The sequence below is a fragment of the Salvelinus alpinus genome, chromosome 10 (genome assembly GCF_045679555.1).
Source record: "Salvelinus alpinus chromosome 10, SLU_Salpinus.1, whole genome shotgun sequence".
Classification (NCBI taxonomy): Eukaryota; Metazoa; Chordata; class Actinopteri; order Salmoniformes; family Salmonidae; genus Salvelinus; species Salvelinus alpinus.
In genome coordinates, this window is record NC_092095.1 from 31,607,886 (window position 1) to 31,679,783 (window position 71,898).

Consider the following 71,898-nt stretch of genomic DNA (forward strand, 5'->3'; position numbering starts at 1 on the left):
ACAGTACATTTGCCTCTGACACATCTTCCATTTGCCAGGTTGTGAACTTTTATGTTTCTGTGTTACCACTCTGCAAGGGACTTCCATGTTGCAATGCAGAACAACTCAAGGATGCTTCCAAAATAACACAATTTATGGCTACAAACTAAACTGCCACGTGCAGGCAAATCTTGCAAGCTACTTTTTGAATGTCTTTAGTTACTCTGCAGTCTTATCTACCAATGTTCATGTGCTGGAAGCAAGCTACACTAAATGACCAAAAGTATGTGGACAACTGCTCGTTGAACATCTCATTCCAAAATCATGGGCATTAATATGGAGTTGGTCCTCCCTTTGCTGCTATAACAGCCTCAACTCTTCTGGGAAGGCTTCCCACTAGATGTTGGAACATTGCTGTGGGGACTTGCTTCCATTCAGCCACAAGAGCATTAGTGAGGTCAGGCACTGATTAGGCCTGGATCGCAGTCGGCGTTCCAATTCATCCCAATAGTGTTTGATGGGGTTGAAGTCAGGGCTCTGTGCAGGCCAGTCAATCCTTCCACACTGATTTCGACAAAGCACTCCATCCGACGCTTGGCATTGTGCATGGTGATCTTAGGCTTGTGTGCGGCTGCTCGGCCATTGAAACCCATTTCATGAAGATCCCGACGAACAGTTCTTGTGCTGACTTTGCTTCCAGAGGTTGCAACCGAGGACAGATGATTTTTACACGCTACACGCTTCAGCAATTGGCGGTCCCGTTCTGTGAGCTTGTGTGGCCTACAACTTCGTGGCCGAGCCGTTGTTGCTCCTAGACATTTCCACTTCACAATAACAATCCTTACAGTTGACCGGGGCAGCTCTAGCAGGGCAGAAATTAGACGAACTGACTTGTTGGAAAGGTGACATCCTATGATGGTGCCACATTGAAAGTCAATGAGCTCTTCAGTAAGGCCATTCTACTGCAAATGTTTGTCTATGGAGATTGCATGGCTGTGTTCTCGATTTTATACAGTTGTCAGCAACGGAGTGGCAGGTAGCCTAGTGGATAGAGCGTTGGACTAGTAACCGAAAGGTTGCAAGATCGAATCCCGAGCTGACCCTGAACAAGGCAGTTAACCCACTGTTCCTAGGCCATCATTGAAAATAAGAATTTGTTCTTAACTGACTTGCCTAGTTAAATAAAGGTAAAAAAATAATAAAAAAACGGGTGTGGCTGAAATAGCCAAATCCACTCATTTGAATGGGTGTCCACATACTTTTGTATATTTAGTGTATCTATCAATCCGGTGCTGCAAAAAGATCTTCATAAAATGTGTTATGCTAAAATGTGGTTTCCTTGGTCTGTACTTTCCCTTCACAGAGCCAATGACTGCCTGTCTTTCTCTAGTACAGCAGCATTACGACTGAAATGTCTGACATGACGGTTCTCATTGAAAATGTGATGGAGTGAAATAGGTTTCATGACGGCACGAAATGCCATTACCCATGTTCAACTGAATGTGCCATCTTCACTTTCTATTTGTGAATGTGAAGTGTGAAGTGTCTGGCCCATACGACCAAGGTGTAATGGGGTGCTCTTCTCATTATGAATTATGAATACAGTGTAAATTAAAACTGTCTTGTACAGTACAAATCACAACAAGATGCCCGACATCTAGTTATTGTTATTGTTATTCTTATTGTGTTATTTTTTATTATTACTTTTTATTTTAGCCTACTTGGTAAATGTTTTCTTCTTCTTGAACTGCACTGATGGTTAAGGGCTTGTAAGTAAGCATTTCACGGTAAAGTCTACACTTGTTGTATTCGGCGCACGTGGAAAATACATTTTGATTTGATTTTACATAACTAGGGATAACATGTCAATTTTTACAGTTGGACTTTTGCCTATGTAGATACATTGAAACAATGCACTCTATTTATTTAGACTATAAATACAAATGTTGCACAAATCCATTGAGAAAGTGGAAGAAGCTTTGGATGGTGGGGGTGGAGGATGAATGATGCCATTCATCATCTTGGGACTTTTTGGGGGGGGGGAACAGCTCTATGATATTTCCTTCATGCTACAAAAACTGACCGGGAGAGGGGATTTTTGCATGCGCTACAGACGGCTATATCGGTCCTCTAATACAGGACCAGTAAAGGCCCAGCGCACTACTTTTGTGGTGGGGGAAAATTCCCAAAGTAAAATGATATCTATTTTTTATTCTTATTCCTACTTCCTGCGACTATGGGTATACAGGTCTATAATCTCTACAGACTGTAACTGTACTGTGAAGAGGTAAAGAAAACGCTTCTCTATGGTTATCTTGTTCTGCTCTTTTAGGGTGATAGATCAGAGAGGCTGTAAAACATACATTTGTATTTTTTCAGAGGCTGTAAGAGAGAAGGAACTTTCCAAAGTGATTGTGAGTGACAGAATCCCCAGTGGAGGGAGTGCCTGAGAATACCCTGGTTGTAGGTTTTGCTTTTAAACTATGAATAACTATAGCTGGGAATAGACCAACACTTGTCGAGAAATTTACCAGCCACTTTCCCCTTGCCACTGTCAGCATTCTCTCAAACATCACTGTCCCCTAGTGGACAAAATTATACTTTTAGCGTTTTCAGTCAACCCAGTACGTCGCGGCTGCTGTAGAGGGCAGAAGTACAGTTTTTTGCAGTTGTGTGTACTGTGTACAATACATTGAAGGAAGAAACACCCCGGCTGAGGAAAATGGCCGATGTAGAGATGGATATCGCGTCTAGCAGAATGAATAACGGAAACGAGCACGTGTAAGACATTTTAGAAGATTAGACGACCATGCAACTTATTTGTAGTACTTTTACCCGATTCAGTGCTTTTGGCAAGTCGACGTTGTCGTCGGTGCATCTGTTTTCTGCAGCGTTGAAACAGTATCAGACTAGCTAAATAGAGCTAGCCTGCTAACTCTTAGCTAGCCCAGTGTTCGAAAGGGTTTGCTGACATGTTAAAATGTTTTCTATAGCGAAACCATACCATAAACCAATCAAACCCGAGTGTCCTAACATGCAACGTAACATTCTAGTTAACTCGCTAACTATCTGGCTAGCAATGCTTATTGCATACGTAGCTAAGAAGCTAACGTAGCAAGCTAGCCATTGTTTGCTACAGTAGCTTGCTAGCGCGTTAGCTAGCGGTCAGCTAGCTAGCTGACTTGGCGGTCAAGTCGGGAAGCAAGGATAGCTAGCAGTTACAGATTTTGTTTGATGTGTTAAGTCATATTTTGGACAATTCATGTTGTATCTAGCCAAGTTACAAAAAATTGGTTCGGTTTAAATTATATATTTGACCAATCTTTGTACCTTAGGAAAGAAGATTTGGAGAGCCATGACAAGAGTGGGAGTGAGGAGGAGAGTGGTGAGAATTCAGAAGAAGAAGAGCGGGAGGAGAAAGAAGTCGGAGAGGGGGAAGCAGAAACTAACGGAGAAAAGACAGCGAACGTGTCCAAACATCACAGCAGTGGCAGCAAACACAAGAAGAAGAAACACAAACACCGCAGCAAGCACAAAAAACACAAGCACGCGTCCGAAGAGGACAAGGACCGAAAGCGCAAACATCGACACAAACACAAGAAACACAAACGTAAAGATGGCTCTTCTTCTTCCGCCCCTGGCATCAACAGCGCCTCCAGCCAGAGAAAGACTCACATCTCCCCTTCATCTGACGACAAGGCCTTATTGGAGGAGTTGGAGAAACAGAGGGCCATGATTAAAGCTGAGCTGGACAGCCAGGTGATGGAAGGGGGTAAGGTGCAGTCAGGCATGGGCCTCATCCTACAGGGTTATAACTCTGGCTCTGAGGAGGGAGACGGAGAGGGCAGGGTCCGGAACGGGGAGCAGCGTCAGAAGGGCAGCATGGGGAAACCCCCCTCCCCCAGGGGTAGGAGTGGTAAAGCCAGACGGGACTCCACAGAAGCCAGCAAGTCCAGCTCTAAGCGCCACAGTCGGAGCAAGTCCAAGGAGAGGACAGGCAAGGAATCCAAGTCGGACAAAACAACCAAAGGCAGCAAAGACGTGGCCGCCAAAGGCCGTGGCCGCAGCAAATCAAAAGAGAGGAAGCGTTCCCAAAGCGGGGGAAGGTCCAAAGAGAGAAACAAGAAGTCTCCTTCCCCCTCCAGCAGGAGAGCAGAGCAGAGGAGCGTCCGCTCAGTCAAACGCTCTTCGCCCCAGCCTGACGACAGACCAAACACGGAGCGTGGCAGCCGGAGGTCCAGATCACGGGAGCGTCCAGGGCGGTCGGAGTCAGAAAGAGAGCGAGACAAGAGGCCGACAAAGTCACCTTCCAAGGATGCTTCGTCAGGGAAAGAGAACCGCTCTCCCCACAGGCGAGGAGGAGTGCCCATTAGCCCCTCGAGGAGACGCAGCGCCTCCCCACGCCCCACCAGAGACTCCCAGCAGGCATCTGCTTCAGCCTCCACCTCCAAACAGGGCTCTCCTTCCAGATCAGCCAGGTCCCCAGCAAGGAGAGGCCGCAGTCGCTCCCCAGATGCCAGGAGGAGGGATGCTGACAGACAGGGCTCCTCACCACTCCGGTCTGTTTACTATGGATTAACCTGCAGTCCACCCCCTTATTGTCCTATACCAAACAACAGTAGTGGTCTGTACATGGCATGGGCAACTATTTGAGGGCGCATACTATTTTAGGATGGGGCATTAAGAATGTGCTGCTATCCACCACTGATCTTCTAAACTTTATATTCTTTCCCACAGAAAGCGAATACGTCCAGAAGCAGGGCCAGGGGGTAGAGCGAGGTCACGGGAGACCAGCCCCAGAGGTGCTCCCCAACGTCGCAGGATGAGCCGCTCACCCTTCAGAAGAAGGTCCCCCTCGCCCTTCCGGAGACGGAGCAGGTCTCCAATGAGACGCAGGTGAGATGGGACAAGCTGAAACTTGTGGATGTGCTGAGCCAAATTAAATCTGCAGGGGCTTCTTCAAGCCTCCAGAAATTAAGATGATGCCTGTAAATAATTGCTTTTGCAAAAGCTAACATGCTGACCACACGGCTCGCGTCGCGTGTACTGCAAAATAAATGTACACATACATGTTATTCAATCTTTGCACCCACACTGCTTGCGTGTGCCAACGAGCGTCTGCGTTGCCAAGCGCTAAAATAGAAGTAGTTCTATTTGTGAAGCTGAATGCGGTGCAAGTCCTGCCTCTCCCATCTTCTCATTGGTTTATAGAAGCAGATACCTACATGCCATCTTGTCATTGGTTATACCCACATGGGTGATTAAAAAATTAACTTCGGTCAGTATGTCGTGGTAATACACCTATGAAAGTTAGATGCCAATCGCCATATAAAGTACAAAGAAGAAAAAGCCTGGAAGGAGGAGAGATGACTAGAAACGATTCGGTTGACTGTTTTACAGTTGAAGTCAGAAGTTTACATAAACTTAACACATTTTTCAACCACTCCACAAATTTCTTGTTAACAAACTATAGTTTTGGCAAGTCGGTTAGGACATCTAACCTTGTGCATGACACAAGTAATTCTTCCAACAATTGTTTACAGACAGTTTATTTCACTTATAATTAACTGTATCACAATTCTAGTGGGTCAGAAGTTTACATACACTAAGTTGACTGTGCCTTTAAACAGCTTGGAAAATTCCAGAAAATTATGTCATGGCTTTAGAAGCTTCTGATAGGCTAATTGACATTTTGAGTCAATTGGAGGTGTACCTGTGGATATATTTCAAGGCCTACCTTCAAACTCAGTGCCTCTGCTTGACATCATGGGAAGATCAAAAGAAATCAACCAAGAACTCAGAAAATGTTTGTAGACTTCCACAAGTCTTGTTCATCCTTGGGCGCAATTTCCAAATGCCTGAAGGTACCACGTTCATCTGTACAATCAAGTATAAACACCATGGGACCACGGAGCCGTCATACCGCTCAGGATGGAGACGCATTCTGTCTCCTAGAGATGAACATACTTTGGTGCAAATCAATCCCAGAACAACAGCAAAGGACCTTGTGAAGATGCTGGAGGAAACCGGTATAAAAGTATCTATAGCCACAGTAAAACAAGTCCTATATCGACAACCTGAAAGACCGTTCAGCAGGGAAGAAGCCACCGCTCCAGAACCGCCATAAAAAGCCAGACTACGCTTTGCAACTGCACATGGGGACAAAGATCATACTTTTTGGAGAAATGTCCTCTGTCTGATGAAACAAAAATAGAAATAGTTATGTTTGGAGGAAAAAGGGGAAGGCTTGCAAGCCGAAGAACACCATCCCAACTGTGAAGCACGGGGGTGGCAGCATCATGTTGTTGAGGTGCTTTGCTGCAGGAGGGACTGGTGCACTTCACAAAATAGATGGCATCATGAGGTGGGAAAATTATGTGGATATATTGAAGCAACATCTCAAGACATCAGTCAGGAAGCTAAAGCTTGGTCGCAAATGGGTCTTCCAAATGACCCCCTGACCTCAATCCTATAGAAAATTTGTGGGCAGAACTGGAAAAAGTGTGTGTGAGCAAGGAGGCCTACAAACCTGACTTAGTTACACCAGTTCTGTCAGGAGGAAGGCTACCCAAAACGCTGAAATAAATCATTCTCTATTCTGACATTTCACATTCTTAAAATAGTAGTGATCCTATCTGACCTAAAACAGGGATTTTTTACTCTGATTAAATATCGGAATTGTGAAAAACTGAGTTTAAATGTATTTGGCTATGGTGTATGTAAACTTCAACTGTATGTGTGGATTAATTGTCGGAGTAGAGGACCTTGTGCATTTCAGGTAAAATAACAACTCAACGTTTATATCCAAGGACAAATTAGCTAGCAACAGCAAGCTAGCTAAATAGGACAAATTAGCTTGCAACTGCAAGCTAGCTAGCCATAAATGTTTAATGCTTTTCGACCTGTCCCCAAATTAATATAATTGGTTCAGAGTTTGTCTTGATATTTCAACCTGCGTGTCGTGATTGTGTTTGGTGTGGGGGGACAAAATCAATTTGCGCGTGTTCGTTTTGGGTACGGTGTAATGGGGATCCTATTAAAATACTAATAGTATAAAATTGTATTACTGTTACAGATACTGGATATGTGTAGCTAGTTGCAATTATTGTCATCAAATAGGCAGGCAATGCTGTCTTAAATTCATGTTTTGAATATCCCTATATTTCTGTTATTATGGGGCGATCACTCTGTTATTAGGGCATCTGCGCAGGAGTCTCGGGGTAGATGAACCTGGCCTGAGTGCAATGGCAACCATGTAGTGTGCTATTACGGTTTAGTAAACGTTGTTAAACTGGAACCTTGTCGTTGTCATTTCGAGTTAACATTGGTAGCAGAGGATGGCTAATAACTACAATGTGCCACCTCGGTTCGACAAGAAGAGGTCGTATGAAAGATGGAAACAGGTTACTAATCTGGATGAGAAAAAGCAAGCTCTTGCGGTGGTATTATCGCTCGAGGGAAGAGCTAGAGATACAGCACTGGAAATATCCGTTGAGGATTTGAACAAGGATGACGGTATTGGAACTTTGATTAGAGCACTGGATTCTGTGTTTCTTAAAGAAGAGAAAGACCGTGCCTACGAGGCATATTCAAAATTTGACAGTGTTACTAGAGATATTTCGGTTGCAATGACGGACTACATCATTGATTTCCAACGGAGGTACTATAGGATGCGCAAGTACGACATGGTTCTCCCGGATGCAGTGTTAGCTTTCAAGTTTCTAGATACTGCCTGTCTGGATGGTGGGGAGAAACAGTTGGCTTTGACTGCTTGTGCTGTGGTGACTTTTGCGTCAATGAAGTCGGCACTAAAAATACCTTTTGGTGAAAAGACGTCTGTCGCGCCAATAACAGATGGAATGTAAGTGAGTGATGCAGCAGAGAAAAGGTGCCAACAAGTCACATACTCAAGACAACCAGAAGAGGGCGCCATTGCCCGGCACAAATCCACTAGACAAATATGGAAGGAGATCAAAATGTGCTATTTGTCAAAGCACTTACCATGTTAAAGACTGTCCTCATAAAAATGAACAAGTTAAACTAACAGAGGAAAATGTATAGAGAGAGAGAAAATTGGTCAGACTAAGTGTCACCTTGAAACAGAGGTGATCCCTACAGATTTCCCCGTACTATTAAGCAAAGCTTCCCTCAAGAAGGCAGGGGCTGTACTAGACATAAATTACAAGGCAGTGATGTTTTAAACAACCAGTGACCCTTGAACTTACTACCTCAGGCCACTATTGTGTAAACATTTTAGACAAAGACATCACACAGAGTCCATGTAAAAATGAGATTCTGGCGGACACAGAGCACATGGAGATTCTGACAGTCAGAGAGAACATGAACACAAAGGAAAAACGCAAAGTATTGTTAAATACATGGACAGAGAAAGTGGTATTCCACATACAGCAACCGTCATTGGACGAGCAGGAAAAGCCAAAGGAAAACACCAGAACTGGTACAACTTGCAGTACTCTGAACCAGCTACACTTTCTGGTACAACAGGGTCAGCTGATCTGTCACTTGTAGATAATCTCAGAATTGAACCAATGGAAAATCGAGAAAAACAGGAATGACATTCTAAATGATGATGTACTTGAAACAAAGGACGTGTCATGTGACTCAGCTAAGCTAGATGAGCTCAGTAATTGGAGGGAAAATGGAGTGTTTGAGGAAGTCAAAGACATTGGCCAAAAATGTGTCACAACAAGGTGGGTGTGTACCCTTAAAGAATCCTTAACTGGAATAGTGCCAAAAGCACATCTAGTGGTTTTGAGGCGCTGGCTGCTAAAGAACTCCCAAAAGACTCGCTGACATGTGCCTCCAGTCACTCAGATTGCTGATGACAGTGATCTGCCAGAAAAAATGGAACCTTCATTCCATAGACATCAAATCTGCATTTTTGCAGGGAACAGAGCTGTCAAGGGACATTTACATCTGACCTCCGCCTGAAGCAAAGAGGAAGGAACACTGTGGAAACTAAAAAAGTGTCTGTATGTCCTGGCAGATGCATCACTCTACTGGTACAACAAAGTCAAGGCAACAATGCTGAGTACAGGTGGAAACATGTCACAAGTGGATCCTGCAGTCTTCTATTGGCTTGATCAAGACTGCAATGTGACTGGAGTACTTGTCTGTTTTGTTGATGACTTCATCTGGGGTGGCTCACAGACCTTTGCTACAACTGTGATTCCACACCTCAAAGCTGTTTTCCAGGTCAGGCGTGAGGGGCATGATAATTTTTATGTTGGCATAGAATTTATTACAGTTGATGGAACAATACTGATGCAACAGGAGAGCTATATCAAGAATCTTCAACCCATCCACATGGATTCTTCAAGAGCCGTACAAAGGAATTCCCCTCTGTGGAATTGAAGCTGATCAATTGAGGTCAAAGATGGGTCAAATTTTATGGGTTGCTAGACAGAGTAGACCTGATGTAATGTTTGATGGCTGCAACTTGGCATCCAACACAAAACACGCCACTGTACAAACCATTCATGAGGCAAACAAAGTTGTTCGTAAACTGAAATCACAACAAGTGACTAAAGTTTCAGCATGTTGGAAAAGATGACTCTGAAACTAGTTGTCTTCAGTGATGCTTCCCTAGGGAACCTTACAGATGGAGGCACACAAGGTGGACATCTAATCGTGTAAAGGGGTGAAGGAGGAAGATTCTCATCTGTTGGCAGTCAAAAAGGATCAGAAGGGTTGTCCGAAGCACAATTGCTGGAGAAACACTTGCTCTTGCGGATGGAATTGACAATGCTATCTTTCTTGCAACTCTGTTCTCAGAGCTTACCACTGGTGAGACAAAACGGCACATTCTACCTGTAGTTTGTGTCACTGACAACTACTTCTTAGTTGATGCTGGGAAGTCAACCAAGTCTGTCACAGAGAAAATACTTCGTCTTGAGATAAGCAGCATCAAGGAACTTATTCAAACTCAGAGAATCCAGCGGATTGTTCCTTTGCGGTCGACCACAAAGGAACAGCTTGCTGACTGTCTGACTAAAAAGAGAGCATCCAGTCTTGTGCTCCTACAGGCTCACAGTAATGGAAAGTGGCAGCTTGAGTAATATAACTAAAAACTGTCACACAACCCATTTGTAATGGGGTACTTGAATAATACTTGAACATTTTAATTATGTAGTTGATGTTTTGTCTTTTTTTTTTTAAGTGTGAGATTGTGAAGTTCATGTTAAGTATCCCTATATTTCTGTTATTACGGGGCTATCACTCTGTTATTAGGGTGCCTGCGCAGGCGTCTCGGGTTAGATGAACCTGGCCTGAGTGCAATGGCAAACATGTAGTGTGCTAATACGGTTGAGTAAACGTTGTTAAACTGGAACCTTGTCGTTGTGTCATTTCGAGTTAACACTATCATTGTGGTGGTAAGATGGTTTCCTTACAGATTCTGTCTGGTTCTAGTGATGAAGCTTTGGTAATGTTGGAGTATGAGGCTCATAGGCCAAGGTTTTCTAAATATTTCCTATGTTGTGCGCTGCAGGTCGCCGGAGAGAGACAGATACGGCCGTCTCAGACAGTACGGCCGGCGCTCCAACTCCCGGGACCGGGACAGGAGGAGGAGACATGGCCGGGACGAGGACAAGTTCAAGGGTAGCCTCTCTGAGGGCATGAAGGCCGACAAGGAGTCCTCCGAGGAGGAAGTGTGAGTAGAGGGTGAACACCCACACACAAACAGACAAATGCTACACTCTGCAATATGGTAATTATCTGGGTGATTGTGTGTTTTTGTAAGTCGGTTAATTTTGTTACCAGGCTTGAGGACTTTGACGGTGAGGAGGTGGATGAAGAGGCCATCATAGAGCAGCGCCGGCAGCAGCGCCTGGCTATCGTCCAGGTCCGTTCCCCGTCCCTCATCCAGGGCTCCAGACTAACATTTCCCCCTGGTGACTTTTTCAGTTTGTGGCACCAGCCCAAGATTGGTCGCCCCCCCCAAAATAAATAAATAAGTTGTGGCATCACGCAATAGAAACATGAAGTAATCACTTATAAAGTAATTCTCAGTGCTTTATTAAGAGGTCTAATAGACTACTTAGATGGTATTACAGAAATAAGTTGTTTCATCTAACACGTCCATGCAGGAATGCATGAATCGAGATATTTTGATGTGCAACCTAGTCCAGTGATTTTCACGAGTTATATTTTACTGTTAAAACAGGACTCCAGAACTTTATTGTGTTCAACAGAGATGTATTTGACTACGTAGACTCATTTATTTGGCGCTAAATGACCAAGTGGAGACTCAAATGCATTAGCTAGGTTGCTATAAAAATTTGTAGTCTTCAATTAATTTCTCATTTACAGGCCTTAAGTTTTAAAACGCCTGAAATTCAGTTTGCAGAGGTCTTAAAAAATGTGACGGAGATGACTTCAGTGTTTCTGTTATATTGTGCCGGTGCTGCTTAATTGTTCCACCGCGACAGAAAAAACATCAAATAATACTTGAGACCCACTTCCTAGGTTTTCGAGAGCTATCCAGCCGTGTGCACATTAGGGCTGACCCCATTTAATTGACTGTTTGGTCGATAGGCTTTTGGTGTACCAATCATACCAACAGGTGTAGTAGACCTTACCGTGAAATGCTTACTTACAAGCCCGTATTCAACAGTGCAGTTCAAGAAGAGTTTAGTTTATTTGGTAAATATTTTCTTAAATAACATAACAATAACGAGGCTATATACAGGGTACCAGTACCGAGTAGGGGTGAAGTGACTATGCATAGATAATAAACGGCGAGTAGCAGCAGTGTACAAAACAAATGGGGGGGTCGTCAATGCAATAGTCCAGTGGCCATTTGAATAATTGTTGAGCAGTCTTATGGCTTGGGGGTAGAAGCTGTTAAGGAGCCTTTTGGACCTAGACTTGGCCTTCTGGTACCGCTTGCCGTACAGTAGCAGAGAAAACAGTCTATGACTTGGGTGACTCAAGTCTAACAATTTTATGGGCTTTTCTCTGACTCCGCCTATTATATATGTCCTGGATTGCTGGAAGCTTGGCCCCAGTGATGTACTGGGCCGTACGCACAACCCTCTAGCGTCTTGCGGTCGGATGCCAAGCAGCCAGTCAAGATGCTCTCAATGGTGAAGCTGTTGAACTATTTGAGGATCTGAGTGCCAATGCCAAATATTTTTAGCCACCTGAGGGGAAGAGGTGTTGTCGTGCCCTCTTCATGACTTCTTCATGACTGTGTTGGTGTGATTGGACCATGATAGCTCCTTAGTGATGTGGACATCGAGGAACTTGAAGCTCTCGACCTGCTCCACTACAGCCCAGTTGATGTGAATGGGGGCATGCTCGGCTCTCCATTTCCTGTAGTCCACGATCAGCTCCTTTATCATGCTGACGTTGAGGTCTCTGACCTCCCTTTAGACTCTCATCCTTGTCTGTGATCAGGCCTACCACCGTAATGTGGTCTGCAAACTTAATGATGGTGTTGGAGTCGTGGGTGAACGGAGTACAGGAGGGGACTTAGCACGCACCCCTGAAGGTCCCCCGTGTTGAGGGTCAGCGTTGCGAATGTGTTGTTGCCTACCCTCACCACCTGGGGTCGGCCCATCAGGAAGGCCAGGATCCAGTTGCAGAGGGAGGTGTTTAGTCCCAGGGTCCTTAGCTTAGTGATGATCTTGGATGGCACGCTGGTGTTTAACACTGAGCTGTAATCAGTGAACAGCATTCTCACGTAGGTGTATCTTTTGTTCAGGTGCGAAAGGGTAGTGTGGAATGCAATAGCTTGTGTCATCTGTGGATCTGTTGGGGCGGTATGTGAATTGGAGTGGGTCCAGGGCGATAGTCATTTAGAAAGGTAGGAGCCGGTGTAGTAGGAGCCTGTGTAGTAGGATTCGATCTTAGTCCACTATTGATGGTTCGTTGGATGGCGTAGCAGAATTTTTTTATAAGCGTCAGGATTTGTATCCCGCTCCTTGAAAGCGGCAGCTCTAACCAGCTCTAGTCCGGAACCTGCTGGTTTTCTGTTCTACCTGACAACTAATTGCACCAACCTGATGTCCCGCGTCTTAGTCAGTCCCTGATTAGGAACATTGAAAAAACGCAATGTAATTGGCTCCGAGGTCCAGAGCTGAGTTTGAAGGGCCGAGGCCAATATGCACACACAAAAAAACATGCAGGCAAATGAATCTCTGAAGAGCCAAAAATCTATCTGATTACTCTGGATCGTATTTTGACACATCAAAATATCCATCATGCATTCTCTGAACATGTTAGATGAAATAGCTAACTTCTTTCTTGTCTGTCTTGGCAGTGAAAAGAGTCATTCTAGAGCCCTCCCGTTTAGCTGACTTGCGTCAAAGTATAGTCATTTGATACCTGATTCACTGAATGAGGGAATAATTTTATTAGACTTTTTGGTTGTAGGCTAATGTTCTAATGTAGTAGCATAGCACCTCGAAGAGAGCTACTGGGTGTATATGCTTCTGTTCCAGCCCTACTCTAACACACCAGATTCTACAAATCAACTGCTCAACGGGATGAGTTTTATACAGTAACAGTGCTGTATATTTGACTTTAAGAAATTTTTTCACGGTGATATCGTTATAGTATTGAGTATCAAAAGCCGGTATTGGTATCGAAGACAAAATTCTGAACACTTCGTGTTTTTTGATCTGGCTAATGATTAGCTCTTTGTGGTAGTCAAACAAATGCCGATGGGAAACCCCCTGCTTCAGCCAGGTATAGCCTAGCCACTATACTACTATATCCGTTAGGCTCCAGGAGAATGCTCATTGCTAAAATAGCACACCTGCCTGCTAATATGAGCCATGTAGGCAATAGACTCAGGTGAAAGAGCTAGCCCTAAAAATGCAAATTTTTGCCAACATGGGCTCATTTCTGTAAAGGAATATTTGCAGGTGTGTGGCTCATGCAGACCTCAAAATTGGTATGAATTGGCATTCCAAGTGGCATTAAAAAGGTTGTAAATTCAACTTCATGTAACCTGCAGATACCCGGATTAATCTTATCTTTACAGGAATCATGAGGATAATGTTTGATTGTTTGACCAAATCATGGTTTTAGCTCTTTAGTGAGGTGATCATGTAGAATGGGCAGCTCGCACAGATGCGGCCAAATACAAGTCGCAAAATGAGACTAAATGGTTATGTCTGGAGCCCTGATCATCACAACTGCTGTTGAACTGTCCATAGCTGTTGCAGGGATCCCCAGCCCAGTGTTTCATATTTGGCTACTACTCCAATATAGGATGTTTTCTGATTTGCCTTTTCATTATTGAAATTGACCCACATCGAAACCAATATCTTATTTTTCCTTAATTCCATTGTTGTGACCACTCTATACTTGGCACTAACTCTCTCTCTCCCTGTGCAGAAATACCGTGGCGGCAACGAGGACAGCATGGCGTCCATGGCGTCGGAGCCCAGCAGCCCGCAGAGCAGCACGCGGAGCCGCTCGCCCTCGCCAGACGACGTCCTGGAGCGTGTGGCGGCCGACGTCAAGGAGTACGAGCTGGAGAACCTGGACACGTTTGAGGAGAACATCAAGGCCAAGCAAGGCCTCATCACGCAGGAGAAGGACGGTGAGTAAAGGGATTCAGGCTGGGAGAAAAGAAAGTAGTGCACTATATAGGGAAAAGGGTACCATTTGGTCTGCTCTGTATTGTCGTCTCAAGATATTCCATAGCTCATATGCAATGTACAATCTGGGTGGGTCATCTTGGTGATAACTTTTTATGTTTTTGGTTTATTTTGAAGTTTACAGGTGTTCTTTAGTAATACAGGTTGTTTGCTGAATGTGCCCGCATTAGCAGTAACTGTGGTCGTGACTAGACTTGATTGTTCATACAGCTTTAGTATTCTGATCATACAGTTCTGATCATGGAATGTATCTTCAACTATATTTTAAATGTGCGTACCGTGTCCACAGTGTGTCTGGATTTCCTTTTCCCACGCTATATTCAAATGCCTGTATGCATTATACGAACGGTGGAATAGTCTAAATAGGATAACAACACAACAAAAACTGATGACAGAAGCTATCTAGCCAGCTAACCTCTCGCTAGCTAGCAATCAATGCTAAAGGGATTACAAATGGGTCTATATAACTTTAGCCAACTTTTTATATTTATTTATTTATTGGCTAGCATTTTTGAGGGAGCAAACACATTCCTCTCACACTAGGAACGTATTTCCTCCAACTTTATAATGAAAAGGTGCCTCTCGGTCCCAAAACACACGTTTTCTGGAGACTTTTGGAAGGAGTGTTGATGACGTTGCCCACTGTATGCGCTTTCGATAGCCTGATTGCATATAGACTGAGGAGAAATCCACACACAATGTATCCCAGACCACCTCCCTGACCATCTGGTCAGCCAGATCTGAACAAAATCGGACCCGCAAAACACCAGTCTCAACATCAACAGTGAAGAGGCGACTCCGGGATGCTGGCCTTCTAGGCAGAGTTGCAAAGAAAAAGCCATATCTCAAGCCTTTTTAAAATTATGAACTTGGATTAGCTAAAACAATGTGCCATTGGAACACAGGAGTGATGGTTGCTGATAATGGGCCTCTGTACGCCTATGTAGATATTCCATTAAAAATGAGCTGTTTCCAGCTACAATAGTAATTTACAACTTTAACAATATCTACACTGTATTTCTGATCATTTTGATGTTATTTTAATGGACAAAAAATTTGCTTTTCAAAAACAAGGACATTTCTAAGTGACCCCAAACATTTTAATGGTAGTGTAACTATTCAGACCCTTTACTCAGTACTTTGTCGAAGCACCTTTGGCAGCAATTACAGCCTCGTCTTTTTAGGTGTATAGGGTACAAGCTTGGCACACCTGTATTTACGGAGTTTCTCCCATTCTCTGCAAATCCTCTCAAGCTCTGTCAGGTTAGATGAGGAGTGTCGCTGCGCAGCTATTTTCAGGTCTCTCCAGAGATGTTCGATCAGGTTCAAGTCCGGGCTCTGGCTGGGCCACTCAAGGACATTAGGAGACTTGTCCTGAAGCCACTCCTGTGTTGTCTTGGCTGTGTACTTAAGGTTGTTGTCCTGTTGGAAGGTGAACCTTTGCCCCAGTCTGAGGTCCTGAGCGCTCTGGAGCAGATTTTCATCAAGGATCTCTGTACTTTGCTCCGTTCATCTTTCCCTCAATCCTAAGTCTCCCTGTCCCTGCCGCTGAAAAACATCCCCACAGCATGATGCTGCCACCACCATGCTTCACCGTAGGGATGATGCCAGGTTTCCTCCAAATGTGACGCTTGGCATTCAGGCTGAATAGTTAAATCTTGGTTTCTTCAGACCAGAGAATCTTGTTTCTCATGGTCTGAGTCCTTTAGGTGCCTTTTGGAAAACTCAAGCGGGCTATCATGTGACTTTTACTGAGGAGTTACTTCTGTCTGGCTACTCAACCATAAAGGCCTGATTGGTGGAGTGTTGCAGAGATTTGTCCCCTTCTGGATGTTCTCCCATCTCCACAGAGGAACTCTTGAGCTCAGAGTGACCATGGGGTTCTTGATCACCTCCCTGACCATTCCCTTCTGCCCCGATTGCTCCGTTTGGCCGGGTGGCCAGCTCTAGGAAGAGTGTTGGTTCCAAACTTCTTCAATTTAAGAATGATGGAGGCCACTGTGTTCTTGGGGACCTTCAATGTTGCAGAAATGTTTTGTGACTCAACACAATCCTGTCTCGGAGCTCTACGGACAATTCCTTCGACCTCATGGCTTGATTTCTGCTCTGACATGCACTGTCAACTGTGGGACCTTATATAGACAGGTGTGTGCCTTTTCAAATCATGTCCAACCAATTGAATTTACCACAGGTGGACTCCACTCAAGTTGTAGAAACATCTCAAGGATAGTCAAACAGGATGCACCTGATCTCAATTTCGAGTCTCATAGCAAAGGGTATTTCTGTTTTTATTTTGTAATCATTTGCAAAAATGTCAAACCTGTTTTTGATTTGCCATTATGGGGTATTGTGTGTAGATTGAGGATTTTTTCAAATCCATTTTAGAATAAGGATGTAACAAAATGTGGAGGAAGGGGTCTGAATACTTTCCGAATGCCCTGTAAGTGTCAAGTGTAGACACCGCCTTTGTGGCATACTGGGCTGTGTAATCTCATGTTTCCTCCCTTCCCCTTCCTCCAGGGCCCCTCTCTTATAAGGTGTGCTGGCATTGAAAGGGGATACAGCGCAATGGCTCTCTCTCTCATGTTTGACACCTTTGTCTCGTGTGGTAGAAAGTTGCAACGTGGTGACGTTACACATATGACTAACATTGACCAAATGCGGAGTGGTAAATTAGTCTGGTTCCCCAGTGGTCATTAATTTCACGTCATATTTTTGGGCCATAACATGTGCCGGTTGAAGCATGTTTCTGTTAAGTGTACTAAATCTCTCGTTTCCTCCCTCTGTCTGTCAGGACCCAAAAAGCCCTCGGCCCCTGATATGTTTACGGAGTCGGACGTCATGTTTGAAGCAGCCATTGATGTAAGTCTTACAGGAGCCACACTCCCCTCCACTGATCTCCAGCCATGTTTATATCTCTGATCTTTAGAGTGCTACTCTGGACGAAACATGCAAGTCCATGAGTGATCTGTCTGTGGCAATAGTTCATTATGCGAGTGTGGTTGAATGTTTGGTCATGTTGATCTACACAGAGTGCCAGGATGAGAGCAGCAGGTGTTGGGGGGAAGGACTTCAAAGAGAACCCCAACCTCCGGGACAACTGGACCGATGCAGAGGGTTACTACCGTAAGTGCCCTTGACTGGACACACTGTTACAGGTGTTAAGAATTCGTCGATGAAAGGCTGCTGAGCTTTTCGCTCTCTCAATCATCCATGTTTGCAAACAGTCCATGTAGTCTTAGTATTCCTCTGTGTATGAGTGCAGTCCTTTTGATTTCACTATTGGTTAATACTGTTATTTGAGGCCTAGTAACTGGACATTTCATTGAGGAAATAACCAAGACTTTCTAAACATGGCCCTCGTGTCTATCCTACTGTGTGTTAGGCGTGAACATCGGGGAGACGCTGGACAAGCGCTACGACGTGTACGGCTACACAGGCCAGGGAATGTTCAGCAACGTGATCAGGGGCAGGGACACGGCCCGCGCCGGACAGGATGTGGCCGTCAAGATCATCCGCAACAACGAGCTCATGTAGGTCCTCGGGCAGGCAGCCTCAAGGACTCAAATGGCACCCCGTTCCCTGTATAGTGCACTACTTTTGACCAGGAGTCTGGTCAAAAGTTGTGCACTATGTAGGTATGTAAGGTGAACGAGCTAATTAGTCGCTCCGGATCAGAGTGTCTGTTAAAGGACTAATGGAGGCATTTGGGACTCATCCTGGTTCGCTGATGGTTAGGGGAACATATTGCCTTCGCCACCCATACATTTGAATGTGTCCTCTCATTAGAAGTATTCTAGCTACGTCTATGTGGAGCGTCCAGGGCTTTTTTGGAAAATAGATATTTACCTCAACCTACCTGGATAAATAAACCAATAGATGCTGACCTTGCTGGTTTTGGGTCTCCAGGCAGAAGACTGGCCTGAAGGAGTTGGAGTTCCTCAAGAGGCTCAACGACGCCGACCCAGACGACAAATTCCACTGCTTGCGCCTCTTCAGACACTTCTACCACAAGCAGCACCTGTGTCTGGTGTTCGAGCCCCTCAGGTACTAACTGGGAGACTACCACTACTGCACTGTGGCAGTAGTGGGAAATAGCAACCTATTCCCTTTACTACTGCTCAACATTTGTGCACTATAGGGAATAGGGTGTCATTTCAGACGCACCCCATGTCCTCAGTGGCAGGATACACCACGATGTGTTTGTCATCTAGCATACTTCTTCTAACTCATGTCTCTAACTCATGTCTCTCTGTGAAATGTGTGTCTCAGTATGAACCTGCGCGAGGTGCTGAAGAAGTACGGTAAGGACGTGGGCCTTCACATCAAGGCTGTCCGCTCCTACACCCAGCAGCTCTTCCTGGCACTCAAACTCCTCAAACGTTGCAGCATCCTCCACGCTGACATCAAGCCTGACAACATCCTGGTACGAGGCCCATACTATCATTATCATCACATGACTGTTACAACTGCACTGAGGCCGGGTCGTGTTCAAAGGCACAAAATGGAAGAAAGAGGACTGAAACTGGGAGAGACTATCTGGATTTGTCCAATAAAAACCACTTGTTTTCGCTTTGCGTTGAAAAATGTATTGAAGCGTTTTGCGATACTGTGCCGTAATGAATAAGACCGTGGCCTGAAGGTCCCATCTAACAGTGTCTGTTTCTCTCTCTCTCCCCTACAAGGTGAACGAGTCGAAGACCATCTTGAAACTCTGCGATTTTGGCTCGGCGTCCCATGTGGCAGACAACGACATCACGCCGTACCTCGTCAGCAGATTCTACAGAGCTCCAGAAATCAGTACATTTTACTTTGAGATTGTTTGCTTATAACGGTTCAGCTGTAATAGAGCTCTCTTTTTGTCCCTGCTTGAATCACAGTCCTCATGATGTCTCTCTCTGTCACAGTCATTGGGAAGCCGTACGACTACAGCATAGACATGTGGTCAGTGGGCTGCACGCTGTACGAACTCTACACCGGCAAGATCCTTTTCCCCGGCTCCTCCAACAACCACATGATAAAACTGGCCATGGACCTCAAGGGCAAGATGCCCAACAAGGTAAACTGTCCACATTACTGGACCTGGCTGGTCTCTCCTAGCCTTAGTCTCTCTCTCTCTGTTAGATTTTGACAGGAAGTCATAACCTGGGGCATTGTACACTGTGCTGTAGCATACAGATGATGTAATGTTTTTTTTGTTCTCAGATGATCCGGAAAGGCCTGTTCAAAGACCAGCACTTTGATCAGAACCTCAACTTCCTCTACATTGAAGTAGACAAAGTGACCGAAAGGGTTCGTATATGTTCTTTTTTATTTTTTTTATTTAACCTTTATTTAACCAGGTAGGCAAATTGAGAACACGTTCTCATTTACAATTGCGACCTGGCCAAGATAAAGCAAAGCAGTTCGACACATACAACAACACATAGTTACACATGGAGTAAGACAAACATATAGTCAATAATACAGTGAAAAAAATAAGTCTATATACAATGAGAGCAAGTGAGGTGAGATAAGGGAGGTGAAGGCAAACAAATATATGTATAAATAAATAAAAATATAAAAAGGCCATGGAGGCGAAGTGAATACAACACAGCAAGTAAAATAAAAACTAAAAAACACTGGAATGGTTGGTTTGCAGTGGAAGAAAGTGCAAAGTAGAGACAGAGATGATGGGGTGCAAAGGAGCAAAATAAATTAATAAATAAATACAGTAGGTAAAGAGGTAGTTGTTTGGGCTAAATTGTAGATGGGTTATGTACAGGTGCAGTAATCTATGAGCTGCTCTGACAGCTGGTGCTTAAAGCTAGTGAGGGAGATAAGTGTTTCCAGTTTCAGAGATTTTTGTAGTTCGTTCCAGTCATTGGCAGCAGAGAACTGGAAGGAGAGGCGTCCAAAGGAAGAATTGGTTTTGGGGGTGACTAGAGAGATATACCTGCTGGAGCGCGTGCTACAGGTAGGTGCTGCTATGGTGACCAGCGAGCTGAGATAAGGGGGGACTTTACCTAGCAGGGTCTTGTAGATGACCTGGAACCAGTGGGTTTGGCGACGAGTATGAAGCGAGGGCCAGCCAACGAGAGTGTACAGGTCGCAGTGGTGGGTAGTATATGGGGCTTTGGTGACAAAACGGATGGCACTGTGATAGACTGCATCCAATTTATTGAGTAGGGTTTTGGAGGCTATTTTGTAAATGACATCACCGAAGTCGAGGATTGGTAGGATGGTCAGTTTTACAAGGGTATGTTTGGCAGCATGAGTAAAGGATGCTTTGTTGCGGAATAGGAAGCCAATTCTAGATTTGACTTTGGATTGGAGATGTTTGATGTGAGTCTGGAAGGAGAGTTTACAGTCTAACCAGACACCTAGGTATTTGTAGTTGTCCACATATTCTAAGTCAGAGCCGTCCAGAGTAGTGATGTTGGACAGGCGGGCAGGAGCAGGCAGCGATCGGTTGAAGAGCATGCATTTAGTTTTACTTGTATTTAAGAGCAATTGGAGGCCACGGAAGGAGTGTTGAATGGCATTGAAGCTCGCCTGGAGGGTTGTTAACACAGTGTCAAAAGAAGGGCCAGAAGTATACAGAATAGTGTCGTCTGCGTAGAGGTGGATCAGAGAATCACCAGCAGCAAGAGCGACATCATTGATGTATACAGAGAAGAGAGTCGGTCCAAGAATTGAACCCTGTGGCACCCCCATAGAGACTGCCAGAGGCCCGGACAACAGACCCTCCGATTTGACACACTGAACTCGATCAGAGAAGTAGTTGGTGAACCAGGCGAGGCAATCATTAGAGAAACCAAGGCTGTCGAGTCTGCCGATGAGGATGTGGTGATTGACAGAGTCAAAAGCCTTGGCCAGGTCAATGAATACGGCTGCACAGTATTGTTTCCTATCGATGGCGGTTACGATATCGTTTATGACCTTGAGCGTGGCTGAGGTGCACCCATGACCAGCTCTGAAACCAGATTGCATAGCGGAGAAGGTGTGGTGGGATTCGAAATGGTCGGTAATCTGTTTGTTGACTTGGCTTTCGAAGACCTTAGAAAGGCAGGGTAGGATAGATATAGGTCTGTAGCAGTTAGGGTCAAGAGTGTCCCCCCCTTTGAAGAGGGGGATAACCGCAGCTGCTTTCCAATCTTTGGGGATCTCAGACGACACGAAAGAGAGGTTGAAGAGGCTAGTAATAGGGGTGGCAACAATTTCAGCAGATAGTTTTAGAAAGAAAGGGTCCAGATTATCTAGCCCGGCTGATTTGTAAGGGTCCAGATTTTGCAGCTCATTTAGAACATCAGCTGACTGTATTTGGGAGAAAGAGAAATGGGGAAGGCTTGGGCGAGTAGCAGAGGGGAGGGCAGTGCTGTTGTCCGGGGTAGGGGTAGCCAGGTGGAAAGCATGGCCAGCCGTAGAAAAATGCTTATTGAAATTCTCAATTATAGTGGATTTGTCGGTGGTGACAGTGTTTCCTATCTTCAGAGCGGTTGGAAGCTGGGAGGAGGTGTTCTTATTCTCCATGGACTTTACGGTGTCCCAGAACTTTTTTGAATTTGTGTTGCAGGAAGCAAATTTCTGCTTGAAAAAGCTAGCCTTGGCTGTTCTAACTGCCTGTGTATAATGGTTTCTGGCTTCCCTGAAAAGTTGCATATCACGGGGGCTGTTCGATGCTAATGCAGAACGCCATAGGATGTTTTTCTGTTGGTTAAGGGCAGTCAGGTCAGGAGAGAACCAAGGGCTATATCTGTTCCTGGTTCTAAATTTCTTGAATGGGGCATGCTTATTCAAGATGGTGAGGAAGGCATTTTTAAAAAATGACCAGGCATCCTCTACATGATCTCGCCATCACGGTTGACAACTCCATTGTGTCCTCCTCCCAGAGTGCTAAGAACCTTGGCGTGATCCTGGACAACACCCTGTCGTTCTCAACTAACATCAAGGCGGTGACCCGTTCCTGTAGGTTCATGCTCTACAACATTCGCAGAGTACGACCCTGCCTCACGCAGGAAGCGGCGCAGGTCCTAATCCAGGCACTTGTCATCTCCCGTCTGGATTACTGCAACTCGCTGTTGGCTGGGCTCCCTGCCTGTGCCATTAAACCCCTACAACTCATCCAGAACGCCGCAGCCCGTCTGGTGTTCAACTTTCCCAAGTTCTCTCACGTCACCCCGCTCCTCCGCTCTCTCCACTGGCTTCCAGTTGAAGCTCGCATCCGCTACAAGACCATGGTGCTTGCCTACGGAGCTGTGAGGGGAACGGCACCTCCGTACCTTCAGGCTCTGATCAGGCCCTACACCCAAACAAGGGCACTGCGTTCATCCACCTCTGGCCTGCTCGCCTCCCTACCTCTGAGGAAGTACAGTTCCCGCTCAGCCCAGTCAAAACTGTTCGCTGCTCTGGCACCCCAATGGTGGAACAAACTCCCTCACGACGCCAGGTCAGCGGAGTCAATCACCACCTTCCGGAGACACCTGAAACCCCACCTCTTTAAGGAATACCTAGGATAGGATAAAGTAATCCTTCTAGCCCCCCCCCCCTTAAAAGAGTTAGATGCACTATTGTAAAGTGGTTGTTCCACTGGATATCATAAGGTGAATGCACCAATTTGTAAGTCGCTCTGGATAAGAGCGTCTGCTAAATGACTTAAATGTAAATGTACTGACGGGATGAGATCAATATCCTTCCAGGATACCCCGGCCAGGTCGATTAGAAAGGCCTGCTCGCTGAAGTGTTTCAGGGAGCGTTTGACAGTGATGAGTGGAGGTCGTTTGACCGCTGACCCATTACGGATGCAGGCAATGAGGCAGTGATCGCTGAGATCTTGGTTGAAAACAGCAGAGGTGTATTTGGAGGGCAAGTTTGTTAGGATGATATCTATGAGGGTACCCGTGTTTACGGAATTGGGGTGGTACCTGGTAGGTTCATTGATAATTTGTGTGAGATTGAGGGCATCAAGCTTAGATTGTAGGGTGGCTGGGGTGTTGAGCATGTTCAAATTTAGGTCGCCTAGCAGCACGAGCTCTGAAGATAGATGGGGGGCAATCAGTTCACATATAGTGTCCAGAGCACAGCTGGGGGCAGAGGGTGGTCTATAGCAGGCGGCAACGGTGAGAGACTTGTTTTTAGAGAGGTGGATTTTTAAAAGTAGAAGTTCAAATTGTTTGGGAACAGACCTGGATAGTAAAACAGAACTCTGCAGGCAGTCTTTGCAGTAGATTGCAACACCGCCCCCTTTGGCCGTTCTATCTTGTCTGAAAATCTTGTAATTGGGGATGAAAATGTCTGAATTTTTGGTGGTCTTTCTAAGCCAGGATTCAGACACGGCTAAAACATCCGGGTTGGCAGAGTGTGCTAAAGCAGTGAACAAAACAAACTTAGGGAGGAGGCTTCTAATGTTAACATGCATGAAGCCAAGGCTATTACGGTTACAGAAGTCATCAAAAGAGAGCGCCTGGGGAATAGGAGTGGAGCTAGGTACTGCAGGGCCTGGATTCACCTCTACATCACCAGAGGAACAGAGGAGGAGTAGGATAAGGGTACGGCTAAAAGCTATGAGAATTGGTCGCCTAGAGCTACTAGAGCAGAGAGTAAAAGGAAGTTTCTGGGGGCGATAAAATAGTTTAAAGGAATAATGTACAGACAAAGGTATGGTAGGATGTGAATACAGTGGAGGTAAACCTAGATATTGAGTGATGATGAGAGAGATATTGTCTCTAGAAACATCATTGAAACCAGGTGATGTCATTGCATATGTGGGTGGTGGAACTGAGAGGTTGGATATGGTATAGTGAGCAGGGCTAGAATCTCTACAGTGAAATAAGCCAATAAACACTAACCAGAACAGCAATGGACAAGGCATATTTACATTAAGGAGAGGCATGCTTAATCGAGTGATCAATAAGGGTCCAGTGAGTAGAGGTTGGTTGGGGTCGTGGCGATCCAGACAGCTGGCCGGGTATATGGCTATCGGTAGCAGCATAGGATGGAGGTCTGTTTGTAGATACCTCGTGCGTTTCCGTCGGTAGGTTAGTGGGGTTCCGTGTGGTAGAGGGGATCAATCCAAATTGGCAAAATAGATATAGTGACCCAAGGAAAAAATAAAATAATAATAATAATAATAATAATAGTTGTCCGATATACTTATTCAGATAGCAGCCGATAAGACAGCTAACGATTAGCGGGCCCCAGATGAGCGTTCAGGTAACGTCGGGACGGAGGTGCCAGTTGGATAAATCCCTCGGGCAGATAACGTCGGCAGTCAGTCGCGGCAGTCAGTCGTGAAAGCCCGGAGGGGCTCCGTATCTGCAGCAACAACAAAAGAAACGGGTCCGGATAGGTGACTGTACCCAGGAATGGCTGATGGAACTCCTCAGCTGGCTAGCTCCAGAATGATTTGAGTTTGCTCCGGGGTCGACGTAAGCCAATAGTCACACGGTTTGCAGCTAGCTAGCTGCGAGATCAAGGTGCAAGTGTCCAGAGCCTGCGGCTGGAATCCGGGGAAACTGAGAGAAAAAAAAGTCCCGGAATGCTCCGGTCCGAGTCGCGTTGCACAAAAGTGCCGGTAGATTATCGAGCTAAAGGAATAGCTGACGACCACAAAACGTGGGCAGCTGAAACACCAACGCTAGCCAGCAAACCGGCTAATTTCGGGGCAGCTACAGATTAGCTTCTGGCTAGCTATCGGAGTAGCTTCTGGTTAGCTTTCAGGCTAGCTTCTGAATTAGCCCCTGGCTAGCTTCCACGATGGATTTTCAGATTGAGGTAAATAATACTTTTTTGTAATTGGTGGAGCGGGTTGCAGGAAAGCTTTTGCAGGAAAGCTTTTGTAGTTGAGTTCTTGGATAATAAAATAAATAAAAGATATGCGAAGAAAGGTGTAAATATATATATATACAGGACACGACAATACGGAACAGAAAAAGACGTCTGAACTGCTAAGCCACCTTGGGAAACTGTTCTACTGTTCACCTGCTCAGTTGTCAGGGAAATTATATAAGAAATCGGTTAAAAACAGCTAGATTTGCTGGGCTAGTCATAGGCTCATTCAGATGCTACATATTTTTTGAATAGTTTCTCACTGTGGTCCTCTGTAGCTCGGTAGTGCATGGCTCCAGGATACTGGGTTTGAACCCCGGGACCACCTGTATGTAAAATGTATGCTTAAAAGCATCTGCTAAATGGCATATATTTATTTGTTTCCCTCCATCTCTCCCTCCACCCACTCCTTCTCCATCCTCACCCCACCTCCCTCCACACACCACAGGAGAAGGTAACAGTGATGAGCACCATCAACCCCACCAAGGACCTGCTGTGTGACATGGTGGGTGGCCAGCGGCTGCCCGAGGAGCAGAGGAAGAAGGTCCTGGTCCTAAAAGACCTGATCGACGGCACGCTGATGCTGGATCCAGCCAAACGCATCAGCATCAACCAGGCCCTGCAGCACCCCTTCATCCAGGAGAAGATCTGAACTCAGACCAGCCCAACCATCAACCAGGCCCTGCAGCACCCCTTCATCCAGGAGAAGATCTGAACTCAGACGAGCCCAACCATCAACCAGGCCCTGCAGCACCCCTTGATCCAGGAGAAGATCTGAACTCAGACCAGCCCAACCATCAGACAGGCCCTGCAGCACCCCTTCATCCAGGAGAAGATCTGACCTCAAACCAGCCCAACCATCAACCAGACCAGCCTTGCCAGGTAGAAATACAAGACCAGACGCCCCATTGAGAATGTTATGGATAAATTGTTTCCCCTATTTTGATTATGTTGGGTACGATAACCTGGTATGTTTTAATTGTAAATAAGTAAAATAGACATTCATGAAGAAGAAAAAATAATTTTGATTTATCATCATACACCCCACACCCCTCCGGCGGTGATGCAGCAGTTATGGACTATTTCTATTTAACTGGCATTGAAGTGAATGACATTAAAATAATAAAATTCTTGTAAACATGTCTAATGCATTGTCGAAGTACCTGAGTGTAGGTCGGTTTAGAAATGTGTGTTGTATACTAGTCGCATCAAGGAGATGCATCATCTTCAACTGTTAAATTTTTAATGATCACCAACATTGCTCATTCTGCGACTGTGCATGCTTTTGAATGTGCACCCCTTCGTTGTGCTCTAGATGTGTCTAGCATAAGCCTGTGTACTGTTAATGCTCTCTGTAACCAGGTTTCCAGCCAACCTTTTTATGCGAGGAAAGTACACGTTGGATACAAAAACACTAGACAGGGTGGGATGTTTTTGTCGGTAAAATTCATTACGTGAGAAATGGCAGAAACTTTTTATTTTTTTTTACAAAAATGTATATAATAACCAGTCACGCAATGATTGTCCTCCCACTACGACTCGAGAAAGCATGCAGTTAAATAGGCTACAGATAAAATAAGTTATGGTGAACTTCATAGGGGGGTGAAAGTGCACGGTGATGAGCTTGATGCTCCTTTCCTAATAAATATAGAGGGTCTTATTCTGGTGACATGATTGATGCTTGACTGCCGTTTGACAAATACAAATAATCTCACTTTTATCCATAATAATCTCATCATGTAGGTAGCCTACCCGCACTGTATCTGCAAGCTGTTGGCTAGAGCACACGTACTAAGACCAGAGCGGGCACATTCGCTATATAACGGTGCCGAAAACCATCAGTGGAGTTGAAAATGTGATGGAAACCAATTTAACTTATTCTGTACATTTAAATTAACTGCGCTACATCACGCTCAGCCTTTTATCTGGAACAAGTCATTTTGATGGAAATATCTCTTTTGGGGAAATGTGCATATTGTTTTTGTGGATTTTAGAATATTCACCAATTGGATGGTAACCTAGTGTGTGTGTAGCAGCATTGATGTCCCACATGATGGCACCACAATCCCCATTTCACAGGTCCCAGGCCTGTGCTTAAGGAATGGACTCAACAGTCGTACTGTACTCCCCTCGAACAATAAGACCGCTCCATTTCAAGGTCGGTCATTGTGTTATTTTACAGAACAGAGCAGCCCCACTGACTCCAACGGTTTCACATATTTCCTCCTCTCTCTCTGACACGGTCCTGGCTATAGGCTCTCAGATTTAAGTGCCTCCTGTATGAGCCTTGTGTGTAGAACACAGAACAATGCCGGCCTGTGAAAGCCGCCACCTCGTTCTCCCATGTTGTATATATTCCATTGTTGCCACTGTCTTTCTCCATGTTAAAGATTTTCATGTTTGATTTGTTTCTTTTCTCATTGAGGAAAAAAATCTTGTGATTTAAGCAAAGAACTGAGATGTGAAAAGAGCACCTTCAGTGCACCACCACTTTTAGTAATAAAATATTTCCTATTCAATATTGTCTTTGCTCTTCTGTTCTCAAGTATAATACAATACAAATGTACACCAGTGTAATTTCTCTATCTATTTCCTGAATTAAGGTAGCCTAGTGGTTAGAGCATTGGGCCAGTAACCGTAAGGTTGCTGGGTCAAATCCCTGAGCTGACAAGGTAAAAGTAAAAATCTGTCTTTCTAGGCTGTCATTGTAAATAAGAATTTGTTCTTAACTGATTTGCCTAGTTAAATAAAGAATAAAACAATTAAGCAATTCTAATTATTGATGGGGTTCTGTGGATAAGGCAAATGGATAACTGGGTAGAGGGCATCCTTATCTTCAGTGTAATTTCTAAGCAATACCTTGTTGACTTCCTCTGTACGTTTGGATGTTGACTCAGGAAGATATTGAAAACGTGACCTCGCACTGATAGGTATCCCCATCTCTCTCCATTTACCAGTGAAGTTTTGCCCCGAGAGCACCAACCTGGCCCCTGACTCCCCCTACCATTTGAGTCTGAGGCAGACTGAGGAGACATAGCTAGAGGCAGAGTCAAGAAGAGAAATGTCTTTCTAAAGGGGACTGGTCTTCAAAGCCAAAGAGCCCATCTCATGTGTCCAGTTGGGAAGATTTTTAGCTCTTCTCTTTGCTGAAATCTTCTGACGCTAGGTAGTAGGTACCCCTTTGAGAGTCCTCCATTTCCTCTCAGTGATTGCAGTGGTAAGAGCATTTAGGAAAGGGTCTAACCATCAAAGTCTCAATGTCCAGTGGAAAGGCAAAATGATGTGAATCCCGGCTTTACTTACGTCAAGGGCACCTAAAGGACTTGAAATGGATGCTGATGGGTTGGGTTGCCAATGTTAAAGGATTGGGTGAATTATGGGCATTGTGAAATGGCAGATGGTGAAGAGGTCAATCCGAGAGATTCGGGGACTGATGAGCCATTACCTTTGATCTCTGGACTGGAGCCACAGAGAATCTACGGAGGGAAAACCATTGGTCAAAATAAAATAATCTCAGTGCATCACAGAAGATTGGGGATTTTCTACCAAGACTACCCCGTGTCACTGTATTTGCACATTTGCTTATGTATACAATAAAAAGCCAATTAAGAAGATATGAATGTTTTTGGACAAACCCAAAGGTAAATGCATTCCTTTATGCAATTCAGGGAATTTGTCATTTAAATGCAATTCTTACTCCTGATCAGAAGGGGGCAACAAAAGCACAGAATGTGCTTCTTACCCTCAATTCTTACACATTGAATTAAGTAGTTTGATACAGTCAGTGAGTTCGACCAGTGGCCTAGCAAGTTGCATTTCCCTTTGGTGTGTGTACTTTATCCTCTTAGATAAGTATTTTGCGCTAGACATTAACCCAATATGTTGGCACCACATTTGATTTGAGAGTACAGAAGCTCTGAACCGGAGGTTTATACATAAATTGTTTAGTGATTTAATCCCATTTCAAGGGCAGTGAATTCTTAGTAATGTAGTAATTGTTAGTAATGTGGTTTGTCTCATGCAGAAATGGCAGTGACGTTCGCAGTCGATGAATGGTTCATTCTATCCCATTTACTTATGTGTTATGGTGGGTTGATGACCTTAGTCCAACAAACCCATGTAACCTATGAAAGATTGGCCCCTTATCCATCTGAGTGTGTTTTATATCGTATCCAAACCAGCACACATGCAAGACAGGAGACTTTAAATATAATTTCCTTTTTTTATTAAAACCATACAAACATTTGTGGTCAGTTATAAAATAGCAAAGTGGCTCTTCTGGCAGACGGGCAGTGCTGGGCACTACGTGCACCATTCAGAGCCAAATCTGCCTGGACTAGAAGCAGGGTCTGGGAATCCCTGCTTTAAGAGTAATTTCTTTATTGGCCCCTCGTGCCTCATCCTCATATCTGAGCTAAACCTACAGAAAGAATAATGTATTTACAGGTATAAAAACACAAAAAGGCAAGAAAATGCGAAAACAAAAAAAACTAAAGATGCATTTTACACATCTTGACCTTTTTGATAATCATTTTTTTTAATATAAATGTTTATGTAAATTTTACAGGTCTCACAAAACACTTAACATGTGTATTTTTTTCATAATTAACAATGGAAGATTGGCAGTGATCTTTTTCTTTTCCGACAGGCAGATTTTAAGGCACATACCTCATGGCCATTCCCTCTGGTCTCCTTTGACAAGGGAATGAATTCTTACCTCTTTCAAAACAAAACACCATTGATGCACAGCTAAAAAAGACAAAAAGTACCAAAAAACACCAAAACGATTCTGTACCTCATTGCTTTGCCACTGAAGAATAAGGAAACAATTTAATATACTGTACACACTGTCATCTGAGACTGCAAGGTGATACTAACACTGTTGAAAGAGTCACTGCACTCCATAGTAGCAGGACATACGGTGCTGTACTACTTTGGAGAATAGAATATGGATTATCCACTATTTGAATGTCTAATAGACATCAGATTTCTAAAATGGTAAAATACAATGGTGGATAAAAAAGCTAACAGAAAACATACAAATGCTACCCTTTCGGTCTGTGAATCATATGCTACACTTAGAATTAATGGATCTGTTGGATCTGACAGCGAGAATCTGATTCTCACAAAGAAAATATACAAAAAAACACATTGTTATATACACCTGTGAGTACCATTACGGACATTGTAAAATCAAGCAATTGGAGTATGAATTAAAGAGCTACTTATGACGCTTGTGTGAATTCTAAGACTTTGAAGGCTGGTCCTTTTAAACGTGGGCTCAATACCATATTATTTGTAATACTCTGTCAAACACACACCATCAATTGGTAAGACTTGGTAGAAGCACTGAGAAACACTGACATTTACATATTCGCAAAAGTAACATACTAACAAAATGACGATAGCAAAGGTGTAAATATCATTTTAAAAAGCAAGTCATTATAGAAGGATAACGCCATGGGCATCCGTTGTACCATAATGGTAAATGGCACATCCAATAGGATTAGATACTTGGCACGTGCTAGTCTACGTACTTATAAAGACAGTGTTTATGTTTGACCTTGAATACAACATGCATTTATACCAACAGTGTACAGCAAAAAAAAAAAAAAAAAATGCGACGATACACGCAATACTGTTTCAAAGGGACGAGACCAGAGAGGCCGTCAGAGGCCTCACTTGCTCACCATCGTAATACAAAGGGAAGGGCTTCCAAAAATAGCCTTCATTCCAGAAAAGGAATATATCTATATATACTTTTTGTCACATGTCCTGTCTCAGAAGAGAGGGGATGACACTTTTACAAAATAAATCTGATTGGCAACAAATTTGTTTTGGGGAGCACTATGTAAGTATAATAAACTCGTAATCTGTCACTTTGTCTTAAGCGTCGCCGCCTTTTCCCCTCTGTTCTTTACATGCGTCAGTATTTTCCTCTACTTCCTTTCACCAACGAGAGGGAGGGATGGAGCAAAGGAAGGAGGGAGAGTTACTGCATGATGGCTAGGAACTTGCTCTCCTCGGCGAGGGTGGTGAGCAGGGAGCTCATGTCCCCGATGGCCATGTTACTGAGGTTGGAGGGCATCATGCCCGCGGTGCTGTGGAAGGTGGCGGAGACCCGGGGCGTGGTGAGGCGGGACGAGTTCCGGGACACGCCCTGGAAGATGGAGGGGCTGATCACCCCCGACACCAGACTACGCTGGTCGTAGCCCATCCCCACGTCCTCTATCATGGCTCCGAAATCCAGCGGCAACACGTTGTCTAGCACGTTGACCGACCCGCCCGCGCGGCTGTCCACCGTGCTTGTCACCTGGTCAGCCACCGGGGAGAGGAGGGAGGCCGCGACCGAGGAGTCCCCGCCTAGCCCCACCTGCTCGTTCATGGTCTCCAGCAGACACTCCTCCTCCATTGGAGAGAAAGACGAGGTCTTGGTCCCCAGCGGGTCAAAGCACACAGCCTGGTCGCTGAAGCTCTGGTCCAGGTAGCCCTGGTCGGCAGCCTCCAGCTTCAGCCCGGACACCTGGTGGGCCAGGGAGCAGTGACTGGCTTGGTTCCTCAGACTCTGCTGCTGCTGGGTGAGGTTCTGCTGGGTAAGGTTGACATGGCTACCATTGGTGGTGCTCTGTTGGCCATTCAGGTACTGCTGTGGTCTGGCGGGGTGCCTATAGCTGCTGTTGGCCTGCTGCAGGCGAGGGGCGGGGGCCTGGGGGTGGTGGTGGAGCGCTGGGGCCTGTGAGAGGCTGGTGAGGCTGTCCACGGAGGCCCGGCTGAGGAGCAGGTTGTCTCCAATCTGCCTGGAGGTTCCATGGTTCTGGGTCTGGTACTGCTGCTGGCTGTAGCCCTGGGGCAGAGGCCCCACAGAGATCTGGGAGAAGTCAGGCCGGCCGAAAGTGTGTGTGGGGTTGTGGCCGTTCCCTCTCATCTCCATGCAGGAGTGGGTGGTCGCCTCTAGCTTCACCCCGCCATTGACTCTGCATAGGGGTTGGGGCTGGCCTGGCTGGGCACAGCGGTTCTGGAAGTCTCTGGTAGTAACTGTCTGTTGTTGCTGCTGCACCACCATGTTCCCAAACCTCCCGAATGATGAACCGGCACCCAGACCTTGGTGCTGCTCTGTGGCGGCCCATCGGCCACACCTCTGCTGGGCCTGGACCTGGGGCTGCCTCTGGGGGGACCTCTCAGCACTCCCTGAGCTCACCTCGTTCCACTGAATGGGCATGCCGTCTTTACTGGGGCCCTCTCTCTCCAGTCCCTGCTGCTGTTGGTGGTGCTGCTGGAGACTGTGGATGCACTGGTTCAGCCCTGGGCCCTGGTCCTGTAACTCCCCTCCAGGGAGATGGCCGTTGTCCCCAGCCACATGGTTCTCCAGGTGGTTGTTGTAGGAGTCTGCCTGGTCCTGTGAGCGGAGGTCCTGAGAACGGAGGTACTGCACCAGGTCGTCAGGCAGCATGTCCTCATCCCCCAGCAGCAGGGCTCCCTCCTCCTCCATAGCCAGGGCCTCCAGGGCCGCATGCTCCATGATGCTGGGGGGGCAGGGAGAGGAAAGCAGGCCCCCTCTCTGGAGATTCCCCTCTGAGCGTGTGTAGTTCTGCAGGCTGAAGCTGCGGCCCTCTGCCGTGGGGTGCTGGAGGCCTGATAGAGGGGGAAGTGGGTGGATGTTGTTGAGGCTGCTGAAGCGCTGGACCTGGGGCAGCCCGAGGAACTCCGGGTGGGTTTGCTGAGGCTGGGTCCGCACGGGGTCGCTAGCCCTCCGGTCCGGGCCGTTCCCCGGGCCCTCGCCGGGGTAATAGCCCCTACGCCGGTAGTCCCGGTACCCGCCGTGGCCCCCGTACCCATTGGTGGTGCTGCCGTCGCTGCAGCGGCGCGGCCTGACCAGTGGGGGCAGCGCGTGGTTGCCTCCACATCCGTCTTGGCCATCGCCCATCATGGCCATGCGGGTCTTCAGGCTCATGCGCTCCATGTTGGGCAGCGGCGTGGGGGGTGGGCCGCCCGTGGCAGCAGCGTACTTGGCCTTCAGGTGGTAGTGCTGCGCCGGCGTGAGGTTGAGCATACCCTTGGAGCCTCCCCCGACGCCCGCCCACCCTCCACCCACAAACACTCCACCTCCTCCCCCGCACTGGCTGGCCTCGCTGGAACGGCGCGAGGCGTCGGTGGAGATGGGGTCATAGGAGTCGGTGGAGCTAAGGTTGTGGTGGCGGCGGTGGTGACCAGGGGTGTTGGCCGCCTCGCTCTGGGACGCCTGGCTGGAGCGCCGTGACGAGAAGCACGGTGAGATGCCCGAGGAGCGCCGGCTGCTGCTCAGGTAGGCCGAGCTGGTGGCGCTGCCACTGCTGTCCCGCCGGTCACCGTGCTCGATGCCGCGGAGCAGGCTGAGCACCGTCAGCTCTGTGCTACCCAGCTCGGGACGAGGAGGAGGCTGGGGCTGGGATAACCTGCCCAGGCATGAACCTGAGGGAGGACAGGGGGAGAGAGGAAAAGAGAGAGAGAAAGAGACAGAAAGAGGGTGGAAGGGAAAAGGAGGGGCGGTGGAAGGGGAAACAGAGAAAGAGGGGGAGAAAGAGAGAGAGGGTGGAGAGGGAGAAAGATGAACACAATATAAGTGAGGAGAGATCCCTCAGACAGATGCAACCTTCTCACAAACACAGTTTGACCATGAAATTCTATTACATGCTCTAATCACTGATGTGATATATGATGTGATATGATATGGGTTTGATTCTGATTTCCAGCGAAACATTTGTTAAGCCTGTGAATTCAAGTCCGATTTGCAGGGAGGGAAATTCCAGGTAATCAAACCGCGATCTGCTGAGACATTTGGAGTTCTTTTCACAACCCAATACTAGTGTCAATGTTATTTTACATATCTATTGGCCTTTACAGTGTTCAGGGACGTTTAACACTGATATTGAATGTCCATGGAGTCCAGTGTGTAAAACACACTTCTCAGCCTAAGTCTCTGTAATGAAACACTATTATTCTTTGTGTAACATAAGCATGGCCTCAGAGGACCAAGACAGGGGTGGTGGATATGAGCATGGTGGATCCTTACCCAGCACGGCAGGTCCCTTGGGTGGCGGTGTGGGGGACAGGGGGCCCACCCTGGGCATAAGGGCTCCCCCTCCTCCATTCACCTGCTTCAGCCTCTCCATCTTCATGTGCTCCATCCATCTCATGGGCCGGCCCACGTTCCTCCTCGCCTGCAGTGCCAACGTAGCCGCCGTGGCTGTCGACACCGTGGAGTCCATGATGGGGGCGTCACGGCCCCCCTCCAACTCCTCCAAACCCTCCTCCTCCTCCAGCTCCTCGTCTTCCTCTCCCGGCCCCTCGCCCAGTCCCACCACCCCTCCCCTCACAGCAAGCTGGACTCCATGGCTGGGATAGGCGCTGATGGGGGACTGGTCACTGCTGCATGTAGACTGACCGCCAGGGCTTGGCTGAGACGTCTGTGTGGGGGCACAGGGAGGATCAAGTAAAAGATGAGAAGAAGTAGAATAGATTATTACCAAGTACACGTGACACATTGAGGACACGTTCATTTTCTCAAAGGTCTGCGAAATATGATTAAAACACACGATGACACCATGTGATGCAGCTGCCCGGGACATGCTTTCCACAGGAGTAAACAACAACACAATGGCATTTCTGATTGTGATTGGTCATATTAATTCATTGAGTCTGGGCATGAACTACCACCTTTATATCTACAGACCTGGTTTGCATTTAACTGTCATTACAGCAGTAGACATGAACACAGACAAACTTTACTCTCTCCGAGCTCGGTTTGTCCATTGGTTTGTCCAATGTCTTCTGTTTTGTAAACAACGTCAAGTGAATCACGGAAGCGTGAGTAACGCCTCCCCTGTGTGTCGTCCAATGGACCGGTCCAAACTCTATAACAAACACTCCCGTGAAGGTAGTGGGATATAGACTATTTTCAGACAAGGGGGTGGGGGTGGACAAAGGCTTCTTTTCAGACTGACTAAGGCCTAATTGGGTTGTTTACTCTGATTTACCCAAAATGGAGATCAGTGAAGAGAAAAATATTCACTTTTTGGCACGGTGCAAAACTGCAAAGCAAGACTTTCCTTTCCTGTAGTTTGAATGGTCCGGATTCCACCAAATGCATTCGGCTGCACAATAGAGCCCTCGGCAGTGTTGGGCATACTTTTAATACACATAAACAATGTTGGAAATGCACTTAGTTCTGCCCCAAGGTATTTCACTTTGGGAAAACATTACTCTCCAAAATAAGAAAACGTTTTGATGAGAATTAAGACAATTTCTCATTGCAATGTGAAGTGTGTAAAAGAGAAAAAAACGTAACGGCAGTGACCGTGGACAGTTTTGTAAAGATGTCTAACGAGCTAAAAGATGATGCCACAAGGGAGGAGGATAAAAGGTAAACAGACTCATTTTGGATGAAATGGCTACTGAAAGGATGTTAACAAGGTGAATGAGACACGAGGGTTTTTACAAATGCAATATGGCAACATGAAGGGACACCTATCTCACCTGATTACCCACTGTCCATAGAGAAAGAGAGAGAGAGAGAGAAAGGGAAGAGCAAAGCACGGCGCATTGGACAAAAGAAAACATTCATTTGTTATAGTGTTATTCGTAAGAGGTTAGATCACACGTAAAACCCATGTGCTGTACACGTCCCTGGCTGACGTCTCAGTAATCATGTTCGGTTTAAGTGAGCATCATGGTATAGTACATGGTTAGAGTTAAAGTGAATATATACTGAGTATACCAAACATTAGGAACACCATTTAGTTGCACCCCCCCCCCCTTTTTGCCCTCAGAACAGCCTCAATTCGTCAGGGCATTTGGTATTTTATTAGGATCCCCATTAGCTGTTGTAAAAGCAGGAGCTACTCTTCCTGGATTCTACAAGGTGTCGAAAGCGTTCCACAGGGATGCTGGCCCATGTTGACTCCAATGCTTCCCACATTTGTGTCAAGTTGGCTGGATGTCATTTGACACAAACCAGTGCGCCTGGCATCTACTACTTCTTGCCCATTCACCCTCTGAATGGCACACAGACACAATCCATGTCTCAATTGTGTAAAGGCTTAAAAATCTTTCTTTAACCTCTCTCCTCCCCTTTATCTACACTGATCGAAGTGGATTTAACAACATTAAAGGATCATAGCTTTCACTTGAGCAGGTGTTCTTAATGTTTTGTCCACTCAGTAGAGCATTGTTAGAAACTATTAAGGTGACATTTCAGATAGATGGGCTGCTATCCCCATAGAAATATAATTACTAGAACGGGCAATCCCCATCCAATTTACCATTCCGTGATGGGTGAACCAGCAGCAGTAATTATATTTCTTGGGTTATCCCATCATTCAGTGTATGTTACTGTGTGCCCTCAGAGAGGGGCTCACCATAGGCTTCTCCGTCTTGATGGACTTGACCTGCAGACATTCGTCCTGTTTCGAGGTAGCGTGGTTGTACTCCCTTTGGTCTGCGTACCCCCCTAGTTGCCCCGGCGACCGGCCCTGTCCGTTGCCCCCCTCTCGGGACTGCGGCGGGGGACGTGGGAAGGCGTCACTGCGCTGCTTCTTGGTCACGTGCGCCTCTGGCCCGTGCACGGTCTTTACGTGCTTGCGTAGGGAGCTGGGGTCCGTGTAGCGTTTGGTGCAGCCAGGGATCTTACACACGTAGGGTTTCTGGAACATAGAGATACATTATATTGCATTATATTATTAGTATAGAATATTATGTTAGTATACTGTTCTATTTAATTCTATGTTCTGGAAGGAGAGAGGAGAACAGATGGGGCCAGTGACAGGATGCTTCTGTTTCTAAAGGCCTCCAGCAATGAACCGTACACACATATACAGTCAGTGGCGTACGGAGATGACTTGTTGCTGAGCTGTGTGTGTGTGTGTGTGTGTGTGTGTGTGTGTGTGTGTGTGTGTGTGTGTGTGTGTGTGTGTGTGTGTGTGTGTGTGTGTGTGTGTGTGTGTGTGTGTGTGTGTGTGTGTGTGTGTGTGTGTGTGTGTGTGTGTGTGTGCACCTCGTTGGAGTGTGTGCGGTTCTGGTGCTTGGCTCTGTCGGAGGCGTTGGAGAAGGCCTTGTTGCAGCCCTCGTGTTCACAGACGTACGGCTTCTCTCCAGTGTGGGAGCGCAAATGGGTCTTCAGGTTCTCCAGGCGAGAGTAGGCCTTGGGACATCCCTCAAACTGCGAAGAAGAAGAAGAATGAGAAAAGAGAGCGAGGGGGAGTCGGAACCCACACACTCATCAAACACAGCTCTAATGCTTCATCCTGGCCGAGACCAGTTAACCTCAACAATATATACAGTGGGGAGAACAAGTATTTGATACACTGCCGATTTTGCAGGTTTTCCTACTTACAAAGCATGTAGTCTGTAATTTTTATCATAGGTACACTTCAACTGTGAGAGACAGAATCTAAAACAAAAATCCAGAAAATCACATTGTATGATTTTTAAGTAATTAATTTGCATTTTATTGCATGACATAAGTATTTGATACATCAGAAAAGCAGAACTTAATATTTGGTACAGAAACCTTTGTTTGCAATTACAGAGAACATACGTTTCCTGTAGTTCTTGACCAGGTTTGCACACACTGCAGCAGGGATTTTGGCCCACTTTTCCATACAGACCTTCTCCAGATCCTTCAGGTTTCGGGGCTGTCGCTGGGCAATACGGACTTTCAGCTCCCTCCAAAGATTTTCTATTGGGTTCAGGTCTGGAGACTGGCTAGGCCACTCCAGGACCTTGAGATGCTTCTTACGGAGCCACTCCTTAGTTGCCCTGGCTGTGTGTTTCGGGTCGTTGTCATGCTGGAAGACCCAGCCACGACCCATCTTCAATGCTCTTACTGAGGGAAGGAGGTTGTTGGCCAAGATCTCGCGATACATGGCCCCATCCATCCTCCCCTCAATACGGTGCAGTTGTCCTGTCCCCTTTGCAGAAAAGCATCCCCAAATAATGATGTTTCCACCTCCATGCTTCACGGTTGGGAGTGTGTTCTTGGGGTTGTACTCATCCTTCTTCTTCCTCCAAACACGGCGAGTGGAGTTTAGACCAAAAAGCTCTATTTTTGTCTCATCAGACCACATGACCTTCTCCCATTCCTCCTCTGGATCATCCAGATGGTCATTGGCAAACTTCAGACGGGCCTGGACATGCGCTGGCTTGAGCAGGGGGACCTTGTGTGCGCTGCAGGATTTGAATCCATGATGGCGTAGTGTGTTACTAATGGTTTTCTTTGAGACTGTGGTCCCAGCTCTCTTCAGGTCATTGACCAGGTCCTGCCGTGTAGTTCTGGGCTGATCCCTCACAATCCTCATGATCATTGATGCCCCACGAGGTGAGATCTTGCATGGAGCCCCAGGCCGAGGGTGATTGACCGTCATTTTTTAATAATTGCGCCAACAGTTGTTGCCTTTTCACCAAGCTGTTTCTATTGTCCTGTAGCCCATCCCAGCCTTGTGCAGGTCTACAATTTTATCCCTGATGTCCTTACACAGCTCTCTGGTCTTGGCCATTGTGGAAAGGTTGGAGTCTGTTTGATTGAGTGTGTGGACAGGTGTCTTTTATACAGGTAACGAGTTCAAACAGGTGCAGTTAATACAGGTAATGAGTGGAGAACAGGAGGGCTTCTCAAAGAAAAACTAACAGGTCTGTGAGAGCCGGAATTCTTACTGGTTGGTAGGTGATCAAATACTTATGTCATGCAATAAAATGCAAATTAATTACTTACAAATAATACAATGTGATTTTCTGGATTTTTGTTTTAGATTCCGTCTCTCACAGTTGAAGTGTACCTATGATAAAAATTACAGACCTCTACATGCTTTGTAAGTAGGAAAACCTGCAAAATCGGCAGTGTATCAAATACTTGTTCTCCCCACTGTATATAACTGACGAAGGTAGAAGTGTGACAGATTGTTTATTAAATGTAAGGATGCACCATCCTCACATACCCACAACCATCTAACAACAGCTAACTCTTTATGTATTCCCATATCTAAGCCCATGATGTAAAATAAACATTGTGAGAGTGTTGTGGGAGCGTCCTCACGGTGCATCTGTGTGGTTTCTCCCCGGTGTGTCTCCTCATGTGGACCACCAGCATGTACTGGGCCTTAAAGGGCTTCTGTTCCCGAGAACATTCATCCCAGTGACACACAAACTCCTTCTTCTCCCCGTGGATGTGGTCGTTGTTGATGTGCTGAGAGAGGAAACAAGCCGAGGTCAATCACAAGTAAATCTGGATTCAATGTGATTTGTTATGATTCAATATATTCATCCTGATGCAATTGATTCGTTATGACTCAATGTGATTTAATAATTCATTATGGATCAAGACCGGTAGGAGTCAACAGTATTTTGTCTGTAGAAAAGCTGCTTTAACCAGGCGTGTAGTGACTGGCGAGCACCACAAGGGGGCCAAGGGACCCAGAATAGGTGCAGTGTTACCAGAGTATGTGAGCGGAGCGGAGCTGGAGCAGAGCATGGAGCAGAGCGTGCCTAATTTGACTGGAGCAGAGCATGGAGCAGAGCGTGCCTAATTTGACTGGAGCATCGGCCTTCTCGCATTGTCCAATTTCGCTCCAGTAGCACTCACGTCTACTTGTGTGTTGTTATAGCCCCTTGCTTTAGCTACTGTCATGGAGTTCGCTAAATCTTTTCAGAAAACAAAACGGATAAAAAACATAGGTGCAAAATCAAGGTGACTTTCAAAGATGAGGACCAAGAGCAAGAGAGGGTCATTGTGGAATCTGAAAAGACAGGAATCCCAAAAGCATGATGGTGTACTTACTATGTGCACATGCTAAAATAAAGGAATGAGGTGGGTAGATAACTAAGTGTGTCATCGTAGCAAAGTATTTATAAACTAAAATTCACATCTCTTAAAAGTGTCCTTCATTTATGTTATATTATCTATACAATAGGCCATAATTGATTTTGGCCCAATAGGCCTGGCATATTCCAATTTTCAAGGAGCTTTCCATTTTGATTGGGTTATTTTGCCTAAAAACCTTTCGGCCTACATATATATATATATATTTTTTAACTCTGAATCCCTGTCCAGCCTGGCAAGAGTGGCCAAAAGGGTGTTTAGCATCCTCAGTGGCTCTGCAAGTGAGGAGAGGATATCCTCCACTGCTGGCCTGCTCTCCAGGCACCATCGCATGATCCTGAAGCCACAGACTGGCCAAACTCGTGTTTCTAAAAATGAATTCAAAGACACGGTAGACTGCCTAATAAGGCATTTTTTGTTTAATTTGTAATTAATTCTAAGTAAGTCACAGCCTATGATGGACAATTTATAGACTGTGATGAATTAATACAACAAAATGTTTTTTTAAATGCTTAGTGCTTAATGTCCCTGAATCCCTACAAGCCTAGTGTATTGCACTTGAAAATGCGTCACAATGTATTTCTTTGTAGGCTATAGCCTTGAAATAATTGAAATAATATAGCCCAAATAATTCATTTCTGTTCTTCTTAGTCTCCCTGTCTGGCTCCTGACCTATTTAGAGTGTTTATATGCTGGTTAATATGACATGTAGCCTATTTGAAATGATGAGCGCTTCTTACATTCACCTTTTCATGTTTATTAAAATACTTTTCATTCAAATCATATGGTTTTGTTTCAATACTTCAAAACCAAACGTTGGTTAGATTGTGATTTTAATGAATGGAGCACATTTGAAGCGGCAGTTTAAGCGCAGCAGTTGGAAAGGACTTCGAGCGCCGGAGCGCTCAGGAGTCCACGAGCGATGAGCGGGATATACGACTGCTCAACTCACATCCTCTGAGTGTTACAGAGAAAGAAGCAGTAGGAAGCAAATAACGGCAGTTGGAGAAAGGGAACTCTTTCTGTTGCACACATTATGTATGTATGCACATGACAGAGCGGGGAAACCACGTATTTAATGGGTAAGGAACATTCAAAATAAGGACCAAATCCCACAGTTGACAGAGACTTAATATTTACTTTGTGCCAAGTCCAGTAAATCCCTACTGAAGTTCCTTCCTCATCATATATTTTCTTAGCTTTCTTTTCCGTGTTATCATCCATCATTGTTTCCCCAATCATTTTCTCTCTCTCTCTCTAACTTTCTATCTCCTCCCATTGTTTCATATTCTCCCTCTCCATTCCTTTTTCTTCCGTTCAAATTTGTACTCTGAGGAATAAAGGGGAGACTCGTGAGTCTCAGTGTCCGATCTGAACAGGCTTTTCAAATAAAACCCTGTCACTTCCCATCACATGGGGGCTCCTGCCCCTCCGTGACAAGTGCTGACAGTTGTGCTGCCGTGGCAACTTCCAATCTGAGGTTTGGGGGGGGGGAGAAAATCTAAAGTTCACTCAAAGTGTCTCAAATGCCAGAGCTTTACATCTCCAGCAAAGCATTATATCTCGTGAGCACGACACAGCCCTGGTTTCTCTCTCTCTCACCTCCTCTCTCTCTCGCCTCCTCTTTCCCTCCCTCCCACCCTCTCTCTCTGTCTCTCTCTCTCTGTCTTACACACTGACCAGTAAAAAGGGGTAAGTGGACGGTTAAAGGGGGATAAGAGAGTAAAGACAAAGAGAAGAAGAAAAAAAAGGCACACAGACATGGAATCCTCCGGGGATGAAGTCAACATCTGGCCCTCTCACAAAGACAACAGTGTAGTGTGGTGGCCTCTGAAGGGCCTTTCCGAGAGCAATTTAAACCAAGGGAGACAGACACAATATCCTGACCAAAAGGAACCTGTCTTATTACATTCCTGAGCAGAGACGGGGAGAGAGGCCTCTGCCTTAGGGGGATGGGAAAGAAACAGGGGGATAAATAGAGACTTGACTTTGAGAGGTCTTAAACGTCTGGGAGAAACAAGTCATTGTTAGAGTATCTTTGTGTTTTCTTGTAACACATTTGAGCAACCAAACAACGGGAGGGGAACAGCAGAAGACAAGAATAAGAGAAAGAAGGGGGAGTCAGTCGAGTGAGTGTTAGAGGTAAAGAGGTGCAGAGGGAGGGGAGTTCATCCTCCCATTCCACTTTATGACACAAAGGCAGCCTGTGTCTGTAGTGTCCTGCCTCTTCAACTACTGTACTGCTGAAGAACCCACATACTTATAAAGACACTTCCAAGAAGTCAGGGCAGTGTGTGTGTGTGTGTGTGTGTGTGTGTGTGTGTGTGTGTGTGTGTGTGTGTGTGTGTGTGTGTGTGTGTGTGTGTGTGTGTGTGTGTGTGTGTGTGTGTGTGTGTGTGTGTGTGTGTGTGTGTGTGTGTGTGTGTGTGTGTGTGTGAGGATGAACTGCTAGAGTGACACTGTGCACCTCCAGGCATAACAGTCCCCAGACAAAGGTAGCATTGTCCCCAGCCAGCAGCCCCTCCCCCTGTCCAGTCTGTGACCCAACACTCAAGCCTGTGGGGTCCTGACCAGGGCACCGTCACAGACCTTTGTTCCCATCAAAGGAAGGGACGTACCCCTAAACAGACAGAACCCTATGAAGTCGGACCTTACTTCAAGAGAAAGGCCCCCATGGACCCTCGAGACTCAGAACAATTGCACTTAACTAACCCCTTTTGTAGTGGGAGCCAGGGGTGTCCTACACAGCCAATATGAGGACAGAACAAGTGCGCTAAAACTGCCATCTCTTCACCAGCCACGTGCACTTTCCTGCCCTGTTCTGCTCTCAGAGTCCAACTACATCAATACGTTACACAATGCAATCGTTAAGTTGCGGCTCCAATTGACTTTATGTATCAACAAGGGTCCTCCATTCATTTCAACCTGACACGTTTACATTTTTGGAGTGACAAAAAAATTATAATCACAGAGAGAAAACGATTGGGGGGGGGGGGGGTGGAGATTGAGAGCCGTGGACATTCGTTTCCCTTAGATTGATCTTTCCTCCTCCTGTCACAAAACCGCTCCTCGCTCCTTCCCTCCCTTTCCCCTCCGTCTCTGTGAGGGAATCCCTGTGGCAAGCGATCAGTCTGCGTCGCGCGCCGTTCCATATCCCCTAGCTGAGAGCAATGGGAGGGATGGGAGCACCTCAGTGTGGTTGCGCTGTTGGCACTCGCTCCCCTGTTCCCCCCCCCCCCCCCCCAACCCCTCCCGCCAGCCTGTACAAATGACCAGGGGCCGTTGACGGTTGTGATGCATGGGGCCCGGCGCTGACAGAGAGGGGCCCGGGCCGCAGACGACCCTAATGGTCATGATCTAATGGCAATTTGTATTGAATCAATAATCTCAATGCTGAGCGGATGGACAGACAGGACGTGTTGGACCCTGCGTAATGGACAAACTGGTGCTGATAGCTGCGGTGGCGGCAGCACACAAGCGGGTTATTCATCTTCACCCTGGCAGGTTATCGGCCACTGAGATGGATTCAGGAGTAAGAGGGGCAGAGGGAGACACAGGCGCGGGCTAGGATGAGCACAGAGTGCACACACACATGCGCACGTACCCAATGCACGCACACACACACACACACACACACACAGTACACATACGCTTACAGGTAGAGAGTGACGTATCAATGTTAGTGTATAACACACTGATATAACACATTGATATACAAACACACACACACACAATTTGATATGCATAATTTGCATAGGACAGGTACAAAATATACTCAAAGGAAATTGTATTATTTATTATTTTCACTCACTCCAGATAATTTCATGGATTTACACCCACAGAGCAAATTGGCTAGCGTTACCTAGTGTTGATTTTTCAGTGTAACAGAACAATTAACACTGTAAGTGTTAAATTAACCCTCATTGGTGTAAAATAACCCCAGTGTTGGTGTTAATAACAGCGTTGAACCAAAAACATGCCCACCATTATCATATTTCCCAGCATGCTCTATTCTATGTTGATTTTTAGAACTGTTTGTTTCAATATCTATGCTTTGTACATTGATTGGTTAATTCATATTTTGCTACTCAAAAATAAATGACATACCTTTTCTAAACTAATATGTTATTTGGATTTATTGCACCCGTTACTGAAATGGTTGTTCCAATTGCTTTAGGTAGTCTTATATCATAGCCGTCCCAACCCTGGGAGTCATTCTGAATGCAGGCTGTAGCTACAAATGACAAATTACAAAGGTTGGCTATCCCCTCTCTGGCTGATTTCCAATATTGATGGGGGAAACGAGGCTTCCTGAAGCATTGAGGCTTTCCAGCCAATGTTGTCGAAAATAAGTTCATTACTCAGAGCTTCCTTATCTGTTCACAATTAGTGACATCTGCTGGTCAGCAATAAATAGCAACGTGTGATTATCAGATTTCTTTTTTCCTTCACTGATTTTATCAAAACACCATGGCGCAGCGGTAAGTCGTTGGCTTTAATAGCCTACAATCAGTTGGATTAGCAGGTTCACATCTTACTTCATGCTTCCCTTTTTTGCCTTCAAGTTGACTATTTTTCAAAAACGGAATCTGGCACTATTTAGGATGCTTAAGACAGAAGCTTATACTATACTAAATAAAACAAATGATTTGGACAACAGTGCAGAAAAGTGTGGTTTCACATAAAATAATTTTTGAAATAGTGTGACTTCAACGGGATTCGACCTCATATCTGTCCCTGAATGTTCCGTAGTTCCCTATGCTACATGCTAAGGTACCGGTCAGGTGGAACAACGCGTACAAAATCCTAACTATATTTATAAGTATGGTATCCAGTAGAGGTTGGTGTTTGAAAGCAGCTTAATCGAAGAAAGCACCGGAACCACATCGAAATCAGTGGGATCTCGCATTTTGGAAAAAGCACTTGATCAAACAAAGCTTCGGACGTCATTGATGACGCACTTCTGATAAAGTGATACGCGCATCGGCACACTGCTTCGAAGTTAGCCGCTTAGCGATTTCGACGCATGCCTCAGAGCTCCAGTATCAAACGTAACATCACTAGATTCCAATAGGATTTACAGGTCACTTTGCAAGCCAGTGTAATGTGACTTGCAGGCCTGCTGTCGCCTGTAAACCATGCATTTTAGGCCACTGTATTAGGGTAAATCTAGGCCCTCAAAATAAGGCCTTATAAAATACATATTGTATTGTGTTAAAGAATTACATTTTAATGTTAACATACGCGCTTAGGATCTTGGTGAATTCCAAAGGACTGAAAATGGATGAATGCAACAAACATGTCTCTGTCACTAAGAAATGCAGTAATAGGTGGTATCTCTACAATTCACTTGAAAGGCAAGGCACCATGGGAAATATGCAAATAAGGCATTATACTAAGGACAGTGCTAATTTAACACTGTTCCAATGTCTATACGGGTCCACACTTTCAGTGTTAAACTTAACACTCTGTGTTGATTTAACCCTGGAGAATTTGCTGTGCATGTATTATAGCTACACATGCATACACATAAACACACCAGATACACAGAATCCCATCAATACTTAGCCACTTTCCTCCATTTTCCCCAACCACTTCAAAATCCGTCTACAGTGCATCCTTATCAAACCCTTTCTGGGACATACATTAGAATGCATGCGTGCATGAAAATAGGGCCTGTTTACAAGGCAATTTCACTAAGCTGTGGGACCCGCAACACCGTTTAGCTTTATCAAACAGAGCCTAATAAATCATATGCTCTTTTGTGATGTCAATTGCTGAAGTGCTTTGTGCAAAGAAAGAAAAAATTGGGAAAAAGAGGCAAGGGAGGGAGAGATATGGAGGGAAGGAGGGAGGGAGAGAGTGAGGGAGTGGAGGAGGGGGGGGGGGGGTTAGAACTGGCATGTGTAATTCAGCACAGCCTTTTCATCTTGGAGTAAGATACTCCAGACAGATAAGGTGCCTAATCCTTCTCCTGATCAAAAAAGAATCTGCATTTTACCAATTAAAGGGCTGCGCCAGCAGGCGGAGAGGGGGCCGCATTCTGACTGAGCCCAACTTTATCTCCCCTCAACACCGGGGAGGCACGCAGGCTGCAACCACCGCCTTATAGCATGGTTGTATACGGGGGGAGCTAATGCTAACATCATGCCATCTCCATCTAAGAACAAGGACATTACAACGCCACCTAGGGAGATGACCCAGAATAGCACAGTATCAAGGTGGGGGGGGGGAGTAGAAGTTTACCGCTACTTTCAACATGCAGGTACACACACACCCTAGCTCAGGGTCACCCCATTTGAGACCCTTTCTGACCCCCCCACCCGCCCACTTAGACTCTTCAACATCTCTCCAAAGCCACCCCAGTTCAAAACCCCCCAAACATCTCAGATAGAGATGTTAAAGAATCCAGCACCAACCGCTTATCTTTAAAAGTGCTCCCTCGGAGGGTACAGAGGAAAAGGAGAGAAAACGAGAGGGAGAGTGATGCTAAAAAAGGTATTGGAGTTTGAGGAGGGTGAAGTGGGGGAAGGGAGGTTGATGTTGAGAGGCAGAGTTGAAATAAGTGATAGAGAGGGAGAAAGAAATTAAATAAATACAGCAACTGAAAATTGACACCCGCCTCGCTTTTGCTGACTGGGTATGCCAGATAAGTGAGCTAAATTGCGTAGATGCGATGTTTATCTTATCGGCGGCACCGAGAGCGCTTAAACGCGGATGATAAAGGAACGGGCACAGCGTGTCCTGGCACGAGTGCATTTGTAGAGTGTTAAAAATGTGCATCAGGAGCGCGACAGGAGCCGCTTTTGAACAAGGTGGAAAGCAATGAGGGTGGTGTACAGGCAGATTTGAATTCCAATTCATCTTCATCTACGTTACCGTCACTTTTTTAACACTTCAAATAGTCGTTTTGAAGTGTACAACTTACCTCACTTGTTTCAAATAGCCGTTTAATTGAGAGTTTTTACCTCACTAATGTCAGACTATTGACAAAGAACAATCGATAGAAAACCATCAAACAATTCCAAATGTATCAGAACTGAAAACTATGTTGTTAACTTTACCTCACACTACCAACCAAAGCCAGGCTGGAAGCATATTCTATTATTTTTTTCCATAACCATTCTATAAGACGAGCTTAAATAAAGGGGGAAGGGATATCCCATTGTTTGGCTGTATGGAACCCCCCCCCCCCAGCGTTAGAGGAGAGACACTGTGGTCCAAATACTATACTTATCCTATTACTGAAGGGGTTGGGGGTGAGGAGGGGGAGGGTTGGAGATAAGAGGGTTTTCTCCCCCGCTCGCTGAATTTGAGGGGAGGGGTTCGCTAGGCAAATAGTTTCATTAGCATGTCCCGGCTAACCCTATCTGCATGGGCATATAAAATGAGAAATAAAATACAATGACGGAGAGAAAAAAACTATTCTGAGTGAACTTGCAAGGGGAAAAGACAATGAGGACGTGTTGATTATTTCCTGACATGGAGCAATATCTCTTCTCAGATGCACAGCAGTGAAACCTACGTGAGGTTAGGGTAGTTAGTGTGTGGAGAGTGGACATTGTTAGGGTAAAACAGATGTTCACCTGGTGGGACTAAAAGGAGAGTGAACAAGCTCTTACCCAGTATGATGCACCCCCCTCACCCCGGCCCAAATCGCCCTGCCCCCCGGAAACAGGGGCAAGAACTTGTCAAGATCCTCAACCTTTGAGCAGAGCCCTTCAAACGCAGGAGGCAGCCCATTCCGCGCTGAGGATATCAATTATAGATAGGGGTTACCGCCGCGGCCGCGGATTGCAATGTCAGACGCCGGGATAGACAGCCGTGGAGAGCTGGGGATCTATCTATCAGATGTGTGCTGATGGGGGTGGTTGGTGTGTGTGTGTGTGTGTGTGTGTGTGTGTGTGTGTGTGTGTGTGTGTGTGTGTGTGTGTGTGTGTGTGTGTGTGTGTGTGTGTGTGTGTGTGTGTGTGTGTGTGTGTGTGTGTGTGTGTGTGTGTGTGTGTGCGCTTGAAGATACATGTAGTTAAAAGGGACACCACGGTGGCTTCCTTCTCACCATCAGCCCCTCAGCTCCAGCTCTCATGTATCAAACACTGAGAGTGAAGTCAAATCTCCCCTCTCAGTGGGCCTAGTGGTAAGTAGCACACAGCCAGTCACAGGGGAGACCAGACCAACACCAACGGCATCAGCAATATCATTAATAGTTGGGTTAAGAATAGGCCCTCAGGCTCTACAGGATGAGAGTCATCCCTCTCCTGGGCAGTGTGAGGAGCTGTATGACAGATGGGGGGAGTATATTACAGTCAATACAGTACAGACTTGTAGACAGTACAGAACAGTGGAGGCTCACGGCCTGGTTGTGCAGGATTTAGTCTAGTCAGTGCCGGCCAAATCAGTTAGTGTCGTAGCACAACAGAGACGTGCTCGGCAGCCTTTGAGCCCATTAACCATCGTCCCCGAAACCAATCTGGAATCCGGCAAGGGCATTACTCAACGCCTGTAGGCTGCAGAACACTCTGCACTGAACACTGAACATGGTGACATACAGGGGGAGGCTGCTGGACCAGAGTGTGGCGAGGGTGTTATGACTGGGGACAGAAGTCCAGGAGAACTATAGGACCAGTTGACTTGGAGGAGGGGGCTCCTAAAATGGACTTCTACACCCGGTGTCCTACTTACTGCTCTATTATTTGCACAGTATCTGCATTCTAAATGTGTCATTACGTTTTGAACTTGAAATTGACAGAGGTAGTATCGCAAAACCAGACGCCGTAGTCTCCTATTGATTCTGCCTCCTGGAATTGAAGGCTTCAATACTGAATGACCAGGTACTCACATGTACTAGCTGCTCCTGGGTGTCAAACTCCCGGTGGCAGCTCTCCCAGTGGCAGTTGGTCTCGTACACCACCTCTGGCTCCTGCTTGCTGTCGTCCTTGTCCCCTTCCTCCTTCACAAGAGTCATCCCATCAGGATGGTCCTACAGTACAGAAACACAACAGAGTTACAAAAGAGGACCCAAAACGGACTGTTTTACAGTAGTGACCCAACACTGACCGTGATACAAAGACCCAACACTGACAGTATTACAGTAGTGACCCAACACTGACCGTGTTACAGCGAGGACAGATTTCCTCACTCGCGTCACTTCTTGTTGAACGTGGAACAAGGGAGAGCTCTGTTTGTTGTTTTGGAAAGTATGTTGTTTTGGAAAGTTTTAAAATTCCAAAGGCACTCGCACATCTGAGCTATCTTTTTTGCAGGTGCACGGTAACAGTTGAATAAAATGAGGAAAAAAATGTTTTTAAAGTTTATTGAAAAAGTTTGGTTCCTAGCTAGCTACCGCGACACGGTTGGCATCAGTTGCTGGGACCGCCACTATCTGTCCAGTGATCCTGCTGACGAGGGCCAGGTCTAGCCTAGCTGCTAGCTAGCTGCCTATCAAGCTAGTGGGGTTTTCTTGAGGTTTAGAACGCAGCCCGTGATGCGTTTAGCCATTGTGGCTGGGAACGGGGATTGTCCCGGCCTTGTGGCTGTCTAGATCCCTGATGTTTGTTGTTTGTTGTTTTCAATCTTCCCTGTGACCCGCCCTGTCTGGAACTGCGAGGAGTAACGGCGTAACCTATGTTGCTACTATGACAAAGACCAAACCCGGCGGGAGTACCGTTGAGGACAGTGGTGTCTCTCTATCACAGGTGATGGATCTTTTAAACTAACAAAAAGAGTTCTACAAACAGTTGTTACAACAACAATAAAATAGCTGTTGTGTGTTGTGTCTAAATTCTGGTGGAGTCAACTAATAAAATAATGGATGACCTGACCAGAGAGGTCCAGGACCTGAACAAAGTCCTCCCAGGGTCAGCTTGATGAGTTTAAACAGGAGAACGGCAAGGTGAAAGTCATCTGTAAGTCATTAAGAGAGGACATCCGTTCTGTATGGGAATCCGTGTTCACAAAGACGGAGAAATCACATTATCTCAAGGGACAATCAAGGCGGAACAACATTGTTGTGGATGGAAATGCAGAATCTCCACATGACACCACGGGATGATATAGGTGGAACGCGGCCACAGGACTGGAAAACCCACCACCGGACCAGATAACAGGTCCATTCCGATAGTGGTCAAGTTCTTGAGGTTCAAGGACAAGGTAGCTGTTCTGGAAAGAGCCAAGAACTTGAGAGGAATATACATCTTCCTCAACGAGGACAATCCTGAAGCTGTGTGCAAGAAGAGGAAATAACTTATCCCAGCCATGAACGCTGCCAGAGACAGGCTCATTGTCCACCCTCCCTCCCAAAAGCCTGGAAGGGATGAGAGTGCCAAGCCTATGGGTTTGTAGCTTCAACCCAACAGCACACACACACACTTACAAACACCAACTGATTAATGGACTACTGAATGTTTATACTTTTCTCTTGCTTGGTTTGCTCTTTTCCATATTATGTCTATCTCTGATAAGATACCCAGTAAAGGGCTGAAAATAGCCCATATTATATGTAGCCTAGAAATAAGGTTCATGAAATCAATAACTTGGTAACATCAGATAACATTCATATATTAGCCATTTCTGATACTCACTTAGATCATTTATTTGAAGATACAGCAGTAGCAATACAAGGATATACCATCTATAGAATAATGCTTATGGTGGAGGAGTTGCTGTATATATTCAGAGCCATATCCCTGTAATGCTTAGAGAAGATCTTATGCCAAGTGTTATTGAAGTGTTGTGATTGCAGGTTCACCTTGCACATCTAAAGCTTTTTATTTTGTGGTGTTGCTATAGGCCATCAAGTGCTAACAGTCAGTGTCTAAATAATATGTGTGAAATGCTTGATAGTGTATGCGATGTAAACAGAGAGATCTAATTTCTTGAGGACCTGAATATTGACTGGTTTCATCAAGCTATCCGCTTAAGAGGAAGCTTCTCACTGTAGCCAGTGCCTGTAATCTGGTTCAGATTATTAATCAACCTACCAGTGTGTCTACAAACACAGGAACAAGATCATCCACATGTATTGATCACATTTTTACTAATACTGTAGAACTTTGTTCTAAACCTGTATCCGTACCCATTGGTTGCAGTGATCACAATATAGTGGCTTTGTCCAGGAAAGCCAAAGTTCCAAAAACAGGGCCTAAAATAGTGTATAAGAGATTATGCAAAATATTTTGCTGTGACTCTTCTGTGGATGATGTCACAAATATTTGTTGATTGGTTGTGATTAACAAAGAGCATCCAGACTCTGTACTTGAGGAATTTATTAAATTACTTCTTCCAATTATTGATAAACATGCAGCTGTTAAGAAACTGACTGTTAGAACTGTTAAGGCTCCATGGATTGATGAGGAAATTAAAAACTGTATGGTTGAAAGAGATTGGGGAAAAGGAGTGGCTAATAAATCTGGCTGCACATCTGACTGACTGACGTACTGCAAATTGAGAAATGATGTGACTAAACTCAACAAAAAGAAGGAGAAACTTTATTATGAAGCCAAGATCAATGATATAAAGAATGATAGAGAAAAACTTTGGAGTACTTTAAATGAAATTATGGGCAGAAAGGCTCATTCAAATCCATCTTTCATCGAATCATTCATCACAAAACCATTTGATGTCAATTATTTTAATGATTACTTCAATGGCAAAGTGGGAAGACTTAGACAGGAAACAACGAACAGTGAGCCATCATACTCATGCATAAAAAACAAATAATGAAGAAATAGCATTGTACGTTTGAATTTTGTAAAGTACGTTTGGGAGAGGTGAGGAAATTATTGAAATCAATCAATAATGACAAACCTGGCATTGACAACTTAGATGGAAAGCAACTAAGGATGTTAGCTGACTCTATAGCCACTCCTATCTGTTATATATTTAATCTGAGTCTAGAGGAAAGTCTTTGTACTCAGACCTGGAGGGAAGCCAAAGTCATTCCAATACCCAAGAGTGGTAAAGCGTCCTTTACTGGTTCTAATTTTCTAGCTCTTAGAAAACAGTTTCGGAAAATGATGTTTGACCAAATACAATGCTATTTCTCTGTAAACAAATTAACAACTTGACTTTCAGACTTTTTTTTAGAGAAGGGCACTCAACATGTACTGCACTGACACAAATGACTGATGATTGGTTGAAAGAAATTGATAATAAGAAGATTGTTGGAGCTGCACTGTTAGATTTCAGTGCAGCCTTTGATATTATTGACCATAACCTGTTATTGAGAGAACGTATGTGTTATGGCTTTTCAACTTCTGCCATATTGAAGATTCAGAGCTATCTATCTAATAGAACTCAGACGGTTTTCTTTAATAGAAGCCTCTCTAATGTCAAATATGTAAAGTGTGGTGTACCGCAGGGCAGCTCTCTAGGCCCTCTGCTCTTTTCTATTTTTACCTATGACTTGCCATCTGCATTAAACACAGCATGTGTGTCCATGTATGATGATGATTCAACCATATATGCATCAGCAACCACAGCTGATGAAGTCACTGAACGAAAAATAGTTGCAGTCAGCTTTGGAATAGATAGTCAGAAATAAACTGGTCCTGAACATCTCTAAAACTAAGAGCATGTATTTGGTACAAATCATTCCCTAAATTCTAGACCTCAGCTGAATCTGGTAATGAATGGTGTGGATTAAATCGTTGTAAAGATGGGCAGAAGTCCATCCGTAATAAAGAGATGCTCTGCTTTTTTGACACCACAGTCCACAAAGCAAGTCCTGCAGGCTCTAGTTTTATCTTATCTTGATTATTGTCCAGTCAAATGGTCAAGTGCTGCAAAGAAAGACCTAGTTAAGATGCAGCTGGCTCAGAACAGAGCGTCACATCTTGCTCTTCATTGTAATCAGAGGGCTGATATTAATGCTATGCATGCCAGTCTATCTTGGCTGAGATTTGAGGAAAGACTGACTGAATCACTTCTTTGTATGTGTTGGAAATTCCAAATTGTTTTGCATAGTAAACTGTTTTGCATAGTAAACTTACACACAGCACTGACACACACATTTACCCCACCAGACATGCCACCAGGGGTCTTTTCTCAGTCCCCAGGTACAGAACAAATTCATGGAAAGGTACAGTATTATACAGAGCCATGGGTGCATGGAACTCCCTTCCATCGTATATAGCGCAAGTGAACAGCAAACCTGGTTTCAAAAAAACAAATAAAGTGTGTGACCCACTTGTTGTGTGTATGTACTGACATGTATGTGTAACTGATAGATGTACACACACTACATGTTCATGTTTTTAAATGTATGTAAATTGTCAAATCTTTTGTCTGTAATGTATTTTTCGTTACATGTCGGACGCCAGTAAGACTAGCTGTCGACTTTGGTGTCGGCTAATGGGGATCCTAATAAATCTAAATCAAAAGACACGTCACTGACAGGCAACGTATTCATTTTTTAACCTGCCACCTCACTTTTGTCAGGTGAGAACAAGTGTTTTTTTACAAAATGTACCTGGTTGTCCAAGAGGTTAACCATTGAGACACTAGAGAAGAGTTAGAGCGCAGAGAACAGCCAAAATTTAAATATTGTATACAGTAAGTAAGACCATGTCAGCTCGGAACTTATTGGGCTGAAAATATATATATGTTTAAGTAAAAGACTGTGGTTACACATGCTATTCACAGACCTCCTTACAACACTCTTGAGTCAAGTCCACAGTCATATCACAACCAAAACATTCTCTCCCGCTACTCTACCCTCCCCTAACCAACCACGCTGATTCTGTTACACGTTTCCACAGGTGTAATCGTGTGAATCTGGACTTGTTCAGCACACAGGGAGTAAAACGTGAGTCTGGGAGCGGAAATGTAGCACTGAAAGCTCTGCTCTGTGTTGGGAGTTGAGCTTCGACAGGTCTGAGCCGAGTATTTCAGGAATCTAACCCTAACTTCCTGCTCAAGGTTGCTCCATTAGTCAAGACATATTTCACTGTCACCGTTAACATTACATGACTGGGCAGCCTGGAGAGTACTGGAGACTGTAACACGGGAGCCTAGGGTGTACAAGGTTTCTCTCTGGCAAAGTTATGGTTCGTAAAAAACACCTCGCTCTACTGCTAGTACCGACCTGCAATGGCAGGGGAAGGCAGAGAGAGATGGAGAGAAACAGAGAGTGTGTGAGAGAGAACAGAGAAAATAGTTTCATTCACCGAATGTGGATCTCTGAGTCTACAGGCTTGCTTCTATTGTACCAGCAGAGAGTCACTTTAGAGGCCTCATTCCAGACACAAGCACACAGAGAGCCCTTTAGAAAACATGCAGTCTAATTTCTCTTTCATTTTTTTCCATTCACTTAAGCATCTGATTAAAAGGAAATCAATTTCCTTCTGGTGTCGCCAAGATCAATGTGGCTTATCGCTTCTGAGGCGGTAGCCCGAACAAGCAGCCGAATGAAACAGGCAAATAAATAAATAGTTTTACAGTACGTCACATAATTGGCCCCAAAGCTCTCCGTCTGAGTGAATGACTGAGTGTGTGTGTATGTGTGCACGCCCGTTTATGCGTTGTGTGAACAGAATTGAACAGTACAAGCACCAGATCCTATTCTACGGCTGCCGGCGCAGTAAACCATCAATTCTGTTCATTATCTTCATCTCGTCTTCTAGCATATAATACCGTAAGCACACCCCTTTTTCTAATACTGGATAAGAGTATCTGTTCATTGGACTACATGATAAATGGTGGAGCAGTTCAATTCACCTGGCAACATACGGCCCCTGGGCTGAGTAGCTCCTCGTCCGGTTTGATCTTGGAGCGTTTGTGGTGCATGGGGTCCCCAGTGCTGCTCACCGCTGACTCACTAGTGGGTTTGGTCTGTAGGAAACAACCACAATACCTTCACTTCAACATCCTTCATGATCGAATGACCATAAATGACGAGCATAAATTAACATTTACATTCAATTGTATGATTACATTCTGTTTGATACTATTCAAGGGATCTAGTTCATCCTAATAAAAGGGAGCATAACGCAGCTTGTTGACTATTAAATTCGAGGCAATTTAATAAGCCAAAGATTTTATACAGGGGTTGTCTACCCGGCTTCACCTTTGGATGACCTGACTCTGGCCGGACTGGCCCTGAGAGCCAAAGGGAAGTTCCCTGTTACAAGGCAGGCGAGCCAGAAATAAAAAAGGAAAAGGAAAGCTGAACTGGCCTGGAAGATTCCTTGGCTCGTGTCTGTGTAATTAGACTTCTTAGTTAGAATGTTTACCCCAGGAATATGGAATGTCATTTCCATTTAACAGTCAGACATCTTGACACTAGAGTCACTGAGATCCTGCTAATAGATACAGTGTAATTGCATTTGAAGAAATAGAACAAATGAAATTGGTATTATATGAAATGCAAGGTAATATATGATGCTGGTTGTTTCCCCAGGGTTGGACAGAACGGTGGAATGGTTTCAGAAGATCATTTATATAGTTCTCTAACACAACTAGGAACCTCAGAGGGTGAAGAACGTACCAGATGCCATGTTGAAAAAATCCCCCCAAAATTGGAAGGTATAAATAAAGAGGAATAATTGAATATTTGCTTGAAATGCAAGCCCCCACATACATTAGGAATGGAGAGAGGTAAAGGGAAACACTGTGGGATCCATCCATCCATGTCAATATTCCAATTTTAATCCTTGTATTCCTCCTGTGTGATTAATGGTGTCAGTGATGGGATCCTATGCTAACAAGGCCCTTATTGTTTCTCACGTGAAACAGAACGTTCCGGAACGACGTTCCCAGTCCAAAACAACACATCCAGCGGACCCCCACTCCCATGAGGCCAGAGCGCGGAGTGGCCTGCTTCTACTTCTTCCTGTCTGCTCCTTGTACCTGTGTAGGCTACCCGGGACGCTGCTTGCGCGCGGCTAGCACATGGCAGCGCTATCTATCTATTACCTGTGATGATGAATCGCAGAGGCTTCTGCCGCGGTGGAGGGAGAAGTCTCTCACCTGAGAGGAGTCATTGGACATGACGGAGCGCTCGCTGGGGGTCAGGCCAGGGGGAGGGATGCCAGGGACTGGACGCTGGGTGGCGAAGGCCGGGGAGGGGTGGATGAGGGGCGGACTGTGGCCGAATGCAGAACCCACGATCCCTGGTTGCCGACCAAGCAGCTGCTGGTGCATCTGAAGTGCCACGGGGGTGGGAGGGTAAGCGAAACTCAAAGCCGGACTGGAGGGAAACAATATCATGATTAGTATTTAGTTGACGAGAAACATACAACAACATACAACAAGACTTTGTGCGGGTGGTGGATTTTTTTTTTTAAACAACCTTTCCCATTATCAATATTTACTGTACCTCTATGAAAATACATTCTGACGTATTTGAAATGGCAATTGCAATGGCACCGAGGCAAAATGAGGGGAAAACAAAGGGAGAGGGTGAATAAATATATTTTTTGGGCTAGCTCTGACAGGAGGACAATCTGACAGGAGCTGTGATGCTGTTGTAACACTGGAGCCACAGGGCCCAAGACAGATCCCTGGCAATGAATGTTCAGCTTGTTAGCACCGTGAATTACTGTTGTGGTCCTTTGCCAGGCCTTCATCGTAAATAAGAATTTGTTCTTAATTGACCTGCCTGGTAAAATCAAGGTAAACAAATAATGTTAAAAAAAAAAAAAATCTCCCAAAATTCTAAGGTTTTCTGGAAATCCCTTTTTGCGGATTCCCGGAATCAGAAGGATAAAAATGTAGGGAACCTTAGAAATGTGCAACCTTAGTTAAACTACATCATCTCTCCACTGTGTACAAACTCAACAGTATAATCAGGCATAGTCTATAACTACAGTCACTTCACATTGCACAGTCTGCATGCTAGCTTTCCCCTACTCTAAAAGACCTAGATCATGGGTACCCTTCCTTCCCCATAGATCTACATTAAAGTTAGGGTGTTTACATACACCATAGATTAAAACAGAATCCAAACCGCCCACCGTACTGTAAAAGCTCTCTCTATAAACAGAGGTAGCGCCAGGTAAACACAAGTCTCTATGGGTTCAATAGCAGTCACGCGTGGTGGGCCTCCATTCATTCTGCCTGCCTGACGCCTGTTCTCAGCCCGGACCCATATGTCTGCTGAGCTTATTACAGACACCGAGTGGAAATCAATGGGCCGAGACGCATTTGGGGGCCCATCCGCTTGTCATATCACTCATCAGTCTGGGGGCCCTATCATTGGCCCTGTCACATGGGCCACAGTGGCTTGTGATTGATCAGGTTCTCCTTTCAGATCGCTGATCAATGGCTCCGGGTATGGATCTCCCTCTCTCTTTTTCTCTCTTTTTCTTTCTCTGTCATTTCGGTGATAGTGTGTATCAGGGGGGTGGTGTTTGTGAGGGTGTGTGGATGACTGACACATGCCTCCAGGGAGACTGGGTAAATAGGTGAACAAGGCCCACCAGGAGATGGGGCGCAGAGAAGACACACGCACACACAGTAGCCTGGTGACAAATCTGTCCGTGCTGTATAGCCAACTTTATTGACTCTAAGCCAGCCCTCCTCCCATGTTGTTTGCCTTTCCTTGGGAAACCTCACTGGTCCACCACATCCTAATACATCCCTCTCGCCTCCACTAGAACAACATCCCACACAAACATAGGCTCTGCCCCAGGCCCTCCATCCCCTTACCCACAGTCCTCCAGAGTGACCGAAAGATATGTTTGTGTACGATGTTGGCCCTTTTTTATCATCCCGTACCCGACTTTCCCAAAATCCCCAGGTTTTTCAGAAATCGCTGAAATAAGCCGGAAACCCGGGAATCCTCCAACCAGAATTTCTGGAAAAACTGGGAATTTGGGGAAAGTTACTGGAATTTTGCAGGCCTTATCCCGTACCTGATGGCCCCGGCAGAGAGGTGTCCGTAAGAGCCATTGGTGGAGGAGCTGGAGCGGGAGTTGTTGAGGATGGTGACCAGGGAGTTTGGCGAGCTGCGGATCATGGTCTGCAGGTCGAAGCTGTGCTCCGACAGGGGAGAGATGGGCAGGGCCCGCTTCCGACTGGGCCTCGCTGTCAGCCTGGGGCTGGGGAACCGAGAGCCTGCAGGAGAGGACGGCAGTAGAGTAGAGACATTAGACCCAAAGAAGCTGCAGTCCACAGAACCTCTTTGGATAGAAACTTACTAGGTGAAAGAGAGAGATTAATTCATCTGTTGTGCTTTATCATATCATTGTCTTATTGGTTTGTCTTGGCTTCAACCAAAGTGGGGCAGCAGGGTAGCCTAGTGTATAGAGCGTTGGACTAGTAACCGAAAGGTTGCAAGTTCAAATCCCCGAGCTGACAAGGTACAAATCTGTCGTTCTGCCCCTGAACACTGTTCCTAGGCCGTCATTGAAAATAAGAATTTGTTCTTAACTGACTTGCCTAGTTAAATAAAGGTAATAAAACACAGACAAACATAGAGGGGCCATAGACTGAGCTTCACTGACTGAGACATACCTAATTCATTTAACAAACAAAAGGTTATTTTGAATGTAAGTGTGCAACTGACAATGGATGAACTTCATATAAGACAACACAGGGATGCCTTTTATGTCAAAGCTCTTTACTGACTGGGTTATGGCAATCAAGTACTCAAATGCAGTCAATGTTGAATGGAAGTGGCTTTGAAAAGGTACCAAGCAGCCAACAACACTGCCTTTCTCTATTGCTTTCTCTCTCTCTCCACACACAATGAGCCGCATGTACAGATTAAGAAATTACTTTTGTTGTATTTTCACTCGGAGATGTCACAAACGAGACAGGGAAAACCAGAGGGAGAAGTAAAGAAGCGGAGGGAGGAGAAACCAGAGGGAGAAGACACTGCGGGGATGTTGCGCTTTGTGCGTGAACTGACACAATGACTTTGTGACTCAGACTCGGTAGGGAAAAACATTTCAGCTGTTTTTCCTTTTCTATTTTGTCGTGGGCAAACAAAACCAGCTTACCCTGTACTCACTCCCTTCCTCCCTCTCTCGCTCCTTCCATCCTTCCCTCCCTCAAATTCAAACGCTCGCTCTCGCCTGACACATCCAGCGATTACAGAGGCATCCATTCACATGGAAATCAGTTGTACATATGCGTGTGTGTATGTCTGCGTGTCTGTTTCTGACTGTGTGTGTGTGGTGAAGTTTCTGGCATACGTAGGCCTGTATTTAGAGCATGGAGCTCCAGGAAGAGAGGAGAGAGGAACCTCTCTACATTGTCTCCGCCCTGGCCTCTATAAAAACCTGCCTCTGTCTCTTTGACGTCTCAGAGACGGGGGTTGGGCGCACACACTCACATATACAACCCCCCCCCCCCCCCCCCCCCCGCACATACATACACACAATCTCTGACAACAATACAACTCAGAAAATGTGTTCGTCATTTGAGGAATTTGTCCCTCGGAAATCCAGCTGTATTCAAGCAAACACTGACTCTCGTGAACCTGCGATAGCCACACTTCTCAGTCAAACTCCTACCCCCTGGTCGACCTGTGGAACGCTCTCACAAACCACATCCCCCACGCATCTCTCTGTAACGAACCTCCTAAAAACTACGCCCCTCGTCCACGGGTGAGGGACTGCCTCCACCTGTGGTGAGTTAGGATGGGGAGGGGGGGGGATGAACCGCGGAGGGGGTAGAGGAGGGGGGCTGTCCCATCACAGCATGAGCCTCCTGGGAGTTGTGTTTATTAATGCTGCAGCCACATGATAAATGGCCCAACCAGGAGGAGAGGAGAGAGAGAGGTAGAAGAGAGGGAGAGGGGAGCGTCGTGGCCCGTAGCGGGGTAGCCGGAGTGTCCCTCTAATTTCCCCGTGATTTATGGATGGGTCGGCTGGTCAGGCACAGCGTCATTAATTCACACGGACGGGACAGGGAGGGGCCAGACAGGCTAGACTGACTGACGGCGGTAAAAATAAACCATGAGCTTGGAGCCCAAAACCCCCAAAATAGGGCCACCTAAGAGGCCTCTGGCCCTCTCACAACACCTCTCCTCTCCCCATCTCCTCTCCTCCTCCTCTAAACAATACGCTGGACATACCCTACATGATAAATCATGGGCATAATTTTGCAACAATATGAAAACTAACACAGCTATACTGTCCAACCACTACCTCAACTGAATTGAATTAAATAAAACACTGTCGTTCTTAGGGTTCAAGGGGCGGTTGGAAGGACAGGATGGGACCTTTTGATCAGTAAGCTTACAATTACCTTAGGTAAAAAACACAACAAACTATTGCAATAGAAAAATTGCCACATTTTTAATTATACAGCTCAAATACAGATGTTAGCATAGCACAAACTATTAGAGCTAGCTAATAGCACTAGCTAATTAGAGCGTAAAAACATGTGACAATGGTCCATTGAAGCCCCAAACAGCCAGGACAGCACCATTGTTTCATTAAGCAGGCACTCTCCTAAGCTAATTACATTGATGTGAAGTAGACTGACTGAAACTATGATAGCTTCGACGCAACTAGGCCCCATTATTAGCCAAAACCTCTTGATATGATAACACCACACTCTATATGCCTTTTTCTCCTCTAAAAACGATATATCACAAAGGAAGAGCTTTAAAGTGTTAATTTTCCTGGCGGGTGTGTGGAACACACATTGTTGAAACACGAGTTATTACTGGCAATGATCACAGGCGATTGTGAAGTAGTGAAGAGCTAGCATAGCCACGGCATCATCTCCCATTTGAAACTGTGGCCCTAATTGTTTTGTTTCACTCTATTAATCTTAAACGTTGACACAGAAGAAAGGATTTCTCCCTGTGATGATGAATGGTGAGACATTCCAATTCCCAGTTAATAGCAATTAATTTTCTGATAGCCGTGCAAGTTTGGCTAGTTTTAATTAGTTTGTTCGGAGGAATAGGGGGGTGATTTCACCCCGGATTTCCATGAAAGCGACGGCTGGCTGACTAAATACCTTCTCATCAAAGGGAGAGGGGTGAGGCTGTCCGACCTTCCCTAAGATTCCGTGTGCCTTTAATTTCCTATTTACACTTTAAAATAACTCATTAGCATAAGTCCTCTGCACAGGCAGGCCTGAGCCCAGCACGTTAAGACAATGGCTCATTTAAATCATGTCAGTTTAGAATCGCTTGCTACTCCTTCCTCGTTTGGTAGGATTGTTGTTTTGCTCCATTTAAAACAGATTGATGTAGATAGGTGTATTACTCTCCCTGCACTATCTACAATATTCAGACACACACAGACAGACAGACACACAGAGACCCCCCCACACACACACAAACAGCCATTGAATTTGGAAGTTTGGGTCAGTATGTTGAGCTCAGTGCAGACTTACTCTCCACGGCCTGCAGATATTCCATGTGCAGGGCACTGCTGGTGGCTCCGGCCGTGGAGGCCACGGAGGGGAGGAGGTCCGTGTAGGGGCTACGGTGGCCCGCCAGGAGAGCCATCTGGTGGTAGTACTCTGCAGTGGTCAGGCCTGTGTGAGGGACTAAGGAAGGGGGGAGGAGGTGAAGGGAAGGCAGATAGGACAGGAAGATAAAGAGGGAGAGAGGGAGAGAGGGGGGGGGAAGAGGGGACGGGGTAGACATGCATGTTAGGTGAGATAATGACACCATAAGAGAGGCCTACAACGCCTACCACAAAACACCTGCAAATACATGATAACTTACAGTAGATCAACACTCAGCACATCTGTAATGTAATGTAATGAGCACATTAGCAACACCATCATGTATAGAGTGGAACAGAACTGATGTATGAGGAGCATGATCTGCATTACAAAGTACACTATATAGGGAGTGGGGTGTCATTTGGGATGCAGACATGCTTTGAGGTAGTGTACTAGGTCCCAGGTGGGATTTCAAGCTGCTTACTCAGAGTTTACAGTACTGTACGTCTTGGTTTTAAACAGAACTGTTCATTCATGCAGGTATATGCATATCATATCTCATCCGATGTTGTTTTGCCAATGGGTAAGTCTAGGGGTGTGTGTGTGTGTGTGTGTGTGTGTGTGTGTGTGTGTGTGTGTGTGTGTGTGTGTGTGTGTGTGTGTGTGTGTGTGTGTGTGTGTGTGTGTGTGTGTGTGTGTGTGTGTGTGTGTGTGTGTGTGTGTGTGTGTGTGTTATGGAGCGTAGCAGGGCTGCAGGATGCAGATACTCAACCTGCTCTTTCACTCTGTTCCTTAAAACTCCATGAGAAACAAAAGGCCTAGATCTGCACGCATAAAGAAACAGCAACACGTTCCGAATCTGCCCAGATCTGCATGCATAAAGAACAGCAACACATTCCGAATCTGCCCAGATCTGCATGCATAAAGAACAGCAACACGTTCCGAATCTGCCCCCTCTCCATCTCCATCACTCTCTCTCTCTCTCTCCTCCACTCCCCCACTCTCTCTCTCTCTCTCTCTCTTTCTCCCCTCTGAATCTGCCTCTCTTTCCAACCTCTTCCCTTAGTTATAGAGAGCTATAAGTCCTTGAACCGTATCCTAAAAATAAACATCTGGAATCGTTCTTCCATATGCAAATATCCCAACCAAGAAAAGGCTAGAAAGAGGGGGAGAGAAGAGAGAGAACAAAAGACTGACACTGTGGTTTTGGATGCAAATATGAAATCAGTTTAGCCCACAAAGTGTTACGGCTAATTCCTCTATTTTTCTTCCCATTTTAAAGAACGAAGAGAATAAATAAATAAAGAAATTAAACGCGGGATGAAAAGATCTCCTCTCAAGGCCGGCCTGTATGCCTGGCAATATGCATCTCTGATTGGTTCACTGGGTGGAAGAAGAAATTGCCAAATTAATTCGGTTTGGGTATTATGTCTTAAGTGGAGGGGGGAGTTTCTTAATTGTCTTCGTTGTTCCGCTTTAGTTTTGCTTCTGCATTCAACTGTAATGTGCCTCATTCTCTATTCGTACGCAGAAAGGGCTTTGCAGAATTTCCTGGCATGGGTAGTGCCATCCTGGGGGCAAGTGGGGTGGGGAGGATGGGGGACTTGTGTGGCATTTGACGTGGAGGAGAAGCAGCTCAGCGTGCCTCGGGAGTTGGTGGTAGGTGGTGTCACAGGGCCCTCCTTAAGAGCAACAATGGGATGAGAGGGGTAAGTACAGTCTCTGTCACCACCAGTGTGAGAAGAAGAGGAGTGAGAGGGTTAGAGAGAGTGATGGTGGGAGGTAGATGAAAAAAAGAGCAAGAGATAGGTGGTACTAAATCCCACCCACTTCAAATCTTCCACCAATTCAGCTAATTAATTCATAATTATTCAGATGTACTTCCAGTAAAAATACATCTGTGCAGACTGAAATAGGAGAAAACCTATAGGCGCGACAATACACTCACAACATAAAAGGCTGATAGGTTAATTAACTGTTTGATTGATTCAAATAGTTGCCTCCTTTCCCATTTTTTACAGTTGATGTAGCACAAAGAGCATTTTGATGTGACGCAACGCTGGCAGAGAATTCCCTCTGTAATAGAGAAACTAGGAATAAAACCCCCTTCCAAAGTGCCCGCCTCGTGTTAAAGCACAGAGCGCCACGCATGTTGAGAGGAGGAGCGATTGAGAGTGGGGGACCAGGATGAGAAGAGGCTCTCAGTTCCTGCATAGAGGAAGTGCCCCCATTCTATCTAACTCTTCACCAAGGCACTTGAGGACAAGGTAGGAGACCAGTAAAGGCCTAATAGGAGCTGTAGTTCAGAGGTCAACTGAGGGACTTAGTTGGAGTCCCTGTCATGTCTCAAATGGCAGCCTATTCCATATGCGGTGCACTGCGTCTGGCCAGAGCCTTATTGGTCCAAAGTAGTGCCCTTCACAGGGAATAGGGTGCCGTTTGGAGCACACGACATAGCTGACTGCACCCGTGACAGTAACCAAGCCACATGAGCTGAACACCACACAATTGTTTCGTGACAATGTCATAACAGCGTGGTCGTATCATTCCGTTCAACTGCCTCAAATACAATCACCTCAACTTTTCCTCGAGCTGAATGGAACACAGCCAGCCAAGGCTGTGATTACCAATGGCCCCTGGGAGAGGTAGGGGAGGCTGGCCTTGTTCAGTAAGTGAGCTCCAGGCTTCAATTAAAGCTCCAGGCCAGGAGGATGGAGCAGAGCAGCACTGCTGAGAATGTTTAAAAGCACACACACTACAGACAGTAATTGATTTCCCAGTCTGTATCTATGACTGGAACCAAAACGGTCCCTGCAGGGCACCATGCCAGCATCCCAAATGGCACCCTATTCCCTATGCAGGGCACTACTTTTGACCGGAGCCCTAGTGCCATTTCCTCCCTGGTCCTTGAACCCGAGCCTCCCTCTACTTCTCTCTGTACATGACCCCTGCTCCCTGACGCATCCTCCAGAGGTCCACTGCTCCCCAGATCAAAGAGAAGAACCTCCGTCAAACCTCCCCCTACGCACACACAGTCACACGCTGCACGTGCTGCACACACACACACACACACCAAAAGAAAGTCACATGTGCACGTGCCAGACAGACACGTGCACACAGTTCAAGTAAATGAATGCAGTCACCTCTGTCATGACCTTTGATTGACATGAAGCACCTCATAACAGGGATCAACACTGTACACTCTCAATAGCTGAACCTATTGATCACCAACAAAGTAGACCATTTTCCTGCAAAGCTAAGGGCCCTTAGGGACTCTGAGGGCCAGGTCTCTGTGGTACTGTACAACATTGCATTGTTTTAAGTACAGCTAGCTAGCTCTGGGATTTATAGTCAAGTGAAAGATAGATTACAGAAAAGTATGTAGTATGTTGATCTGAATCAACGGATATGGTGGGACTCTGTATGCCTTAACATAATGCATGACTGTATGGGGGCTCATGAGAGGTAGAGTTTCAGCCTCCCAAATGGCACCCTATTCCCAATAAAGTGCACTACATTTGACCAGGGCCATATATAGTGTACTACTTTGACCAGTGCCCTATGGGAACTGTAGGGAACAGGGTGGCGTTCGGGAAGCAGCAAGTGTGTTGTGAGTGTGGGGACTTACCGTCTGCAGGGCTGAGGCCCCTGGCTGCAGAGATCATAGAGAGGGAGGGGCTGGAGTGGAGCGAGCGGATGTAGTCCATGTAGGGGTTGATGTACGGGTGCGGAGGGTTAAATGGTGACTCAGCCCCCACGGAGGGGTTCCGGTGGGGGGAGATCCGGATGAGGGAGATGTCGGAGAACGCCGGGCTGCCGGCCAGCGAAGGAGGCCTACACAGACAAATGGGGAGAAAAACATATAGAGGAAATAAGTACATTAACTCTTCTTTGATAGTGTGAGATATTACAGACCTTAGATTGATATTCAAACTTCTGTTTTGTAAAAGCTCATCAGAAGTTGTATATAGATGCCAGATTCCATAGTTAGTTATCAGTTATCAGTGTCTCCAGAAATGATTCTCCATGTTGTTGTGTTACAGCCAGAATTCAAAATGGATTAAATATATCTATACACAATACCCCATAATGAAAACATGTTTTTATACATTTTTGCAAATGTATTGAAAATGAAATACAGAAATACCACATAAGTATTCACACCGCTAAGTCAATACATGTTAGAATCACCTTTGGTAGTAATTACATCTGTGAGTGTTTCTGGGTAAGTCTCTAAGAGCTTTGCACACATGTATGGTCGAATATTTGCCCATTACTCTTTTCAAAATTATTCAAGCTCTGTCAAATTGGTTGTTGATCAAGTTTTACCATAGATTTTCAAGCAGATTTAAGTCAAAACTGTAATTCGGCCACTCAGGAACATTCACGGTCTTCTTGGTAAGAAACTGGTAGATTTGTCCATCTGTTTTAGGTTATTGTCCTGCTGAAAGGTGAATTCATCTCCCAGTGTCTGGTGGAAAGCAGACAACCAGGTTTTTCTCTAGTATTTTGCCTGTGCTTAGCTCCGTTATGTTTCTTTTTATCCTGAAAAACTCCCCAGTCCTTAATGATTACAAGCATACCCATAACATGACGCAAACACCACTACGCTTGAAAATATGGAGAGTGGTACTCAGTAATGTGTTGGATTTGGCCCAAACATAACACTTTTTATTCAGGACAGAAAGTGAATCGCTTTGCCACATTTTTCCCCCCAGTATTATTTTAGTGTCTTAGTTGCAAACAAGATGCATGTTTTGGAATATTATTATTCTGTACAGGGTTCCTTCTTTAGACTCTGTCATTTAGGTTAGTATTGTGGAGTTAACTACATTGTCGTTGATCCATCCTCAGTTTTCTCCTATCACAGCCATTAAACTGTAACGGTTTTAAAGTCCCCACGCCTGTATCTTTGTAGTGACTGGGTGTATTGATACACCATCCAAGGTGTAATTAATAACTTCACCACGCTCAAAGGGATATTTAATGTTTGCTTTTATTATTTTTGGCCATCTACCAATAGGTGCCCTTCTTTGCGAGGCATTGGAAAACCTCCCTGGTCTTTGTCCCTGGTCTTTGTGGTCGAAACTGTGTTTGAAATTCACTGATCGACTGAGGGCCCTTACGTATGTGTGGTACAGAAATTAGGTAGTCATTCAAAAATCATGTTAAACACTGTCAGGACCCGGTGCGAGAAACAGTCACTAATAATCGTCAGAACCCAGAAGATGAGGCAGACACAGCAGTACTAGAGATGGTGGTTTAATTAAAGAACAAAATCTTCAGGCAAAGAAACTAAATCCACAATGTCCAAAAATAAAGCCAAGAGGCAAAAAATGGAAATCCTCCAAAATACAAAATAAACTCCACAAAGTGGGAAAAAACAGCAGGGAAAAAACAAACCTCAAAAGACTACTCAAATAATACACAAGAACTAAACCAGAGAACCTCTGGAAAATCCAACAAGAGAAATATCTGTATAAAACAAGGCTTGGGCTGGGGCTGGGTGCTAACTTACAAACACTGAGCAAAGAACTGAGGAACACACAGGGTTTAAATACTAACAAGGGAATGACCTACAGGTGCAAACAATAATTAGAGCAAGAAAAACAAAAGGTACAAAAAAGGTGCAATGGGGACATCTAGTGACCAAAACCCGAACAGTCTTGGCCAAAACCTGACAAAACACTATTATTGCACACAGAGTCCATGCAATGTATTATGTGACTTGTTGAGCACATTTTTACTCCTGAACTTATTTAGACTTGCCATAACAAAAGGGTTGAATACTTATTGACTCAAGACATTTCAGCTTTTAATTTTTAATTAATTTGTAAAAACGTCCAAAAACATAATTCCACTTTGACATTATGGGGTATTGTGTGTAGGCCAGTGACAAAATAATCTACATTTAATCCATTTTTAAATTCAGGCTATAACAAAACAAAATGTGGAAAAAGTCAAGCAGTGTGAATACTTTCTGAAAGCACTGTACGTTTCAAAAGTCAGCCAACTAATATTTATATGGTTTAGGACACACATAAGTATCATGCTCATTGAAATATTAATGAAATAGTCATGTGTTCCTCCTCTCCACTCCCAGTCAGCCGACTGGCAATGCCAGCAAATGAATGGTGACACTATCACCCTCCATCTGCACTCTACACGGCCAGAGCAGAGAGAGAGAGAGAGAGAGAGAGGAAAGAGAGAGCTGCATTCTTCCTGCTCCCTCCACAGACATTTCCTCAGATCAAAGGCTGCTTTCACCACTGTGTCTTAATCAGACCAAAACGTCAGGCCACTTTCACCACTAGACTAGCCACCATGTCTCGCTATAGAAGCTAGCACTTCTCATAACTTTGCATTCCTGTCAGAAAAGCATGTATCAATTAGATATAAACCCATTAGATATCTATTTAGGTTGTATTTAGGGCACATTCAGTGGTGCCCTAAATGTGGTAAGGGTAGTGAACTCAGTCATTACCAATGAGTAGAACCCACAAACAATATCTGTCTGTCTAACAAAAACTACATTGTCAAACAAAATGTGCTGTATGAAAAATCCTGTTCGCTACACAGCAAATGTGTACATTAGAACCTAGAAATCTGGCTCCGCTACACCAGAGTGAATTTCCTGAGGAAGAAGTTCAGAAGAATCGACTAATACCGGTCCAGTTTTATAATTGGCTAAGAGAGCTTGAAAACTTCATAATGATGGCCTTGAAGACAAAGCCCCTCCCTGGAGGATGAGGAGAAATCCACATATCAGCCTAGACATTAAGAGGCTGGGAGATTAGAGTGAATTAGACCCTCCACTCCTCCACTGTGGCTCTTCATAGGACTGACCTGTCACTATGGTCCCCAGGAGAGAGAGGGGGAGAGGTGAGGGGGAGAGAGAGAGAGAGAGAGAGAGAGAGAGGGAGAGAGAGAGAGAGAGAGAGAGAGAGAGGTGAGGGGAAGGTAGAAAGAGAGAGAGAGAGAGAGAGAGAGAGAGAGAGAGAGAGAGAGAGAGAGAGAGAGAGAGAGAGAGAGAGAGAGAGAGAGAGAGAGAGAGAGAGAGAGGTGAGGGGAAGGTAGAAAGAGAGAGAGAGAGAGAGAGAGAGAGAGAGAGAGAGAGAGAGAGAGAGAGAGAGAGAGAGAGAGAGAGAGAGAGAGAGAGAGAGAGAGAGAGAGAGAGAGAGAGAGGGAGGTGGGGGAGAGAGAGAGAGAGAGAGAGAGAGAGAGAGAGAGAGAGAAAGAAAGAAAGAAAGAAAGAAAGAAAGAAAGAAATTTAAAAAATAAAAAAATAAAAAAATAAAGAAAGGAGTGTTCAACAGAAAGAGAGAGAAAGAGAGAGTAAGTAATGTAATGTGAAGGAAAGGCCCAGAGTTTGGATCGGAGTGATCTTGAGCAAGGCCAGGAGACCGGAACATCCCAATTACACCCTTGGACCCTGTCCCCAAGTCCCCTACCGGCTACTCTTGTCCCCTCACCTCCCTCCCTATCACAGCCCCTTAATGAAAGAGCTCAGGCCAACAATGAACCCCGAGGAGCGGAAATACTGGAGCACACACACACACCTTCTATACTTTTCAACAAGCTTGCGGCAAATAACCCACAAGGAGTTTCAAAGCGCTCTCTTTCCTTCTGTGTGGAGTGCATGACGACATCGTCTCTGTGATGCTGCAGCAGGTATGTGTGGAGTACTCTTATCCTCTCAAGCGGAGTTGTTTCTATTCAGGAAACAATGCAAAGGAAGCTGATTGAAGTAAAAGGTTGGAAAAGAGTATTCAGGGGAAAAAAATATATACATTTTGGGAGTGCAACCTTACACGCACGCTTCTGGACTAGCTTGGGGTTTCTTGAGAACCCGTAGCCTTGAAAACGAATGACTAGCGAGTGACTCAAGGTCAATGAAACTGATGGTTCCACTAGTATCAGAGGTCACGTTGACTATGACACCACCTCCATCCTCAAGGATTGGTTCTGCACATCTCCTATTCGGAGTCATGAGAAAAGTTTTACTTCCTCTATCATTGGCAGAGGGCATAGCGAGGGCACCCCTCTCCCTGTTCCACTCCGGGGCACAAGCTTGTGTGTGTGTGTGCACACAGCAAATTGGCCAGTGTAACATTTCTAGTGTTGATTCAGGAGTTACTCAGTGGTGTAAAATAACCCCCAGTGTTGGTGTTAATAACCAGAGTTATTGTTTTACACTGTGGAGATTAAAACTGTCCCATCAAAACCACACCCATCATTATCATATTTCCCAGCATGCTCTACAGCAGGTTGATTATTACTAAAACAAATGTGGTCTATGTTTTTTAGGATATCTGTGTTTTTGCATGTACATTGATTGCTACAAAAAGATAAATAACATACATTTTTCTAAACGAATCCAGTCAGTTAGTTAGATTTATTGCATATGTTACTGAAATGGTTTTTCCAGTTTAAGTGATTTGGGTAGTCTTCTTATCAACTTTCCTAACCCTGACAGTCATTCTGAATAACATTCCAATAGGAATGACACATCACTTTGCAAGCCAGCATAATGTGACTTGCAGGCCTGATGTGGCCTGCAACTCAGGAGTTTCCTAACACCACTGTGTCAGGGTATAACTAGGCCATCAAAGTAAAGCCTAATGATATATGTATTTTATTGTCATAAAGGCCACAGGACTTTAAAATGAAATCATTCGATAACAATGTCTCTGTCACTAACAAATGCAGTCATAGATGGTAACTTTACTATTCACTTGAAAAGAAAAGGCACCCTGGGAAATATGCAAATGAGGCTTTACACCATGCAGTGTTAAAACAACACCCACACATTATTTACTGTAACACTACACTGAGAAAGTGTAACAGTATCAGCACTAAGCAGAGTGAGTGCAGAATATAGATATCTTCAACAACATTCTAGCTTCAATATTCACCACCTGTACCTACCCTAATACCCATCACCCACTGGTGCAAGAAAACAAAATGGCTTCAATACAATTACTTCAGAGAAAGACTAACGGTCTGTAACACTTATTACAACTATAAACTGGGCAACTAAGTGACTATTGGACACACATAAACTGTGGATAATCAGTACAGAGTGTGAGTGAGTGAGTGAGTGAGTGAGTGAGTGAGTGAGTGAGTGAGTGAGTGAGTGTGTGAGTGAGTGAGAGACAGTGTGAAAGAGAGAGTGTCCAGGGGAGTGGACTAACAGAGTGCTGCGAGGCTCCGAGCAGAGTCCTCCACATGCCCAGCCAGCCCTCCCCTCCATCGTCATGACGATGATTAACCCTGTCACGCGCTGGCCGCGTCTCTACACGGTGACCCCGGCTAAATGGCTCTCGTCCCGTTGTTTTTCCAATTAATTTAGCGCATAAGAGCTAAAGAGAAGGGCCTGAGGGGGGTAGGAAGGAGCGAGAGGGGGAGGAGGCGGAGATGTGATAGGGGGACATGTGTTGAGAATGTGGGGAGAGGGTAACGCAGTACATGTGGTCAGGGGGAGAGAAAGAGGGAAGACATGTGGTAAAGATGGAGAGGGGGGAACGTATTTTGGGAGGAGGTGGAGAGGCAACATGTGGGACAGGGGAGGTGAGGTTTTAGGGGAAGAGCCAAGGAGAGGGTATACAGTATGTGGGAGAGATGAGGGGAGTGGTAGAGTTATAATGAAAGGAGAGTGGTGGGGAGGGAGGGAGGGAGGGAGGGAGGGGGGGAGGGAGGGAGGGAGGGAGGGAGGGAGGGAGGGTATATGGTATGAAGAACAGAGTTGGGATAGAGGAGGGTTGGTGAGGTGAGGCGAGGCGAGGGGAGGGAGTCAGGGGTGATACAGCAGTTGAAAAGGGGGAGAAATGGAAGGAGATAAGAGGGAGGGTGCGCAGGTGGACTATGAATGGGGAGGGAGGGATGGGGAGTGGAGTAGTTTAGCCATTGTGAGCCAGGGTGGCGTTTGAGGGAGAGGGGGAGTGACAGGAGGAGGAAAGAGGAGGAGAGGAGTGGACTCAGGGGGTCTATAGCTGGGTGTGAGGGGATTTGAGGAGGACAGGACTGAGATAGATGGTAGGGAGGGGTGTCTGTGTGCATGTGTGTGTGGGCGAGAGAAGAGAGAGAGAGAGAGAGAGAGAGAGAGAGAGAGAGAGAGAGAGAGAGAGAGAGAGAGAGAGAGAGAGAGAGAGAGAGAGAGAGAGAGAGAGAGAGAGAGAGAGAGAGAGAGAGAGAGAGAGAGAGAGAGAGAGAAAGGTGGATCAGTGGATCAGTCCATCTCTTCTCCATCTGCTTGTACACATGAATCATTATGATGGA

The 71,898-nt window shown here is 45.5% G+C and overlaps 2 protein-coding genes across 4 annotated transcripts in view; one reads left to right on the forward strand and one right to left on the reverse strand.

Moving 5' to 3' along the window:
- Positions 1–2,587: 2,587 nt before the first annotated feature.
- Positions 2,588–27,937, forward strand: LOC139531900 (serine/threonine-protein kinase PRP4 homolog). Its single transcript, XM_071328842.1, has 15 exons — positions 2,588–2,760; positions 3,315–4,538; positions 4,717–4,875; positions 10,490–10,651; positions 10,762–10,843; positions 14,347–14,554; positions 17,407–17,474; positions 17,645–17,738; positions 17,998–18,145; positions 18,522–18,659; positions 18,885–19,038; positions 19,298–19,412; positions 19,520–19,671; positions 19,818–19,904; positions 25,867–27,937. The coding sequence occupies exons 1-15, from the start codon at positions 2,702–2,704 to the stop codon at positions 26,068–26,070; spliced, it is 3,054 nt and encodes a 1,017-aa protein (XP_071184943.1). The 5' UTR covers positions 2,588–2,701; the 3' UTR covers positions 26,071–27,937.
- A 1,689-nt stretch (positions 27,938–29,626) lies between these two features.
- The window catches only part of LOC139531901 (transcriptional activator GLI3-like), a 133,760-nt gene continuing 91,488 nt past the window's right edge, over positions 29,627–71,898 (reverse strand). Inside the window, exons 5-15 of one of the 3 annotated variants that reach the window (XM_071328845.1) lie at positions 65,249–65,454; positions 61,564–61,707; positions 58,119–58,320; positions 56,179–56,452; positions 54,982–55,095; positions 49,106–49,246; positions 39,484–39,633; positions 37,447–37,611; positions 36,812–37,096; positions 34,468–34,861; positions 29,627–33,866 (exon numbers count right to left, since the gene is read on the reverse strand). In XM_071328845.1, the coding sequence (XP_071184946.1) occupies positions 31,411–33,866; positions 34,468–34,861; positions 36,812–37,096; positions 37,447–37,611; positions 39,484–39,633; positions 49,106–49,246; positions 54,982–55,095; positions 56,179–56,452; positions 58,119–58,320; positions 61,564–61,707; positions 65,249–65,454 (4,531 nt within the window). In that variant the 3' untranslated portion in view covers positions 29,627–31,410. Of the gene's footprint in view, positions 33,867–34,467; positions 34,862–36,811; positions 37,097–37,446; positions 37,612–39,483; positions 39,634–49,105; positions 49,247–54,981; positions 55,096–56,178; positions 56,453–58,118; positions 58,321–61,563; positions 61,720–65,248; positions 65,455–71,898 lie in introns of all 3 variants that reach the window. The other 2 variants (XM_071328846.1, XM_071328844.1) reach the window with 2 other exon arrangements.

Bases quoted from the DNA above. Each gene is read 5' to 3' on its own strand.
- LOC139531900 (XM_071328842.1), top strand. From the start codon at position 2,702: ATGGCCGATGTAGAGATGGATATCGCGTCTAGCAGAATGAATAACGGA. The intron at 10,844-14,346 runs GTCCGTTCCCCG...CTCCCTGTGCAG, and splicing joins AGCGCCTGGCTATCGTCCAG to AAATACCGTGGCGGCAACGA. The intron at 18,146-18,521 runs GTAGGTCCTCGG...TTGGGTCTCCAG, and splicing joins ATCCGCAACAACGAGCTCAT to GCAGAAGACTGGCCTGAAGG.